Source organism: Rosa rugosa, chromosome 1 (genome assembly GCF_958449725.1).
Source record: "Rosa rugosa chromosome 1, drRosRugo1.1, whole genome shotgun sequence".
Lineage (NCBI taxonomy): Eukaryota > Viridiplantae > Streptophyta > Magnoliopsida > Rosales > Rosaceae > Rosa > Rosa rugosa.
The window spans coordinates 72,219,328-72,286,185 of record NC_084820.1 but is presented as its reverse complement, the minus strand read 5'-3'; the positions used below and the strand labels follow the sequence as shown (position 1 = coordinate 72,286,185).

Here is a 66,858-nt window from a genome sequence, read left to right as displayed (position 1 = left end):
AAAAAACCGAACTGGTCAAAAACGACGTCGTTTTGTCTATGTTTTGACTTTTAAGTCAGAAACCCTAAGGGGTTCCACGACTTCTCTCATTCTCGTCTCACGCCTCTCTTTTCTCTCTCGCCTCTCTCATTCAGTTTTTCTCTTTCTTCTCTGGCCTCTCACTCTCTCTTTCTTCTCTTCATCAATCCTCTTAGTTTTCTCTTCGTCATCGAGAATTCAAGATCGCCAAGGGCCGCTGCTCTGTCTACACTCTTCTTCTTCTTCATAATCCGCAGATCCAGAGCCTCTCTCTCAAGTACTCTCTCTATTTCTCTCTGTATTTGCATATCTCTATAGATCTTTCTCTCTCTGTTTGATTCTAGTTGATATTAACAGTTTTGTATTTCGTGAAAACAGAGATGAAGGTGATCGCTGCATATTTGCTCGCTGTGTTGGGTGGCAAGACCAGCCCTAGAATCTGCCGAAGACATCCTTGGCGCCGGTATGTTTTGGCTTTCTATGATTCATTTGCTTATTGTGTGGTTAAACATAGACCCAAAGTTTGTGGCTTTATGATCGATTAGTGCTGAATCTAATTATGCGTACTCCGACAAATGACCCCCAAAATGTCTAAAGTTATGTTTGACTGTTTGAGTTTCTCTTAGGAGCTTTCTGTTCGGAGTTTTCGGGTTCAGGTCTTGCAGGGTATATTGGGATGTGGGTATCAGTTCGTGCCAATGTCGGGAGACAGTCTGCAAGGGAGGCATTGCAGATTTGCAGGTTCTTATCCTTCGTAGTTAGTTGTATGAGAATGCATCACTTGTCTGCTGCATCTTAATCATAAATTTATTAACTTTAGTCATTGAAATATTTGTAATTTAGGTTGGAGATAATGTCAGGGAATTATGACTTTTGAGGAATTTCGACTTTTGTTTCACACGCAAACAAATTTTGTCCATGCTTTCTTTTGATTCTAACTCCAATTTATTGACTTTCGTCAGCAACCTCATTCAAGTTGGTGACTCTGTCCTATAAGATTGCAAGTTAAATCTGTGAACAATGTCAATCCTGGTGCTATTCTCAAGGTACCCTTCCCTTGTTGCAAAAATAAGTTATAGCCAGGACAGTATGAAATACACCTACTTTAGTATTTCAACACTCAGCTTGTTATGGTCTCTCTCTGGTTCTATGTGTCCTTCAATTGTATCTTTCTATGTTTGTTGGTATTTTCCTTTTCTAATTTTTGAGAGGTTCGCAATTTCAGGGAGGCTCGTCGAGTCAAGTTGTAGACTGCATTCTGTGTCTCTTGTTACTAGTATCTTGTTGAAGTACTACATTGGGTCAGTTTCTTTTACCTGAGAATGAATTTCTTATAATAATAGTCACTACATGACTAACCTTATATCTCTTTTGCAACACTCTGTAGCTTGGCCTGTTTTTGAAAGATCTTACTACCTCTATTAATAGCTTATGGTTCAGCAGCAATGGGACAGCTCTATTTCTTTCACATGATTCTCATTAAGAAGGTAGCTAGTTACTTTTCAATCCACAGCGTTGGACTTGTTTGTTTTCTAGCCTATTTGCTTGGATCATATTGTAGGATGAGTGGTTGTCGTACATGTGTTCAAGGTGTTATAAATTGTTGATTCTCGTAAGTTGTATTTTCTTAAAATGGTTTTGTTCTGCCTTTAAACACAAAGGTAGCAGGTTATGTTTGCCTTTAGATGCTTGTGGGTATGATATATGGCTACTAGTCAAGTTGAAGTAGTTACAAGTGCGTATGCTTAATTGTAGGTGTTATTGAATGCTTGAGTCTGCCACCTTGAATCTTTTGTGTTCGTGGTTTCTGCTATAGTAGTTTCCAGTAATAAACCCTTTTCATTTTAATGTTTTACTACCTTTTGTGGGTGCAATGCAGGCCATCCTGCCACCAGATCTTGAAGAGAACTGTGGCTGAGATGTAAGGGCAGTAGGGCTACCATTCATGCACTTTGGCTCCGGTAGGAGAGGGATATTTTTTTTTTGGGGGTTATTCAATTCTGGGGATGGTTTGCTCTTTTTATTTTTTATTCTTGTTTTGTTTTGTGGCTCCAATGGCCTGTTTTTTAATTGCCTAAAAGGCTCCAATGGCCTTGGACTATATTGTTGATGGACATTATAAATTTTGGACTCAATTCTTTATTTTGAAGCTTTGAAGTTTAAATTATATGGACTATGGAGCATAGAACTATAGATTAGTCTATTGAAGTACAAAGTATGCATTAGTAAACTTGTAAATTCATTGTTAGGTTTGAAGAAACAAAAAACTTCTTGAGTTGCAATACAGAGAGGTAGAAATAGAAGTGGTAAAAATCTGTTTTTCTAAAAAAAAAAAAAAAAAAAAAAACCGAAACTGGGCCGAACCGAACCGAACCGTTCGGGTCGGTTCGGTTTTCGGTTTCAACTTCTCAAAAACGCAAAACCGAACCGAACCGAACCGAGCCCAACTTCGGTTCGGTTTTCGGTTTTGGGCCAAAACCGAACCGATCGGAACCGAACCCACCCCTAGGCTCAACTGCTCTTTGTTAGCTTTTTTTGTTCCGTTGGGGCAGTTCCAAAAATGCTTTTACACTCGCTCCGCTGACCCGTGTATGGGACTAACTTGAGCTCGAACTTGAAGTTGGTCATTTCAGAATATGACTGGAGTCATTCAGAGCTAAATTTCAGTCCCTAATAATAAGCATGTGACAAGAATATTGATTCGGCTAGTTTTAACATAAGAAGGTAACACTATATATTAAATACATGATATAGAAGAAATTATGAGGAAGAAAAAAAAAAAAAAAAAAGGTTCCATAATAGGTTTAGAAACATCATGACATAAGAGAATGCAAACCACTCCCTTCCTGAACATATATGGTCTTGGAAGAAACCTCCCAAAGATGCGATTAGTGTGAAGTTCTCAAGCTCCTCAGAGGGACAGCATGCCAATGACTTACCAAGAAAATAGGATTTGGAACACTTCCGAATAGGCATTCCACCGTTCTTGTCGAGATCGGGTGCTCCACCACCCACTGCTAGGGCAATAGAGGTGGCGAAGGTCGTGGTGACGATGTTAATGGAAGAGAGAAAAACTCTCCTTGTGTTATGGTTTCGGTAATATCCCTTCTAGTCATGATACGCATCTACCCTTATTGTAGGCCATATATTGTACTTATTATTGAGATGATACTAGCAACCAAAATTGTACTTGTAGGTTTAAGTTCAATTAATACATTAAGCTTTAACAAGTCGTAAATGTAGAAAATTCCTTTTATTTTTTCTCATAGAGAATAGAAACTCAAAAAGAAAATAGAAAATGTTGCATCGTCACTCGTCAGCAAAGAATTTAGTCAGAGCGTTATTGATTAGCTGCATTCAACAAAGCAAATTTTTAATTGATTATTTGTTTATTAGATGCAATAGTAGCTGCTGAACTACGCAGATCACAAAACTATATAGTTTTTTTTGCTGAAGCTATTGAGCCTATTCTGAAATTTTGTGTCAGGAAAAGTTTAGGTAAGAGGGAGGCTTCCCTACACTACCAGGGTTAGGGCAAACCTACGACCTCAACCTAACAGGACTTACGAAACTGGCTAGTGTCCCAGCCCAGCCCATTGGTATGGAATTATGCAGGACATTTTCTAGATTTCCCACCAAATGAGAGATTGTTAGTATCGGGGATTGAACTTGTGTGGGTTTACACCTCAAGTCCGCCCTTGCCAACTAGGTCTAAGCGTCCGACAAATAAGTTGGGATAGAAACATTTTTATGCTGTCCAATGTTTGGGGCTTCAAGCATATGACAAACATATTTCGCAAACCGTCCCATAACACGAGCTCGAACTCGATTCTGACTCAAGCTCGACAAACACAAGCCAGGATGTGTTTATCCGGCCCAATAACAACTCACTTGGACTGAACCAAAAACCACCCCTTCATTGTTTAACATCCGGCCCAATTCCTAATAACAACCCAAAAGTCCAACATGTTAACTCAAATATCATACCTTTTGCCTTTTGGGCCTTAAAATCACGTTCGCCGGTCAACGGAAAGCGAAATGGCGCCAAACGTCTACCATAAGAACGGCTGTGGACACAAACGTACAAACGCTTAACGGCTTTAAACCCGAAAGCACACGCCTCTCTGCTCTGTAACTCCGTCACTCCATTTCCATGGCTTCCGTTCCCTTATCTTCTCTCTCCCTCAACCACAACCCTACCTCTCTCAGCTTCATCTCCACAGCTTCAGATCACTTCAGGCTTGCTTCACCTACCTTTCAATTCGCCACCGTCAGCAAATTTCGCTGTGTCAGGTTCGCCGTGAGTTGCAGAGCTTCCTCCGTCGTCTTCCGCAACCTCGACGCCGATGACTTCCGCCACCCTCTCGATAAACAGGTGCGGTTATTTTTGTTCACTTCGGTTAATTTCTGTTGTTACTGTTTGGTTTTGAGTAGAATTAGGTTGATTAGCTAGATGTGAATTAGCTTTTGGTGTGGTTATTATGCAGAACACGTTGATTTTGAGAGCGATTCCAGGACTAACTGAAGTTGGAAAGGTTCTACTAGGTAAGAGGACTCTAATTTGTGATGGGTTGAACTTGTACAAGAATGTGCTTATTGTCAAAGACTTTATTTTTCTCAATTTGATTTAGATTACTATTGCAGGATCTGTTACGGAGCAAGTGATGCTTCTTGAGAATATCGGAACGTCCCTTCTTGTTTCGGAAAATCAGGTTAGTCAATTGCAGACGTCCAGAGTATAGTAGACCACAATATAATGGAACATCTTTTGAATATGGTTGGATCGTTTCTAAGAGTATTGTATAGTGCGAGAGTTGCGAGTGGAAAGCTTGTTTATTGATCATCTGGTGGATATTGTTTATTACATTCGATTTGATAAGAAGACGTTTTTCCTATGATTGGAACATCAAAACTAAGTGTTATGTTAACATTCAATTGTTTCATTATCTAAATTGAGTAAATTCTAATAGTATCTGTGTTAATTAGGTGGCTAAGCTAGCACAATACGTTCTCTCAGCTTCTGTTATTGGAAGTCTAGATGGAGTATTATACTTGACCCTATCTGCTAATGTAACTCTTTGAATTGTTTTTGTTTTATCAGCTTTCTGATCTACATAAATTGATGGTTGAAGCCGCGGACATACTCAACATTGATGCTCCTGATCTATATGTTCGTCAAAGTCCTGTACCAAATGCATACACTTTAGCAATAAGTGGTAAAAAGCCATTTGTTGTTATCCATACTAGTCTAGTGGAGCTTTTGACACGAGAAGAGTTGCAGGTCGTTAATCTCTTTGATCTTAAAGTTTACCTTATATCCTGAATTGTTATCCATATTTTGTAACTTCCCAGCCAAGATTTTCTGGTGATCAATTTTGTTTTTGGAAGTTCACTTTAATATGCAACTTCATTCGTAATATAGTGTGAAACTGATTTTATGCTTGTTAAATTTTGTAGCAGTGTTCTCTTTCAAATGACTAACTTCTGTCCTTTTTTTATTATTTTTTTTATTTTAAAAATTGACTAACTTCTGTTGTTTATCTTAAAACTAGGCTGTTTTGGCTCATGAGTTGGGTCACTTGAAATGCGACCATGGTGTGTGGCTTACATTTGCAAATATCCTTACCCTTGGAGCTTATACCATACCTGGTAGGTGTTTGATACTTGTAAGCTTATTTGAAGTAATTTGGCTACTTCAGTTATATTTCAGTGTTAATTGAGTTTGAAGCCCATGGTATGTTTGTTGTCATAGACTATTAGACTCATAGTCATAGTTGACCATAACGGTTTGCATTGCCCAACAGTCTTCCCGACGATATCTATAGGTCTAATGATGCCCCTTTTAAATAGTCTGCCTGATGCCTAGAATGCATTGATGGAGAGTTACTTAATAGGGTCACTTTGATAGGTTCCGGAAATTACTAATCAGACTGTATGTTTGAATATTTTTGTTATTCATAGGGCTTGGTGGCATGATTGCTCAGAGTTTAGAAGAGCAGTTATTTCGTTGGCTCCGAGCAGCAGAGCTAACCTGTGATCGTGCAGCCCTTCTTGTTGCTCAAGACCCAAAGGTAAACAACTTCCAGAAGCTATAGCTTACCTATACTTGCTATTGCACATCAAGTTATGTTGATTGCCTGATACCCATTTGATGTGCCCACAAGAGGTGGTCGTCTCTGTGTTGATGAAACTAGCTGGTGGATGCCCATCTATGGCTGATCAACTAAATGTGGATGCATTTTTGGAACAAGCTCGCTCTTATGACAAAGCTTCTTCAAGCCCTGTAGGCTGGTATATAAGGTAAGAAACAACACATGTACGTAACACCAAAGGTTGGTAATGGACATCTTAGAATTCATTGGCTTAACTTATAACGTGCAGAAATGCACAAACGAGGCAACTTTCACATCCTTTGCCGGTACTACGAGCTCGTGAAATTGATACATGGTCAAGAAGTCAAGAGTACAGAACTCTTCTAAAACGAGCAACACAGATCACTGCCGGATCAAAAATTTTAACAACACCTGGAAGATAGAGTAAGATCCAAAGCAGTGTGAAAAGGTGTCACCTCTTTTCTCCACTTAGTTTTTAAGTGTAGCTCCTTGGTCTAATTACTAGAATGTGGAAACATCCTTTTGCCTTTTCATTAATGTTTTCATAGAATTCTATACTTATGGTTACAAAGATGTTCTAGTAAAACTCCTTTTATGTTTCATTTATGAAGCCTCAAATAGCAGCAGCCAGCAGGGAGCTTGGGAAATAAAGAGGATTTTTTGCCTAGCGTCTAATGCACAAAGTCTTGCTGTAACTAAAGTCTGCAGATTGAGTATGCAGATGGAGTCATAAGTTGTAAGTTGAGTACTTTGGCTTGTCAATCTTTTGCAGTACAAGAGATGTAGTTTGTATAAGTGATAGTAATACTCCTCTTACAGTGAACATAGAATTAGGTTGTTTATAATACTTGGTACTTCCCTGATGAACTCATTTTGTATAGTATATTCCTTTTGTTGTATAGTGTATTCACATTCATAATATTCTTTCGCATGTCATCCACAATGGAATGATATCGGTATCAGAACGATCTGTCGCATGCATAGCTCGATTGGTATGAGAAGTGCTTGCAGCATTTTGATGTACTGAAATTGGCTTGTGGCCTATGAAGACTCACCCCTGCCTTTTCTATTGACACTAATCCAAATTATTTAGAGACTTAGAGGCCTGGATGGGAGGGAACTACAATATGTTATTCAAGGTTTCTGGGATCCATGCACTTGTATGATGTTGTTTAATCCATATAAGGTGGATAAGGATGAACTTAAAATTATCCGGAAGGTAGTGAATGAAAGATCTGGGAGAGGAAAAGTTGTGATGGCAAGAAATAAAACATTCAAAAAATGATTAGCTTTGCTGCCGCGCCACCTGATGGACTTAAAATTATCCGGAAGGTAGTGAATGAAAGATCTGGGGGAGGAAGAGATGTGATGGCAAGAAATAAAACAATTTGAAAAATGATTGGCTTTGTTGCTGCGCCGCCTGATGTGAATTACATTTTTCTTAGGAACGATGAAATTATTTTTCCTAGAGATGATGAAATTCATTGCAATATTTTGCGACTACTCTACTATGTATCTGTATGTATTCTATTTTTATTTTTGGAATTTCTATTGTTTTATTTATTTTTTCTGCGAATGATTGTATTTATTTTTCTAGGGTGAATGTGGACTTATATTCGTCTAGAATGGTGACACTCGCATGCTCAGCTTGTTACTTCGACTTGTGTCTGTCAAGGCAATGTATCTACTCAATTATGTCATCCCTCATCACAAGCTCTTTTTGCCTTCTCCAGAAAGTATAACTAAAACTCTAATTCCCATAGAATATCTAATGCTCAGCTTGTTACTTCGATTTGTGTCTGTCAAGGCAATGTATCTACTCGGTTATGTCATCCCTCATTATAAGCTCTTTCTGCCTGCTCCAGAAAGTATAACTAAAACCCTAATTCCCTTGGAATATCTTGTGGACCTGGATGAGAGGGAACTACAATATGTTATTCAAGATTTCTGGGATCCATGCACTTGTGTGGTATTGTTTAATCCGTATAGGGTGGATAAGGATGAACTAAAAATTATCCGGAAGGTGGTGAATGAAAGATCTGGGGGAGGAATAGTTGTGATGGCAAGAGATAAAACAATTCGAAAAATGATTAGCTTTGCTGCCGATCCGCCTGATGGACTTAAAATTATCCGGAAGGTAGTGAATGAAAAATTTGGGGGAGGAAGAGTTGTGATGGCAAGAAATAAAACAATTCAAAAAATGATTGGCATTGCTGTTGCGCCGCCTAATGTGAATTACATTTGTTATAGGGACGATGAAATTCATCGGGCAGTGTATCTACTCGGTTATGTCATCCCTCATCACAAGCTCTTTCCGCCGATCCTGAAAGTATAACTAAAACCCTAATTCCCGTAGAATATTTGGTGGAGTTAGAGCAAAGCATCGCCTCCACCATTCCTAGCATCCAGGTCAAACATTTTGCTCTACTTCCTTTGGTTTCCTATTAATTCTGCTCCAGCTCATTAAGAATCCTCTTTTATCCATTGTTTTCTTGGCGTTGCAGGTATCATTGCAGTAGAACCCACGTTCAATGAGAATATTGGCACATCTGTCATCGTGACTCCGAGTCAGGTTATTCACTATCTAGGGGATTATGCTTTACAACATGATATAAAATTTGTGTGCATTTGGTGTAATGCTCTGAGAGTGTCATATGTTAAATTGCAAGTAGATTTTGTTATTTCTTCCGATTATGCAAGTAGTACTTCTGAGAACTGTCTAATCAACGGTTTGGCTTTTCGATTACATTACGGCAAATCAATCGTTAGATGTTTATGTATGCATGAGTAGATCACTTCTGAAAATTTTCATCCAAATTGCTAATTGTTAAGGTACCGAACTAGATCAAATCAATGGACAAATCAAATTTCATGAACCGTTCATGTTCATAACTGATAAATCACGATTATGAATGTCTTAACGATTTTCAATTTTGTTGAAAAATTACATAAATGATCTACACAAGGCCTCCACAGGTTCTCATCTTCCAGTTCCACCATGGCTTTCCTTCTCCTTTCTAAACACCACCTTTGTTCATGACATTATGCTTCAGCACATTAACCATCACCTGTTTTCCATTTTCCCAATCCTCCATCAATGCCAAAGCCAACAGCCTAGTGTACATTTTAGTTGATAACACGACATCAACTTGTAGTTGAACACGACATGCTGTCTACTGTTTTGATAACCACCATCCATAAGCATAGACCATATAATACTCCGAAATTTCTACTTATACATGCGTGCATGATTTGATGGTGTGTGAAGACTGTTGATGGTCCGACTTTGAGCCATTAATAAATCATGTACACTAGAGTAGAAGTTTCGATAACCCTCACCTCGCTCCATTACCATAAGTATGATGAAGGCATTTGCAGCAATAATATGTACAATTGATCTGGGAAACAAAGGGCGCCTCCGGTTTCAAACCCGGTTCCGCGCCATTATAAAATTCGGGTTTTTGGACTATTTGAGACCCAATTCGGACCTCCGCCACCCGCAACAGTCCAAACAAGTACGCCACCGCCACCTGTCACTCGTTAGCCCCAATGAGCTTAAGTCCTCTTCGACCGCATCACTAGTTCACAACTCTTTTGTCTCTCTCTTTGGCAATCGGAAAACTCGTCGGAAAAGTCGAAAATGCCCGGCGTCACTGGTCCTTCAGATTACTCGCGGGAGCCGCCTCGACATCCGAGCCTCAAAATCAATGCCAAGGTCAGTCTTCTCTCATATCCTTCTTATTCTTCTTCTTCAGTTCAGTCTCTTTGATTCTTATCTCTGAAAAAATCGTTCCTGAAATTCAATCTTTGAATCACAGGAGCCTTTCAACGCCGAGCCACCGCGCTCAGCTCTCGGCGCCGCTTACGTCACTCCGGTGGAGTTCTTCTACAAGAGAAACCACGGTCCTATTCCAGTAGTCGATGACATCCACAGGTCTCTAAATCCCTAAACCTAATCAATCAACAGCTTTCAAAATCTTCCATATGCAGTGTTACTAACTTGTTCTGCAAATTTTAGCTACTCTGTTTCCATAACCGGATTGATCGAAAATCCGAAGCAGCTGTTTTTGAATGATATCAAGTGAGTTGTGTGCAATAGTTGATGTGATTTTTGTTAATCAATATGTTCTTAGTGTAAAGGAATTGAGTTCTTGTGTGATCACAGGGCGCTTCCAAAGTATAATGTCACTGCTACATTGCAGGTATCTTACTGTTATGCATTTGGTTTTGAAGAAATTTATTGTGTTATTCGACTGCGGTGGGATTTGATTGGTGTGGATTAATCAGTGTGCAGGTAATAGGAGGACAGCTATGAGCCAAACTCGGACTGTCAAGGGAGTAGGGTGGGATGTTTCTGCTATAGGAAATGGTTTGTTGCTCTTTCATTGTTTCATCGACGAATTTTTACTGTTCTCTTTTTCTCACAAACTTAGCATCAAGCATTTATGTAACGGTGGTCTTTGATTTCCCAACTAGATTATATCTGCATGAATATCTGTTATCTATCATTTGTCTTGTCAGAGAACTTTTCGCTAGTATAGGTGTTAACTGTTATAAATTGTCTTCAAGCTCATTACAGCTGTATGGGGTGGTGCGAAATTGGCTGATGTGCTTGAACTTGTGGGAATACCAAAGTTGACAGGCGCAACTAAATCTGGTGGAAAACATGTCGAGTTTGTGAGCGTTGATAGGTGTAAGGTACAAGCTTGGATACTTAATATCTGAAGTCATTTCTTTGGTTTTTAGATGTTTTTTGGTAGATAAAGAGATTTTACGTTAGCAAAAAGAAATCATTTTTTCATTCTAATTCATTCTAATAGTTAGAGCAATGATTACATCTTATAGGAGGAGAATGGAGGCCCCTACAAGGCATCAATTCCATTGATTCAGGCCACAAACCCAGAAGCAGATGTTTTACTTGCTTATGAGATGAATGGAGAGGTAAGTTGAATCCTACAGTTATGCCATTTGTTCAGCATTGCTTATCAATCACATGTTTCTGGTTTATTGCATAAGGATTTGGTTATGTACCTGTTGCATTTTGGTCGGCCTTGTAATTTTTTACTTTGTCTCCTTTTAATTTCTGCCTGGTAGATCCTCTAGTGATCAATTTTTTGGCACATGGCATCAGTATATCAGTCTCACATTGGGTTTTGTTTTATATTCTCTTATGAAGACCCTAAACAGGGATCATGGGTATCCATTGCGTGGAGTTGTACCTGGTGTTATAGGTGCCCGTTCTGTTAAATGGCTTGATTCTATTAATGTCATTGCAGAGGAATGTCAGGTTGGAAATGGATTCTTCGGTTTATTATTCATAGTAATCTTTTTTTCTATCATATCACAGATATTTGTATGATTCAAACTTACCTGACAACCTTGCAGGGCTTCTTTATGCAAAAGGACTACAAAATGTTTCCACCTTCAGTAAACTGGGATAACATTAATTGGTCCACCAGGAGGCCACAAATGGATTTTCCTGTTCAGGTATGGAAAGCCGATCTCACCTTTTGCGGAATTGCCATGAATTTTCTCAATTACAGTCTGTTTTATTTGGCTGACATAAGATATTGCTGATTGACAGTGTGTAATTTGTTCTTTAGAGGATGTGAATGCAATAAAGCCTGGAAAGGTTAGTTCTGTTTGCAAACTGCAATATTTTTCATCTCTTTATGCAATTGAATATGTCTATTGTTTACTTTACATTATGGCATGTACAAAGACCTGAATTGCTGCTGTTTTAGCTTCATATTCCAATTCAATAAGTCTCTTTCAGCATGCATGGTAAAGGTCAAAGCTCTCAAGTGTCTTTACCTTCTCATAGCATAGGTATTTGATTACTTATATTGCTAAACAGCTTTTGAACTGCCTGCAAAACTGTGAAGGTTCAAAATACTCAGTTTTCCCCTTCATTCTTTTATCCTGCAACCATGGTAATTGGTTGTTTTTTTCATAGTCCTTATGCATTGCACACTTCCCTTCAGCCTGCAAAACTGTGAAGGTTCAAAATACTCAGTTTTCCCCTTCATTCTTTTATCCTGCAACCTTGGTAATTGGTTGTTTTTTTCGTAGTCCTTATGCATTGCACACTTCCCTTCTTGATCATGTTCAACACTATTGATTTGCTGCCACAGTACCTGATATGGTGGGGAACTGGGTTTGCAATGGTCTTGTTGGTTTTAATCCTTTCTGAATATGGGTTGTACAGGTAAAAGTCAGTGGTTATGCAGCATCAGGAGGTGGTCGTGGCATCGAGAGAGTTGATGTGTCTGTTGATGGTGGCAATACCTGGGTAGAAGCATCTAGACATCAGAAAACTGGCATCCCATATATTGCAGAGGCCGCATGCAGTGATAAATGGGCATGGGTACTTTTTGAGGCCATGGTTGATGTCCAACAGAGCACTCAAATTGTTGCAAAAGCAGTATGTTTCGTTGATTCTGATAACATATTATTTACAATGATACAATTTCCTAGAATTAGGAAGTTTACATGCACCAATTCATATCTAATCCTCGACATCAAATTTGTGAATAGGATGCTTACCATCTAAAATAGCCCATATCAGAAGTTACAGTTGTAGCTTACAAAGTTCATAATGTTTGGACTCAACTTTATATATACACCTGGACTATCAACTAACCCATTTCTGTAAAACCCTTATCATTTGAAGGGTTTGGCCAGTTTGACCAGTGGTTGGACTCTTGGCTCAGAAGACCTTTCACCCAGAAGGCCCTTGTTTTCAACTAACTTTACCTAAAGTTTGTGGTGAAGATTTTTGTAATTTTGAATTTATCATTGGCTACCGGGGGATCTAATGACACAACCTGTATGACCCATAACCCAGTCAATATGAATGCTGGTTTAAAGAATTAGTACAACCATAGGAGCAGTGTTTAGAAGCATTCTCCTATGTTATTTAACTATTTTACCCCTCCTATCGTGTATCATGCACCATTATCTGTTTGATCTACGAGATGCTTGATTATTTAATTTTCCTTCCTGGATAAGCTTATGTGCTTGTGCTTGACTTCCGAATGATATATTATTGACAAACCAAAAGCTGACTTTCTTGGATGGCCATTTATTATATATGCCTGAATGTAATTCATATGAATATGAAGGTACATTTTTTACATCCGTGAAGCTATACAATAGATATTAATCACATGTTTCAAAATTCTGACACATGCTTGTGCATTGGTCTGCAAAACTACTGGTTTTTCTGGTTGAGTTGCCAAAAAACTGTGCATGACCTTTTGGTAGACTTCTAGCACTAGAAGATTCAAGTTCTGACCACGTGTTTGAACTTGTGAAACTTCTTATCCTTGTTACCTGCTTCATCGACATGTTATGACTCAATACTGTATATCCTGTGATCATATCTGCTGTATTCTATACCCATTCAATGACAGATTTTTCTTTTTACCTGCATTCATAATGTGTATAAAATTTTAGTCATTTACACTGAATAGTATATGCTCAAGTCTCATGGTCCTCGACATCTTTGATGTGCAGGTGGATTCAGCAGCAAATGTACAACCTGAAAAAGTGGAGGACATTTGGAACTTGAGAGGGATACTGAACACTTCATGGCATAGAGTACAAGTTCGAGTTGGCCACTCAAATTTGTAGATCAAAACAACACGAGAAAGACTAAAGAAAAATAATGCGTTAAATACCTGAAAGTTGTAATCTGATGGCTGCTGCTGCTGCTTTCTCTTTGGAATACATTGACTAGCGCCCTTATATTTTCCATGTGCGAGTAATAAAATGTTTATTAGTGTGCTAAGGATGTTAAGACTTTTAAGAGGGTTGTTGAAGAGTATTTGCCTCGAATATTTAGTTGGTGATTATGTTTAAGTTGCTATTATACCTTGTGACTTTAAAAATAGCTTTCCGCCTTTCCCATTGCACAAAATCAGCCCCGAAATCCTGTTTGAGAAATAGGTTGTTTTTTTATTATTGAGAAATACAATTACAAAGAAAACCCTTTAATTCAACTTGTGACCTTGTAAAACACCGTGTCGTGTCGTATAAGTTTGTTTCATGTATTAATCGTGAAACACAATAACAAACTGTTAAGTTAATGTTTGGAGGATGTAAAAACTAAAACCGAATAATTTGATTTCGTGTTAACCGTTTAAAGTTTAAACCTATTAAGACCTGTTGAGAAAATAACTAAATTTTACTTACAACATCTTATAATTTTACTAAATATATATATATATATATATATTTTTTTTAAAGTTGATAGTTGAAGTTGTTGTCATGAAGATTGAGAAAAGGGATCCAATGAATTAAAGAGATGCATCGGGATTTCTAATGTATGTTAGATAGAGAAACTCAAAATTTACAAGAATACTCTTATGCTAATGATTCTTATGGTATTAACTGATTAACACTATACCGAACCATTAAAATTTGTGTTCTTATCGTGGTAACTTTATATGAAACCAAATCAATAAACCTCAAACCAAAACCTTCTAATTTCATTTGTGTTCATGTCATGTATCATATCGTGTGCAACTGTATCAGGTCTTAAGCTAGATTATCAAAATGGAAGGCATCTGCAGCAGAGAGAGGAAGTGAGTTTCTCCATACTTAAGCCGATCGAAGAGCTGTGGCATATCCTCAATAGCATCCGCTAAAAAATTTACTTCTCTTTTGATATACTTTAAAGTAACTGAATTCAGCTTCCTTGCTAAGGACAATGTCTTGGACAGTGAATTTGATCCTCCAAGGGGGATTAATGGATCCCATGATGGCATGATACTATCTAGCAACACTTTCGTACGTAGTCCAACTCTTAGGGCTAGAGCTTTAGTACGTAGTGAGAACATCAGAGCTTCCCAAGTTTTTAGAGGCAGCTAAAATGGGGTCTCCATTTTCATTCCTGAAGATAATTAAAGCCACCAGCACTATAACAATTCATTTTAACTGATCCATCAAAATTAAGCTTAATATAATTCTTTTTAGAGGGATGCCATTTAATCACTTCTTTAATGGATTTTTTTCCTAATAGAAGTAGGATTATAATTTTTGTAGTAGAAAACAAAGCATGCAGGAACATAATTGGCAAAGGATCTCTGAAAACGTTTTCGAAAAGTAGGATTATTTCGCGCGGTCATCTAGATACTGAGATACTGTAACAAGTACAAAGAGCAATACTAAAGAAGTCTGTTGTGTTTTGAGTCTTTTTCAGTCACTCCTAAAGGTTTTCTTTGTTGTTTTTTTCTTGAAATAAAAAAGACCAAGTGTTGCGAAAGGTTTCAACTTGAAGTCTTGGAAGGTCTTATTATAAGTTTATAACCTTTCTTTCGGGGTAAAGAGAGATAAGTAGGGATAGACTCGAGTGTGTGAACAAAGCAAGGAGTCAATTTAACTATTGAGCAGTTATGATCACCAAGGAAGAAAGCATTTTCTCCATCAATAATAAATTTCGCATATGATATATATGAGAAAATATTACATCAGCAAAGTTTGGATGAACCACTCTCATTCCTCCATCGCTCTCTTCCAGTACTTTCGAGCACCTAAGCCTGTCCTGTCCTGTCTGCATTCTTCTTCTTCTTCTTTCTAATCCTTTTGTTTTTCTCTCTGGCTTTACCTGTCTGCCATAACCCTACTAATATAAGTTAACCTTACCTGATTGATTAGCACATGTTCTGACTCCTCCTGTGGGCGAGTGTGATTTGAAACCACCACTAAACAACAGTAGGGTTCTTGACTTCTTGTTACTATCTGCAATTCCGCAACCATAAGTAGGGCTGGCATTTTCAGCCGAGTCAAACCGGCCAGCCGTGTTCGAGCCGAGCCAAAGAAGTCGGTAGCTGACGTTTTCGGTAGCCGAACTATTGGTACGGTATTACCGAATCGAGATACAGATGACGGTACGGTATTGGTACTGATTTTTTAAAAAATACGATATACCGTACCGAACCGTATATAATATATATTATTTATTTATTTATATATTTTTTATATCTATTGATCTGAACCGTTGATTATTAATAGTTTTATTGCATATTAAATTATAACCGTTGGATTAAACTAAAACTTACCAAACCCTAAGGGTGGATTCAGAAAGATCATTCAGTCCCTCACAGCCTCACTATCGAGTCTCTCTCAGACTCAAACCCTCTCCACCTCTCGTTGACTCGATCTCTCCTTCGAAGCCCAAACTATCCAAGAATCAAACACAGAAACTATCCACCTCTCGTCTACGGCCGGTGAGTCTTCCCTTTTGGTTAATTTTTGTTTTAATTTTAGTTAGTGAATCATCTGCTCTTGGATTCATTCAATTCATGTTCTAAGTTGAGTGATTTCTAATGTTTTTGTTGTTTTGCATCTTGCTTGCTGATGTTGAATCTCAAGTGGATTCGATCTCTGTTGCCACTAATCTCAACTGAAATCGAATCGGTCTCTTTCAAGTGGATCGATCTCTGTTGCTGTGAGTTCTGAACCCATTACTTTATTTTTTTTGTTTGAATTGATCTCTGCAGGGTCTCTCAATTATGTGATGTTCTAGGTTTTCACGTTTTGGTGATTAACTAATTCTGGGCTTTGTTTTTTGTTTGGGTCTTTGCTTTTGGATATCATGTAGACCTGTAAATGGACCGGATCGACCTAAATCCAAACCCGTTTACTTAAAAAAAAATTCGATCCAAACCCGCTCCGTTAACCCGGCGGATCATTGATAGCTCGATCCAAATCTGTATCCGCCGGATTAACGAATACCCGATCCGCTAATCCGACCCGTTTATAATTTCAAATATTTTAAAATTTTAAATAGTAATATTAAATTTATATCATGATATCTCATAAGATATTAATAAAATATTAAAACAACATAAAAAGTATCACCAAAAGTAGAATTACATTATCAAAATTCTTAATGCTTCTTGGAATCTTGGGTGATGGACTGTCCCTTAGATTTCTGCAAAAAATTTGTATTAGAAATTCTTTATATTTTATATTATATATATATTTTTAAAAATAATATATTAATAAAAAAATAATATTTTATTATTACAAAAACGGGCCGGATCATTAACGGATCGGATCGATCTAAATCCGTATTTTAGAGATTTGGAAAGCTAAAAGCTCATAATTATTATAGAGGTGAGGTTCAGTCTGTGACTTTGTAACTTTGTTTGATAATTGATTGTTTTTGTCATTATAGAGATTGAATGTTGATATACTGATATAGAGCTCTTATTTTTGTTTGAATGTTTGATTAGGTTGCATTTTTTTGGTCCAGTTTTAATGTAATGTTTGATTAGGTTGTAATGTAATGATTATGTGGTATAGTTATGTGGTCTAGTTTTAATTTGTAATGTTTCGTACTATTAATCAGGCATTTTCAAACTTAACAGTTCATGCTTCCATCATCATTGATCGAAGGTTAGTCAAACTAAGGATACTTCCTTAGTTTTGGTTCTTTTTATCTTTGCATCTTGTTGATGTGAATTGACTGAATTGAGGGAATTCTGACATTCTGTAATCAGAAATCAGTCAATGACAAGTCTTTTGTGTTATTTTTTGTTCCAATATGTTTTTTATTATTATTATTTTTTTATGTGTCTCTTACTCAATTTATTTTCCAATCTCAAGCATTGAAGGCTTCAAGCTCGAGCAGAATAGGAGCATTGGAGCAAACGTTTGGAGCAAGAGGTCAGTTTATGTACCAAACTATGGAACTGTTTTTGACATTTTTGTTGAATTAGACCAATTAGTGAACAAATTTGTGAAGCTTTGATGCTATGTGAACTTGTGATGTGTGAACTGTTGTTGGGTTTTGTTAATTTATGGTTTTTGTTTTCTTTCTTTTTCTGTAGCTATGGGTACACAAAGTGGAAATCTGAGTCAAACAAGTAGCTCAAGCCCTTCTATTAGTTCTGCCATGCATATAGAGTCTACTGCAGCTTTAGGGCAGTCCCCTTTAGGACCACCCACTCAAACACTCCCACCTTCTGCTTTAGGTTCAGGTTCTGGTGTTGAATCTGAACCTGGCAGTGACAACATACAACCCCCTGCTGTAATTGGGCAGAAAAGAAAAGAACCTGCTAACAAAAGTCCTCTTTGGGCACATTTTACTAGATGCAAACTCCCGAACTCAGACCAAATAGATACATGTTGGTGCACTTGTAACTATTGTAATGAGAAAGTCTTGTGTGATACTAAAAAAAATGGGACAAGCTCAATGTGGTCACATACTAGGAAATGTGGCACTCATCCATTAAACGGAGAATCTGATCCCAAGCAGGCTAAGTTGAATAAGGATAATGTGAGTGGAGCTCCAACATACCATAAGTATAACCGGAAGAGGTGTGATGATAGGTGCATAGATATGATTATCAAGGATGAACTTCCTTTTAGGCATGTAGAGAAAGAAGGATTTCAAGCTTTCTGTAAAGAATTGGAGCCATCTTGTCCAGGAATGAACAGAAAGCAGGTTGCTAAGGGTGTCTTAGATAGGTTTAATTTTGAAAAGGCTGTATTGTTGAGTCAATTAAGGGCAAATGAGACAAGGATCTCAATTACCACCGACACTTGGACATCGATCCAGAATATAAATTACTTGGTGTTAACTGCCCATTTTATGGACAGTGACTGGAAATTGCACAAAAGGATCATAAACTTTTGTACAATTACTAGTCATAAGGGAGAGGAGATTGGAAGGGTAGTAGAGCAGTGTTTGAGGCAGTGGGAGATCACTAAAGTGTTTACCATCACGGTAGACAATGCTAGCGCTAATGATGTAGCTGTGGCATACATGATGAGAAGGTTGAGGGGTTACAAGACTTTGATGTTTGGGGGACAGTTTTTACATTTAAGATGTGCATGCCACATCATAAATTTAATAGTTAAGGATGGTTTGAAGGAGTTAGAAGCTGGGATTGCTGCTATATGGAACTGTGCTAAGTATGTTAGGAGTTCATCGCAAAGACTTGACAAGTTCAGGGAGTTTGCTGTTTTGGAACAATGCAGGGCAAATGCCAATGTTCCATTAGATGTAATCACAAGATGGAATAGCACATATCTCATGCTTGAAGCTGCACTCAAGTATGAGACTGTGTTTGGAAGAATGGCTGAAGAAGATTGTCAGTTTAAAGCATATTTCGATGAAACTGACAAAAATGGCAGTAGGGCTGGACCCCCATCTAATGAGGACTGGAGGAATGCACAAGCCTTTTGCTTATTCTTGAAGAAGTTTTATGAAGCTACGGTTCGGCTTAGTGCTTGGAAAAAAATCACAGCAAATATATTATTTGTTGAAATGATAACTTTGCAAACTGAGATTGACAAGGCCATGAATGCAGAAGATGAAGTTTTAAAGAGGGTTGCCACTTCAATGAAGACCAAGTTCAACAAATATTGGGGAAGCTTCGAATCGGTGAACAAGATAGTCATGATAGCTAATGTTCTTGACCCAAGATACAAGCTACAGTGGGCAAAAGTAGCTATGGAAAAGGTCCATGCAAGCTATGAAACGATTAACTCAATACAAGGGGACTTGAAGAAAATATTGCTGAACATGTATGATGAATATAAGGGCAGCGAAGGCAGCAACCAAACTGAACAAAGCATTGCAGAAGATTTTGGATTGGATGGGGATGACTTGGAGAACCTTGATGAAGTGAGCAGGCAAATAGCAAGGGAGAGGATGGCTGAGCAATCCCAATGCATAAGAAATGAAGTTGATCAATATTTATCGGATAGGTATGTGAGCCTCTTCGCAAAGAATTTTGAAATTCACAAGTGGTGGAAGGCCAATGAGCAAACCTATCCAGTCCTATCAAAGCTAGCAAAGGATATTTTTGCTATTCCATGCTCAACAGTGGCTTCGGAGAATGCATTCAGTTTAGGATCAAGAGTGGTGGATCCTTTTAGAGCTTCATTGACACCAAAAATGGTGGAAGCCCTTGTTTGCACTTCGGATTGGTTAAAATCTGATCCCCCAAACTTCTATAAAGATCCCACTGAAGATGATCTTGAGATGTACCACACTTTGGAGGAACTTGAGAGGGGTAAGCCACTGAAAATGTGGATTTTCTTATTCATAACTGAGCAAGCATAATATTGTTATTAACCTCTTTTTTGTTCTTTTGCAGATAATGCTTTTAATCAGGGAATTGATGCATCATCAATTAACAGTACCACTTCTGTTGAAACTGATGTCTAGCACTCTAGCAGCCTACAGGTGCTTGTAAGGTATGCAGTTGTCTAATTCCATCTCTAACTAGCTTGTTTTAATTATTGTATGTTTGTGAAGTTAAAATAGTTGTTTGACACTTTGACTTGCTTCAAACCTAATCGAGATTATAACTTATAAGTGATGCAGTCTTCTCTTAAGTGTTATTAGATTTTTGGTTCATTGCTGAGCACCAAATTTCATGTGTTTGGCAACATTGCAGTTTGGCAGATTGCAGATTGCAGAATTTTGGTTCAACTGCTACTGTCTATTTGATGTTTTGTTTAATTCCCTTGTTTCTTCACATGAACTTTCAAGTTAGTTATTCAGATTATTGTACATTTTTATGAACTTTTTCAGTGAAGTGATTTTATGAACTATGAATTGGAATTTCTGAATTTGTATAAAGTATGAAGTATGAACAATTAAGTGATGAAATGATGCAATGAAGTTGATGTATCATGAATGAGAGTTATATACTTATTTTTCTGATTTTTTCATTTACTTATTGGTCTGGGCTTTTTAAAATTACAGGTGAAATGATTGAAATTTGGCCCAATCAGTCAAGTCGGTTGGAGGCCCAACCAACCGATACCAACCAAGTCTCTCGGTATACCGATAAGTTGGTATACCGACTTAGGTGGCCGGTATTGGTTCTCCATTTTATGTACCAAACTAGGTCGGTACGGTACATGGTTTTGGGCCTGCGGCTCTGGTACCGAACCGAGCCCAGCCCTAACCATAAGAGAAACAATGCCTGAGATATCTTTGGCTCTTATAGCTAGATTCCCTCTTTCTTCACCAAAATGTGAACCGTAAGCCATTTTGGCTCACTTCCAAAAACAGAAAGATATTAACCATTGGTGCTTAGTCTTTGTGGGAATATTTCCCAGGGCCACGACCTTGACTTCGGTGGATTCTCGTAGAGAGAGGGGGGCGAGAAGGGTTCTCATATTTTCATCTTTATTGTTGATTAATTGTACTTTCTATATAAAAATATAATATAATACCATAATGACACTCCTAAATGCTTAATTTTAAGCTTTTTACTTTCCGGTTTTAATGTTTAATACATTTCTTTTTCAATTTCTATTAATATAGAGGAAATCACAATCAATATTCTCCAATAAATTAATTTAATAAGATAATTTATAAAGTTATAAGTCAACTATTTAAAGATTTTAAATGGAACAATTATGTTATCAAATTATTTTTTTTCGTTGTAATAATCATTTATGTTTTGACCCTCCTAAATGAAATTTCTAACTATAAAATTAATCCATTCATTCATCTCTCAAAAAAATACACATGATTAGACATAAAGTCATAAACTAAGTCTCAATTATTCACATTTCATCCGGGACCAAACAGAGAATATAATATCAACCACTCATGGACTCAACAGTGTATTTGTGGATGTGGGTCGGTGGAATATTCCGGTGAAGGTGATTCCATCACGTTTTGTTTAAAAGGCGGGAAGAGCCCATAAGGTGTTGTCGGCTACAGAAGAAGCAAAGATTCCTATTTTGTGGAGGAGATCGTCATCCATATCAACTATGCGGAGCAGATTGTCATCCATAGACACCTGTTTGAATAAAAAAATAAGGAGAGTGAAATTTGCACGCCCATAATTGCAAATTGCACCTCCTTTCATTTTTTTAATAATATTTCATCTCACATTTTTTACACTTCCTAAAATGCCCTCAAGGTCAGATTTTCCTTCTTTTTTTCTTTTTTCTTTTTGGGTCCTCTCTCTCTCTCTCTCACTCCCTTTCTCTACGATCTAGTCATAACTCATGCCCTAGAGTGGCCGTCGCTCACCGTCGAGTGGCTGCCGAACCGGGAAGTGCCGCCGGGGAAGGACTACTCGGTGCAGAAGATGATATTGGGGATGCACACCTCGGAAAAGGAGCCCAATTATCTTATGCTCGCGCAGGTACAGCTGCCGTTGGAGGACACGGAGAACGATGCTCATAATTACGATGATGATCGTGCGGAGGCTGGAGGTTTCGGCTGCGCTAATGGCAAGGTGGATTTTTTTTTTTTGCGATTTGAAGTCGTTTAATTTTGGCGAAAGGCTAGAGATTTGAGATTTTAAGGGTTTTGGTGTGCTGGGTTAGGTTGAGAAAGATTTTGAATTTTTGAGGAGGAAGCATTGGAATCTCAATCAAGTTGTGAAATTTGAACAGTTTGAAAGAAATTCGACCGGTGTCGTCCCTGCCGACGCTCTGGTCTGCGTTTTTCCGATCTCTGAAGCTCCGGCTTGAAGCTTCTGATGCTTGACGTCAGCAGGTCTGGTTCTGCAAGATCGATCGTCTTCAAGGTACTTCGAATCCGATTTATGCCAAAATCAGGCCTGGGTTGAATTTCCGATCTCTGCCGGAAGATTCACAGAGGATTGTAAAATGGGGTCTGGGTCTTGGATACGTCGAATTCGCCTAAATCGACGCTGTCCACGCCACCCTCGGATCCCTAGGCTACAAGAAGCTTTCTGTTCACATCTCCGAGGCCGCCGATGGGTCTCTGTTCTTTAACCTCGCAGCTAGAAAGAGGAACCCAACTTGAGCTCGTACATGGAGAACAAAGAGAGAAGATTGTCGTGGTTTTGGGGGGGGGGGGGGGAGAGAAGTCCCAAAAAGGCAAAAAAAAAAAAAAAAAAAGGAAAATATGACTTTGAGGGTATTTTAGGAAGTGTAAAAAATGTGAGATAAAATATTATTAAAAAAATGAAATGGTGTGCAATTTGCAATTATGGGGGTGCAAATTTCAGCCCCCCTAAACAAATAGCTGTTGAATTGGAATTCACTCGGGTGTTCAAAGCTCAGAACAAGTTGGGAGGATGGCTCCAACCAAGGCGACGTGTTTGTCTCTGTCAGAAAATAAGAAATACACGTTTAAATCTTAGTTTTTGGCTAGAGACACATGTCTAATTGGGGAGATAAGAGGTGGATATATCACATCCAGCTAGCTAGGCAAGAACTAAGAAGCCGACATATTCATCTCTTTCATTTTCTGGTCCACACGCTCTCCATTATTATTGTCTGCATATATTCACAGCTCTAATCTTGGCTGGATAAAGGTGTTACAACAATACAACTTAACCCCATCGTGAAGTTGTTCATAACTTGATGCGAAAGCCCCAGCCGTTGGATTTCCTCCGTCTCATTATTACAGATAGACACTGTACTTTGGGGATATTATTCTAGCTTCGACTGCAAGGTCTTCGAAATTTCCAGGATCGAATTTGCAATGCACAAAATGTGCACCATATTTTGGGGTGATTGTTGATTTGATATGTTTGTACAGTATTAGGGAAGTATTCAACGCTCTGTGCTCGGTTATTAGAGCATCTTTAGTAAACTCTCTATTTTGACGATCCTTTAGCTATTTTGGAGAGCATGTTTAGTTTTTTATCTGTTTTACCAGCTACACCAGACTCCTAAGTGACTTTCCATTATAACTTTTAGCTATCTCACTCCTAAATATAGAGAGCGAGATGAGACTCTCTATAATTTAAAACATTCTTTTTTAGTTACTTAATGTAATGTATAAATACATTTAAACTATTTGATTTTCATTTAAAAAATAATATAAATTTAAAACTAGGTAAAATAGAAAGCATTGATGCAGACATATTTCTAAAGTGGCTAGCCAAAATGACTTTTTAGCTACTTTGACTAAAATTTGACTCAAAAATGGCTAGCAATGCTAAAGATGCTCTTAGCATTACTTTAGTGTAAATAAAAAAAATTTGTCTAACACCAATGTGATTCGACATAATAGAAAAATTAATTATGATCTTCAAATGTTGATTGTACTAACTATTCGATCTTCACCAAAATGACAAGGATGAATCATTTTAAACTTTTCTAGACACCATTTTGCTCTGCATGACATGGATGCATACATGTTATTGATGATATAACACACAAACTACACCTTCTGTTTGATGATTTTAATTTGAGGGCCGAAGTGCTTGACTTGGGTGGAGTGGACTTTGTTCAATTAATATGCTGATATGCGTCACATTTGCGCTTTAAGAATCCTCAGATCAACATCAATTGAATTGAAATGTAAATAGTAGGCATCCAATGCATTAAACATGAGCTTACACTTGAGGGAGTAGGTTAGGCATCATAAACTACCAACTGTCTGATTGTCTGGATCTCAATTGTGAAATTTTAATAAGAACAACCGCTTTTAAATCCGAAAATGCCTTTATAGGAGAGGGAGAGGTTGTCCCAACGGAAACCCTTAAAATCAAACTAGAGAAACAATCATAGTATTTCATAAGATTATATTCACCAAGCTGATTCGAAGAAAACAGAAAAACTGGATATAATAATTCGTCCATGATTGGTTTTACGTGCACCGACGACTGTGTAGTGTGTACTTGGTTTTAATTTTATTATTGAGATGCATATTTTATACGTACGAATTAAAACAACCAAATAGAAAAACATCCAGTTCACACACTGTAAACTGTAGCAAATGAAATAAAGAAATAGAGTAATTCACACCCTATAAGACGGTATGCCTCAACTTGTTGAAAGCACATAAAGTCGACTTTCCAACACCCTCTTCTGCCCATTTTTCAGTTCATGTTAAGATGGAAGCATTATTCATGTCGCTCTTCACACACCCTCTATTCTTTGTCTTCCTTTCAATGATTCTCTACTTCCTGGTGCAAGTGATTTTTGGTAAATTCCGGCGAGAAGCCTATGAGCTTTCCGGCCCTCCAAGCCATCCTCTCATTGGTTGCTTAGTCTCATTTTACAAGAACCGCTTCCGGCTACTGGACTGGTACACCGAGCTCCTTGCGGACTCGGCCACCAGCACCATCGTCGTGAGCCGGCTCGGCGCCCGACGTACCATAGTCACAGCCAACCAGGAAAATGTCGAATACATGCTGAAAACCAATTTCAACAACTTCCCAAAAGGCAAACCCTTCACTGAAATCCTTGGAGACTTTCTTGGATGTGGAATATTCAATGTGGACGGCGAGCTTTGGCGCACGCAGCGCAAGTTAGCCAGCCACGAGTTCGGCACGAAGTCTTTGCGTGAGTACATCATGAACAGCTTGGAGGAAGAAGTCGAAAAGGGCTTATTGCCATTGATGGAGTCACTAGCTACGAAAGGAGAAGTAGTAGACTTGCAGGAGTTGCTGAGGAGATTCGCGTTCAATGTGATTTGCAAGGTGTTTTTGGGGGTTGAGAGGTGCTCTTTGGATCCCTCTTTGCCTGTTCCACAACTCGCAAGGGCTTTCGACACGGCGTCGGAGATCTGTGCAATGCGTGGGGCTGCGCCTGTGTTCATAATATGGAAGATCAAGAGGTGGCTTGGGATTGGTTCGGAGCAGAAACTTAAAGCTGCGGTGGAAGAAGTACAAGCCTATGTCATGAACATAATAGAGACGAAGAGGCAGAAACTTGATCATGATCAAAGTTCCGGGACTAGTATAGATCAAGATCAAGATCTGCTAACTCGGTTAATAATGGCGGGACATGAAGACGAGGTGACAAGGGACATGGTAATAAGCTTTATAATGGCGGGGAGGGACACAACTTCAGCAGCCATGACGTGGCTCTTCTGGTTGCTTTCCCGCCATCAAACTGTAGAGGAAGATTTGGTGAAAGAGATTGAAGACAATCAAAGAACGATGGATTTCGAGTCATTGGATTTCAGATTATTAAAGGCATGCCTTTTCGAATCCATGAGGCTCTTTCCACCTGTGGCTTGGGACTCAAAACATGCCAAAGTTCATGACTTATTGCCGGATGGCACTCATGTCCGGGCCGGAGATAGAGTGACCTATTTTCCCTACGGAATGGGAAGAATGGAGTCGCTGTGGGGGAAGGACCGGCTGGAATTCAAGCCAGACCGGTGGTTTCTCAAACCGGACAAGGAGACGAGATCAGAGCTGAAAAAGGTATGCCCATACAAGTTGCCGATTTTTCAAGCAGGTCCAAGGGTTTGTCTTGGGAAGGAAATGGCTTTTACTCAGATGAAATATGTAATGGCTTCCATTCTCAGACGGTTCGAAATCAGACCGGTCTACTCCGACGAGCCAGTTTTTGTGCCGCGCCTGACGGCCCACATGGCCGGCGGGTTGAAGGTTCTGGTCCGCAAGAGAGGGACTAACTGAGAAGAGGACTGGGAAACTGATTAAACTAGGAGAGTCAATGGTTCTGAATAGTTTAACAGCTGTTGGACAGTGTAACATGCTATTATTTACATGCCTCATTTCTAGTGTAGCACAAGAATATGATTATGTACAAAAATCATATACAAAATTCTGTACGTATCTGTCTTTAGTGCGCTAATCATAATCAATCTGCATTATCTTTTTTTCTTAGGTATCCGACAAGAAATTGCCGAAGTCCTACTTAAGCAAATGCCACTCATTTAAATGTTAAGAAAGTTCGCATAAATCACGAGCCTATTATGAGCAAGAATAACCACACATTTTAAGGAAAAATCGACATATGAGATAATCGACATATGTAATCTCACATGTCAATATATTGTGACATAAAATGAGCACTAGAAACATCTTAGAAAGCTCCTAAAAACTATCCCGACACAAATAACACAAATGTCAAACATTATTTTAAATCGTGAGCTGCTCGAGCAAACACGTATCAAGGTCAAAGTTTTGTTTCAAGATTAATAATATTGTAGATTCGAGTTTGGAAAGATAAAATTCACATGCCCATGACTCACTGTCCTTTCTTTAGTGGAAGCAAACAAATGAGCATAAAAATACTAGCTCTTGTAATCGGTATAAATCAACCATCCCTTATTATGGACCACTTTCCTATTGATGAAATGGTGAGAATCTAGTGCGGTTGGATAGGTCCAAGTTTCTATTAAGAGAAAGTACTATATATTAGCCTATTTACTGTTTTTGGTGAAAGAAAAAACAAAAAATGCTATTATTGTCCATATTATGCCTGTTTTTTCCTCACCTTGTTTCACCAATATACAAAACAGATTGATTCCTAAAGGGACAAACTTCCAAATTGCTTGTTCCAATCATCATAGGTACCAAGCTCATTCAAGGAAACAGAGGGCCTCACCTCATGTAATGCACTCTCAAAATCCTATAAAACAAAACCAAATTATAATTATGCAGGACAAATAACAAGGAGGCTGAGTGAGCTGTGTAAGTCTGTGGTTTTTTTACCTGAAAAGTTACCGGGCGCATATCCTCCTTCTTAAGATTTGTTATTTCTATGCCTTGTCTCAGAGCTTCTCTTAGAGGACCCATAGAGGCATCCTTCACTAAGTTTTTCATGTCTGATCCTGAGTACCCTGCAAAACAATGCGACAAACTCCGGATTGTGAAAATGCAATAGATAATTATAATAGTTTTGGATCTCAACTGAATGGAGGAGGTCAGTACCTTCTGTTAATTTGCATATGTTATCAATATCTTCCCTTGAAAGTTTGAATAGACCATCCTTCTCCAGCAGATTCTCCACTATCCAGGCTCTTGCTTCTTCAATACATCAATAGCAGGTTAGCCGCATAATCAATAGCAACAATGTGGGTCAAAACAAACATGCTAAGTTGGCACCTGATGCAGGCAGCGGAATGTAAAGTCTCTTAGTAAGTCGCCTACGTGCTGCTTCATCAAGCTCTTGGGGTCGATTTGTTGCTCCTAGAAAATGTATGTACATTTGTACGATAGAATGAAATCAGAGTTAAGATAGTGAATCAAAGGATAAAGAACTTGAACTAGAAATGATAAAACAGAAAACATTAAAATTAGAGGATAACTGAGATTAAAGGGGTTTAGCAAATCACCTATTAGAAGAATTTGCTCACTGCCACTGTCAAAGCCTTCCATTTCAATAAGAAACTGTGTTTTGAGTCGCCTACTTGATTCATGTTCACCTTCTGACTTACGCTGCAAACACACAGACGTAACTCAGCTCAATGCATTAAGGACTTATAGACTGAGATACTGTGGTGCTCATTCAGTCAACCAATATACAATACCCTGAGATTTATTTTTTCCTGTAAAGCATACATACTGACAGCTTATACCATGTCCAGTTTAACTTCAAGAGCTAGAGCAAGTCTTACCTGTGAGAGAAGTGAGTCGATTTCGTCAACAAAAATTACAGCTGGCTGCCGACAACTGGCTACTCCAAAAAGGGCCCGAACTAACTTTTCACCCTCACCAATCTGCAGTTACCAGTTAAACATACAAATCTAAGTATGTTTTTGAGGATATAAATATACATACATATACATTAGAGAAAACTGGTTAACAAGTTGGGACTTGAGAAGAAGCAGTACAATAAATACCATCTTTCTCCATAATTTAAACATTTGCAGGAAAATCAGGATCAAATTCACAAACTACAATGATCATAGACTTTGATCTGTAGTTCCACATTGGTCGACATAATTCAAATTAGATGAAAAAAAAATAAAGAAACGATATGGCAGACAATAATTAACAATCAAGGCAAACAGATCAACGTTTACCCATTTGCTCGTCAATGAACTGGCAGAGATGTAGAAGAATGTTGCTTTTGCCTCTCCAGCTATGGCTTTCCCAATCATTGTTTTGCCTGTTCCCTGAAACAGGTGCAGGTATTAGATAGTTCATTGGCCAGAAAAACTTTTACTGCCCCTCCTTAGATTCAATACTTACTGGTGGACCGAAGAGAAGAAGACCCTTTCCAGGAGAACGACATCCTTTGAAAATGTCGGGACGTAACAGGGGCCATATAACCATCTCCGTCACACACTTTTTAGCATGATCCAAGCCAGCTAAAACATTGGCAACAGTTTAATCAGAACAGCTTTAGCTATATGTATAGAATTGTAAATGCAGAAGACAGTTGAGCTTTATCTTACCAATATCATTCCATCGAACATTTGGATCCTTGTCCATAATCTCATTACTGACATGTTCAATAAGACGAGGTTCCAAGTTCCTTAATTTTTCTGGGAGCTCCCCATCAGGACCGCAGAGCATTTCCATACTGAAAAAGACAAAAGAATAAATTAGGACATGAATGCATATTCATCATCCAAATATAGGGTAAGAGAGTTTCAAACAGCATTCAGCATCAGGTTACACCACTCACCAGCTCCTAGTTGAGTCATCTAATGCATCATCCGACTTTCCACCAATTTTTGAAGTCATATTCCCAACATTGCCCCCATTAGATCTGACGGGAGGAATAAAATTACCGCGGACACCTCGACGTGAAACACCATATGATCTCGTGCTAAAACCCCTATTAGCAACACTGTTATCACTTTGAGGAGAGACAGAAGCATTTGATGATGCAGCTAACCCTCGCCTTTGCCTTACATCCATTTCCTAGTCAACAAAGAAGATTCTGATCAAAATTGCTACATGCGGATAAAGTGCAAAGAAAAGGAAATACAAAAACTTAAAGAGAAAGGCAGCCGGAGTCTCAATATAGGCAAGTAAGTTCCACAACCACATCATTAATATGTATGAACTATGGAAATGCTTCTACTTCAATTAGCTGGTGATAAATTCCTACCCTCTACGATTCATATGCCAAAAGTATGAATCAATTATTCGTATACCAATAACATAGAAAAATGGACAGAAAGGAGTTAATTCAAAAGAATGCTTCTAAAAGATGCCTATAATAAAAGAGGAAGGTTTAGCAGAAACATGATAGATACCAATTTGGCTTTGGCAGTTACAAATCCATTGCCAGAAACATCGGCTTTAGCATCTTCATTGGCTGATGGGGACTTCATATTATCAATAATGGGGCTATTAAATTCCCTGTGTACACGTTTAGGGCCTAAGGGATACCCATGAGCTCTTTCTTCCTCTTCAACTTTTTGAAAAGATGAGGTACTATGACTGCTGTTACGGTTGTGATGAGAGTGACGCTTTTCCACAATAGTGCAGTCCTCAGAGCTGTTACTTTTAGGAGCCCAAGAACTACGGGATGTGTCCTTACTTGCCGTCCCAATGTTGTTTTTGTACAATGATGTCAACTTAGTTTGTGTCATAGCTTTTGATAACTTGCTAGCCAATTTGTCCCGCCTCTCCAGTTGATCTCCCTAAGACATACAGTTAACTTTGGTTACCGCACCAAATCCTAATAAGCATACTACCACACAATAACATTAACGAAAAATGTTTTCTATATGCATAATCAGGGGGAAGTCATACCAAATCATTCACAACCTTTCCATTGTTAGGCTGCTGAAGAAGAGCCTGAAAGTACTTTGACTGTTTAATCCTCCCAATGTCAATATCTCCCTTTGTGCGGAAAACAAAACCAGGATCTTTTTTCGCTTGCTCGAAAGCTTTGCTGTATGCAGATAGTGTTCAAATGATTAACATCTCAACGACAAATATCAACCTGCATATGTAATGGCGATTCGATACGAATCTACACTCACAGAAATTGCAAATTCCATGACCAGATTTAAGCCCTCAATATGAACTCACAATCCAGTTTTTGATTCATCCAGTAATTAAAACTAAAATTGATTCAACTACTCCATAACTTCTTCAAAAAAATCACATTATGTTCAATCTCTAGCACATTATAAAACAAGAAATCAAGTTTGAAAATGGAGGATTGAAAACACAGACAGCTAGGGTTCGAAGTAAAATCGAAGCTCCGAGAGGGAAATAGAGATAGCCGTACCGATCGGAATCAGAAGTGAGGGCACGGCGGGCCTCTCCGAGCTTGGAGACGGCTTCGCGGCGAATAGGGCTGACGAAAGCGCGGTCGAGCTGAGAGTGAGACTGTGAGTCGAGAAAGCCGAGAAGACGAAGAGAGAATATCTGAGCGGAGGAGAAGTCGTTTCTCTCGGCGGCGAGTTCGGCTCCGAAGAGAAGGGACTGAAGGCGGTTTAGTTTATCGCCGACTTGCTTTCTCCAGCAGACCTCTTCGCCGGAGTTCGGTTCCTCCTTTCCCGCCATTTCGCGCTCTCTCTCTCTCTTTCTCTCTAGGTCCTTGAAAAATTGTGAGGTCGGGTTTTTAACTTTTTATCTTGTTATAAATAAATTTTTGGTCCTTTGTTTTGCTTAAATTTCAGTTTTGACCCATTTGGCTTCCAAATAATCCCCAGATGGTCACTAGTTCAAATTGAAAATATTAGAGGTGTGATGCAAGGCATCATTTATTTTTGAAATTTTGGTGTGTCATAATCTCCACCGTTGGTAAAATATGATTTTTAAGAATTGCTTAAGTTATGAACCTTAAATGTCTGGACCCAATTGCTTTTTTTTGTTTTTATATATATATATATAATTCTCTCAATATTTTGAATTTGGAATATCATAAAAAAAAAAATCAAGTCTTTTAGATTCATCAAATTATATGATTGCTTAAAAATCATGATTTGAGTTTGGAAAAATTTTGCCAAGAAAATAAAAACATATAATTTTAACTAAAAAACTGTGTAATAGTCCGAAGTGAAAACGATGATTTTAGACATTTTTTTTTTTGTAGAAAAAAATTCGAAAGTTGGATCCCAGTCATAATATGATTAACTCGCACCACTGAAACTAAAACTCTGAAACAAAATACAACAACAAACACAAACATAAAGAATTTGCAGCTCAGCTAACTTGGGTGAAATTCCATGAATCCTGTCTCAAACTCTCAATAGTTGGTGTTTCTACATGAGATGATTATCAACTAGGGTAGGATATGTGACCAAACAGAACTTTGCAGCAAATACTCTCCAATGCCAATTTGATTTCACATCCAGATAGTCATTTCCAGACACTTAGACATGTCAATTTAACAAGAAAGTAAAATGGATTCTAAAGCAGCAAATATTCTAAAGCATAAATTACATCACATTAAGCGTAATCAGCAGTAGATCAAGTACATGGAAAATTGATGGTTAAACAAGCTATATAATGTGCAGCAGCATCCTCCCGACCCTACAAAGAAAAGCCAATTGTATAATCTCCTACATATTCTGGAAAGTCTAGCTGCTGCTAAAGAATACCAAGCATTGCACCACATGCACAAGAACGCTCAACAGTCACCTCATGTGCTTCCAGGATGATCACTTCCTGCAACTGGCTTCCGATTCAAATAGCGGATAACAGCATCTTCAACCCTGCAAGTATCCACCCAAGCAAAATTTGATAAGCAGTTCACCCTAGTATTCTTTGAAGTAAACAGGTGCTCACATGATTATACTTATACAACTCAAGGTCACAAACCAGTCAAATGTGATTTTTGAGACTTCAACCAATAAATGGCATAATTCAAATGTAGAAAAGAACATAAAAACTTTTACCGGGTCATATCAGTAATGCGACATAATAATAACTGGCAGAATCCAAGGGGGGTAAGTCAATTAGACACGTGATCTAACAAAATAAATAAAACCCCTTCTGGAGCATTATATAGCACAAACATAACCAGCAATGGCTTTACCTTAGAAGGAGCAATTAAGTACATTTGACAGAGTGAATAAAAGATTACTTACCTTTTTAATTAATTAGGACAAAAAAATTGGTCGACATCCAGTCAATCATGATCAGCAAATATTAATCTGTATGAATCTACTAATGTGCATACCAAAGCAAGGTGATAATAGCTTTTTTAACACAAGGATCAACCATGACAAAAAGATGAAGAACTTACCATGGTTGATGGAAGAAATCTGACCGGCGCTCTTTCTCAGCACTACGGCTTGCTACTCCAGCTACAAGCTTTAAATCCTTGCTTTGAGATTCAATCAGTGCATTGATGAATTCAACAGGTGATTGACTAAATCCAAGGAAAAAAGCTCGCCTGCGACGATGCTCGTGGATTTTTCTGATAGCTCCACATATCGCTTCATCACAGGCGTCAATTTCTTTGTTTTTCTCCGAATTGGCCAATAGAGCAGATAATTCCCTTTGAATTGGAAAAGGTACATCTACCAACACATCATAACATGCTGTTCCAGCTGGACTATTCCCAGAAAGCCTCATCTTATGCTCCAAATGTATAGGTTGTGGGGGAAACAAATGCTGAGATATCTTCTGGGACACCATAGTGAATTTCATCTTTTCCTCTCCGAATACTTTTTGAAGAGGTGGATCACAGTTAAAGAAAGAGGGGTCATTTGGGTTCTGCAATTTCCTAGCCTTCACATAATGCCAGATTGAAGCTATTATCCTTGGACGAGTTTCCACCTCAATACCAAGAACTTCCATCAGAGGTTGTGAAAGCTTAAACTTCTCAGGTGCATAATTCATTTCCAAGCGTATATTCACAGTAAATTCTTTGTCCCCTTTTCTCTTTACCTCAAATCCCTCCTGTGGTGCAGGTGACCTTGCATGTTCCCAGTTAATGATATGATTATCAGGATATAGCCTCTGGTCCAAAGAAATGGTCACTCTCTTGAAGAAAGATGAAAACTTTGGGTAAAAGGGATTTGATTTCTGGACCACTCCAGGCTGATCGGGGTCAATCCCATCTTCCAAGATCCTTCCAACTATCTTAAGCGTCCAAGTAGGGGGCTCAGCATTTGGCTTCTGTGGAATTGAGCGAACCTGATTGGCAAAAGTGTTAAAAACATAAATGCGAAGTGTTTTCTGAATGGAAGGGGGGCTTTTTAGAGCCTCTTGGATGTCAACTTTCTTTCTTGTAAGCGCAGCATCAACACGAGCCTCAAACTCAAGAAGCTGGGTGTATAGAGCAGATTCAGGCAATATGGTGGCTACTTTGTCCTGTAGCTGTTTGTCGGGAAGCTTCTGCTTCTTTTTACGATTAGCAGCTGAGAGGTCCATGGTTCTAATCGGTGAGATCATGTTTGGAGGAGAAAGACCAGGAGGGCGCACTGGAGGTTTTTGAGGGAAGCGCTTCACACTTCCACTTCCGGGTGTGGAATATGAGGGTGAATTCCCCATGGAACCTGCTTGGTTCTGGTTAAGGGACATCGCCTGAGCCTGTAACTGAGCCTGGAATTGGGCGTGAGCCGCCTGAGCCTGAGCCTGGGCATGATGTGCTTGAGCTTGAGCCTGTGCTTGCGCATGTGCATGTGCTTGAGCTTTCGACTGAGCTTGCGCAATCGCCTGGGCTTGGGAGAGCTGAAATTGTGCTTGAAAACCAGCCCCAAGTTGTGCTTGAGCCTGTGATTGCGGAAACGAAGGGTTTGCAGACATAGATGGGGCCACCATCCCGGAATTTCTAAAGGGCGACGAAGACGCTCCAAGATTCTTAGGTGGGTTATTATTGTTCATTGACATTGCTGGCACTAACTAGACAAAAAATCTGAAACCTGAGTATAATTTTCCACACACAGCCTCACAAAGCTGTTCCACAAACCAGAGTAGCCAAACTCTCCCACTCTCACTGTGACCTTAAACCCAGCAGATGTTGAATAGTCAAAACGAAACCTCAAATGGCCATTTCCAACTAGCAGAGCAGAAGCCCATAGACCCAAATCCGTAAAATCCCCAAATTTTGCAGGAGAGAACTGTTCACTCCACAAAACCTGAAAACCCTAAATTCAAAACAAACACTAATCAAACCCTAATGCCACGATAAAGTACCATAACCAGTAATTCTAGATGAGGATTTTGTCTATAATTGATCCAAGATGCATGATTTCAGTATAACCAAATGACAAGAATAGGAATTTGACCCGAGAATTTATACATGGTAATACTAACAAAAAATTGCCGATTAATTACAAAGACCGCTAAGGAAATGAAATGAAGCCACTCTCACTGTGAGCATAAACCCAGCAAATGTAGATTACTCAAAACGAAACCTCAAATAGGCATTTCCAACTAGCAGAGCAGAAGCCCAAAGACCCAAATCCGTAATATCCCCAAATTTCACAGGACATCACTGTTCACTCCACAAAAACCCTAAATTTCAAAACAAACACTAATCAAACCCTAATGCGTCAATAAACTACCAAAACCAGTAACTCTACATGAGGGTTTTGCCTATAATTGATCCAACATGTATGCTTTAGGGAAATGAATAGCAATTATAGACAAGAAGAGCAAATTTCACCCAGAATCTATACATCGTAATACTAACCAGAAACTGCCAATTATTTACACACCGCTAAGGAAACTGAAACGAATCAAGAGCAAGTCTTACTTACAGTGTGTAGTAGAAACAGTCCAGACCCAAAGGGCGCTCGTTTTGGTTGCCCTCCACCTGATACCAGTCAGCTCTTTCTGCTCTGTTTTTTTTTTTATTTCGCTCCCTGTTTTTTTCTTCTCCTATTTTTTTCCTTCTCATATAATACGAAAAGTCCGTTTCTTTATTTTCTTTTTCCTTAAACAACACTGGGCCTTTCTCAAAGCCCAAAAGCCCAGCCCAGGCTTCTTCTCGCTTCAAGGACTAAAACCCTAAAAAATTGTTCGAGTTTCGCTCCATTTCGGACTTCCCTAAACGTAGAAGAAGCTCTTTCTTCTGCCGCCGAGCAACTGAAAATGGTAGATCTTGCTCACATACTTATGCAAGCTTTCGTCTTACCTGGATCAGTGAATCTGAATTGTAGTTTTTTTTTTAACTTTGATGGTGTAGGTGAAGTACTCCAAGGAGCCTGATAATCCCACCAAGTGTAAGATTTATTTTTTATTTTTTAGTCTTCAATGAGCTGATTGCATAATTGAAATTTAGTGTTGTTCTTGATTAAGTTTTGTTTGTGCATTTTATCTCAGCCTGCAAGGCCAGAGGCTCGGATCTGAGAGTTCATTTCAAGGTATGCTTTCTGAAAATATTAACGTTCTTTTGGTGGGTTTTGCATTTACATTTGAGAATTCATTTGTTGGAAGATAGATTTTTAGCTGCGAACTGTAATGAAATTGGGTTGTGGTGTGGTTAGAAGTTAGATTTGTTTGATTGCTGATAGTTTGGATTCGCTAATTTGTTAGAACACGAGAGAGACCGCACAGGCCATCAGGAAGTTGCAATTGGCAAAGGCGAAGAGTTACTTGGAAGATGTTTTAGCTCACAAGCAAGCCATTCCCTTTCGCCGGTTTTGCCGTGGTGTTGGTCGAACTGCTCAGGCAAAGAACCGCCATTCAAATGGTCAAGGACGCTGGCCCGTTAAGTCTGCCAAGTTTGTTCTCGATTTGCTCAAGAATGCCGAGAGCAATGCTGAGGTAAATGTCTCTCCTTGCTGGTTTTCGCTTCTTTGCTAAATGCTTCTGTTTACTTGGCACAAACTGATACTTGCCCTTGTTATGTTATGTAGGTGAAAGGGCTGGATGTGGATTCGCTTTATGTCTCTCACATTCAGGTCAACCAGGCTATGAAACAAAGGCGTCGCACATATCGTGCTCATGGGAGAATCAACCGTGAGTTTTCTTTTCCCCTGTCATTTTCTTTAGCAGTGGGAATTATTTTGTATGATTGACGGACTCTTAATTAACTTTTACATGAAATTTGTCGTTACTTTGCAGCTTATATGTCATCTCCTTGCCATATTGAGTTGACTTTGTCAGAGAAAGAAGAGGCAGTGAAAAAAGAGGTAATCTACAAATTTAATGTTCAGTTACTAAGGGTCAAATATAAAGGAAAAACAAAATTTGAACTGAAAGTTGCTGTTTGTTTCTGGCATTATTTAGATTAGTACATAAAACCCGTCATGTTTTTAAATGGTGTTACTATTTGAGAAGTCGTCAGATGAGACTTTTATCATTACCATCATTTCGACTAAATGGAACTTGTTCTTTCAAGGCTTTAGTAAGCTTTAAGCAAAGAGTCCATATGCTAGTCAGTTACTGTATTCATAAACTTGAGCATCTTCCTTTTGCCGATATTTGGACATGGACATGTAGGGTTAGATAAAATTAGATTTACTGAAGTCATGTTATTCAAATTTAAAAGAATCGCTAGTTATCACTGCTCCTTGAAAATGAATTAGAATAGAACTTTCTGCAATTGATTAATTTGTTGGACATTATGTCAATTGTTTATCTCATATGAACTATCTGCTAATTGCTCTTGTCTTGCAGCCTGACACTCAATTGGCTCCCCGGAAATCAAGGAAAGGTCAAGCCCTACACAGCGGTGCATCTTCTTGAGATGTTTGGTCCAAAGAGTTTAGAAATCATTTGCTATATTATCCACTTGGTATTTCCTAGAATATCTCAGTTTTCAAATATTCATTGATCAAGAATTTTGTCACCGAATATTGTTTATCAACTTTTCGTTTCATGTCATGTGTGGATGAAACTCTTAGCCTTTATGGTTCCTGCGTAGAATGTTTTTCAAATTTTGAATCCTAGTCTGGGGGTTTTGTTCTTTTGATGCATCTTTGTTATAAATTCCACTCTCCCACATAAGCTTACAGCACAACCGGTAATTAGTATATAACGGTGGTAGCCGTTGCTGGCAATACAATGTGAGGCATGGTTTTGTTGAGAAACCAGCAAAGATTTGGGGTATGATGCAGTGGTATGACCTGTTTCTTGACAGAAATTTACCTAATCTTTTGCTTAAGAAAGGCAATGGCAATACAGCTCAATTGCCTTTTCATTAGTGCTTGGGCCTAGGATAACTTTGCTTTAGCTGCCAGTAGAGCGTTCCTTTTGATTTTCCTGGCCTCTCGGAAAGGGTAAATAGAGTTTTGACACATGTTAGATGACTTGAAGATATTCTTTCCTCTTCCTCAAAGATTGCAGTTTCCATCTGTTTAGTTCCCTTCACAAAAAGAGGGCCTTTTTAGACAAATCAACATGCTTTATATGTCACCACTCACCACCATTCGAATGCTTGCTAAGTTTAGCACTATATGATGCTATGCTCATTATGTGATACTAATTCGTACACCCTTTCGTCATCAGCTTTCTTTATATCTTGGTGGCACTTTTGTGTTCCCCTAATTTGTTCAGTTACATGAACCAAACATCAAGCAACTGAATGATTGCTTACTTTCATGATGCGCGTAGTTCTAAAGAAAGACTTGGAGGCAGACCTAATAGTAATATAACGATAACACTGGAAAATAAGAGGAAACACACCGGCATAGAAGAGCTACTCAAACAAACTCAAATGGCTTGTAGTCATGACGAGCCTTATTTAAGTAACACTTGCCAAAGGGCAAGATAGAAATCACTCCTAAGATTAGTCTTCCAGACTAAGCGACCTTCGAGTTCAAGCTGCAATGACAGAACAATTGACGATGAAGCAGGTAGGGTTTTTGCCATGTTCAAGAGCTTCCCACTGCAACTCCTCAGCATTTGGATTAGGGCAGCAAGTGTATAGCAGAGAAGGACCATATTGTGAAGATTGTATGACAAGTAACTCATTCCCCAGCGACTTAAAAGCTATTCCCCATCCTAGAGTAGTATCAGCTCTCACCGGAACAGTTCCCAACTTCTTCCATGATTTGCTTCTCTTCATATACACCTTGAGCTCGTTTGTGCGGGTTTCGAGTGAGTAGAGCTCGTTGTTCACAACCGCAATGAGAGGCGGGGATTGGTTATTCAAAGTTTGGTCTTGAGCATCATCTACTTCTAACATGTCTGGGATCAGTTCCCATGTCTTCTTCTCCATATCAAAGGCTTCTGCGCAACTGAGACCTCTTCCATCAGGGTCTCTCCCGCCAATCACATAAAACTTGTTGTCCATGTAACAGCCAGAGCAATACCTTCTCTTTTTGATCATATTTGGAAGAGGCTCCCAGGATTTAGTCTGCGGAATGTATCTCTCGGCGAAATCCATAACTTCCCAACCTGTTGCTACCATTCCAAACCCACCGGCTACATATCCATAGGAACCACATGTAGCAGAAGCAAACAAGCACCTTGGATTGATCATGGAAGGACCCCTTGACCAAATGTTTGCTTCCATATCATACCTCCACACAACAAGCCCCTCAATTTCTCTGCCAGAGACTAGCAGATGAGTCCCTGCACAAAGCGATTCCCTATCACCGCGGATGAAAGTTTCATCCGCGGGTAAGATAGGGAGCTTCCTGCAGGACTTGAACTGCCTGTCGAATTCCCACCATTTTCTCTCCCCGCAAGGGGACACGAAAATAGACAGCTCTTTGAGCCCGAGTTCACTCCTGATCTTGTACAGCTCTCCACTCTTCAAAAGTGCCAAGAAGCGCTTGTTCACCAAGAAGAACTTCCAGTACTCAGACCTGGGAGCCCGGGCCAAGATCAACGCCTCCACCTCTTCAATGAGGGGAGGGATTGAGTAACAATAATCTGCATCCTTCGGTTTAGGCACTATATTAGTACCCAGTGATAAGGTTAAGGCACAATCAAACTGCATGAACTCCTTGGATGAAAATGAAACTCCATCAAAGCTGCTGCTCATGCTTGATCTTCTCCTAACCTTTTCTGGAGGGCTGGTATGGTAACCTAGCCCAAAATCACCCAGGTTAGAATCCCTGCTTTCTTTGGACATTGTTGATCAGAAAAAGCTTCAAAACTTCAGACACTGATTTCAGAAAACTGCAACAGACAAAATCCAAGAAATGATCAATCATCAGCAATGAATGAATGAATGAATGAATGAATGAATGAATGAATGAATGAATAATTAAATCAGAAACAGAACAGAGAGACGACAACAATGCGATTAATGGGTTGACAAGGACTTCATTAGAATAAAATTTGACAAGAATTTTCTCAAGGAAGGAATCTGATTCTATGAGCTAAGCTTAGCTTGTCCAAGAAATTTCACGGCTAGGAAAATGAGACAAATCAATCACTTTTATTCTTCGAATCATCAAAGTTCAAAACTTTGACTGTCATTATACAAACAAAAACTAGAGTAGTTACCTATATGAGAAGAAACTCAAGAAACGAAACTTCTGCAGAGGTAAATATCAAAAGCTAAAGAAGATAATCTTACATGTATGGTACATAATCACCCAGATGAACATGTAAGTCGAAAACAGTATCACAGTCAATTTTCAAAGGACAATCTATAAAATAATGGTGCCTGAAATTGAGCAAGAATGGAAAAAAACAGTGACAGTTCCATAAATGCCGAGAGATCTTAGCCAATGAAATACCATAACATAGAGACAAAGAGACAGAGTGAGTACCAGCAGGGAGTCAAACTGTCAAAGTCAAAGCAAAGAAGTAAAGACCCCGGTTATAGAATAAAGCAAAAATTAAGGAGGAGGAGGAGGATGAAGATGAGAAGAAGAAGAAGAAGTCAAAGAAGAATAAGGTTGTCTGCCAAAGTCTAAAAAAGGCTTTAGGCTTGAACTTTTTTTTGAATAACTAAGGCTTGAACTTAGGGATGGGAGGTGGTAATAGTTGAAAACCAATAAGAACTTGAAGCAAAGGAGGAGAAGAGAGAAGGTAGAGGAAAGGAAGGGAGGCCATTAAGGCCCAGAGTAGATTGATGATGAGATTACAAGAGGAACTACCATATTAATGTAGCAGCAGCAGCAGCAGCAGCAGAACAGTAGTAGTGCACATGTGGCAGGAATGAAATAGTTCGACTTGAAGTAAAGAGTATAATACCCTAAAATATAATATTACCACACAGAACAAATATATATTTATTAATTATAATATCATCATTCATCACCATGAAAGGTATAGCCACACTAGCACCACCACCACCACCACCACCATTACCAGCATTTCCTTATTCTTTTGCTGCCTTTTTTCTATTTCTGTTCTGGGTGATTAGGAAAGCCAGCAGGAGTCAGTTTCCTATTTGTAAGATTATAAAATAAAATATTGTGCATGCTAGGGTTTTCTAGGTCCACCCCAACTGAAAGGGCGTGGGGACACGCTCCTACCACAGAAGGCATTGTTTCCAGCGACGCGTCGTTGAGGGTGTCAAAGTTGATGAACAGATTCCTTCTGTACGTAACAAGTTGGAGTTTTCTAAATTGTGGAAATGGCCAAATTCAGGTGAGTTAGCTGTCGTTTATCTTAAGATTTACCAAGGATTTGAATTTGGTTTCCGTTTTTGTTGCTCTATAATGGAGTCCATAGTGAATAATTATGGATACAAGGCACTAATGACAAATCCAAGTACACAAGAAGGAAGAACTTGGAAGAAATCGATATTTAGCAAAAAAACAAATGGTGTTTAATGTCTTCAAATACTTTTTTTTTTTTAGGTGAAAATGTCAATCTTATTCAACATTTCAGCAAGCAGTACAATAATGACTTGCCCAGAGAACCGTCAGTAGAAGCCATTACATAGAGCACACAACCCTAGCACACCCTCACACGAGCATACTACTTAGCATACCCCTAGCACACCCACATTTTTAGATTAAGCGCAATAACAAGAAACTAAGTAACCCCGAAATCAATAAACTACCTACGAGGCTGCTTGTTTCTTGTCGATCTTCCCCACTCAAAGAAAGAAAAACATAGGCTCATCATCATTTTGTAAAAAAGGATGAGAACCCACTAGAATAAAAAATACAAACTTAAAAATTATGTGAGCCCACACTATCCAAGCCCACACTGAAACCAAGGCCCACAAAGGAGCCCAAAGGAGTCAGAAAGCAGTCTTCTTCCTGGTACAAGCCCACTCGGCCCAACTAGGGCAGACCCTAGCAAGAACAGGGACTCGGACGTCCGCCACCACAGTCCAACCGCCGCTGCCTCCGTCGCCAACCAAACTCTGCATCTGATCACCCCCAATGGTATCCCGGCCAACAGCGATGATGTCAAAAGCATACTCGTCAGCACCTACGTTAGAAGAGTGCCATGACCAATCCACCGAACCATCATCGCTGCCGTCCAACACACCTAAAGATCCGCCGCCACCGTCTGATGGGGAAGAACGATCCAGCCAATCTGGATCCCACCAATCCCCGTCACCAATAACAGGCTTCCAACTATCTCCAGGTGCCTTCAACCAACCCGCCCCAAGCTTCAACCCTTCCCCAATCCTCCCAACTTGAGGATCACGGATTTTGAACCAATCCAACACCAGATCGGGCTTCCGATCTCCATCCCCGCAAACCCCATCCGCGAGAACAACTAAAAGCAAGAGACCATAGCCTATGAACACGAAGGAACGCCGAGCAAGCCCGCTGTCACCCACGAGGAAAAGACGAAAGAGAGGAGAAACCCCCTGCTCAATCGCAGGTACAAGACCGCCGCCAACTAGCCGCCGTCGAGAGAACCCTCTAACGAGGGTTAGAGGAAAAAACATAATTTTTCTCAAGTTAGTACATCCCCTTAAAAATGTTATTTAAGTGAGCAAGTCTGTATTCTAAAGACTCTCCACAAGACTGCATGTCTTCAAATACTTATAATACAGCTATGAACCGATTATATTGGTGGAATTTGGCCTTTTGTTTGGTACATGGAATTTATTTCAAAGATGTGTTATTTTAAATTCTTTTTCCTATTTATTTGATGTAAATGTTTCATATTCTAAATATCATTGCATAACATCGGTCATTATTGTTAGAATCTCACGAATTAACTCTCAAAACACATTAAAATCAAGAGAAAAAAATTGTGGCAAGTGCAATTGTGACTAGAATTATGTCCGTAGTCTTGGAATAGGTTATCTATTGAAGGATTCTTTTCTGCTATATGCTGCTAATGTTTTGTTTTTTGATCAAGTTGGTAGTGGTTGTGTGAGATATGTTTTCCCTAGTAGTGTTGAAACTTTTTTTTTTTTTTTTTTTTTTTAAATAGATAATTTCATTACTTATCCATGGCCAGAAGGCACGTACATCAGATGTTGTCTCATACCAAAAAACTAAATGGCACAAGCCGCCAATCAAAAGAAAGGTGACCCTCACTGTTAACACATGCGCTCACTTATTGAGCATAAACAACAAGAAATCAAATCCTCACTACTAACCTCTCTTTATATAGTAAACCTAGTAGCCTAGAGACCTAAATTGGTGTACAACTAGAGAAAACTAAGAAGAAAGTAGTAGAAGACCAAATTTCAGGTAGTAGGCAAGAAGACCAGGAAAGCTTTCCTTTGCCCTTATCTCTAGGGCTAGAAACCGAACCCCCAACTGCAGGATAGGTGAGTCTCAGGGGGGCAACACCAGGCTTCTTGCTGGCACGTTGGCTCTTGTTCTTACTTCCAAGCGGTCTACCCGTCTTCTTCTTCAGAGTGACAAGAGGCACATCATTATCATCTTCGATCAATCTCAGTGCATCAGCTTGCAAGGTTAGGATCTTATCACCTAAAATGGTCTTGAACTTCTTTGGAGAGGGATTGCAGCCACCACTACGATCCCTTTTCTTAGAAGCCAACACATCCTGTTTCGCCACCGGCATCACACCTGCAGCTTCAACAATTCTAGGATCAGACACACCAACAGACACCATCCCCGAGCTCTGATTCTGTTCCAGGCCGTGTTCCATCACCGAGACAACATTCTCATTAGTGCCTACATCCGAAGCCGAGACAGTGGGCGGCCCCGTAGGCGAAGCAGAGGTGGGAACGTGTCGCTCCACTCGGTGAATAGAGGGCTTCTTCTTCTTGGGAATGAAGGAGGAAGCAGTGAAGACATCACGTTTATTCTGAGCTGAGAAGGAAAACGAACCTCTTGAGGTCGATGGTCCTGGAAAGCTTAAAATCCTAGGTGCCGAAACTGTAGTGTTTGGCTCCTCACACGAAATCCCAGCATGTGTGATCAGACCACATTGTGAACATCTCCCTTTCATATGCTCAAATTGAAACTGTAGCACAGGTTCGACACCAACATCCAAGAAAACTTTACGCTCAAGTAAGACTGGTTTGGAGATATCATGAGTAACCAAGATCCGAATCAATCCCTTCTTGAATTCCTTCTTATCGTAATCCAAGAAGCCACCCAAAAGATTACCGATAAGAGTGAAGTTCTCAGGTTCTTCATACAAATGAGGGATCTCTAAAACCCTAACCCAAACACAAACATACTTAAACTGGACTTCATGAAGAGGCTTGATGCCATCATACTCTTCTAAACAAACTGGGGATCGATCAAAACACCAAACCCCACCTCGAAGCACCTTATTGCGATCATGCACCGATTCAAAAGAGAACAAGAATATGTCATTCCTGAACCCTAAATTCCTTGTCCACCATCCAAGTACGATGAAAGTGAGCTTTGAAAGCTTTGGGATCCACCGGCTTCTGGGTCAAAGGTTTGCCAAGTAGAAAAGATTGGGAGGACCTGCGCACAGGGCCACCGCCAATCTTTCCTAGATCCGGGGCGCTACCACCCAAAGTGAGAGCAAGAGAAGCAGCAAAACTTGCTGTTTACAGCATCTATGGAGGCCATGGAGAGGAGGCAACGATAGCAAGAGGCTAGGGCGCCGTAGAAGACTAAGTTGAGAGAAATACTCTCCTAGGGTTTTGATATCTTTTTTGAATCTATTCTTTGTAATTGAAAAGAGAGGAAAAAAAAACCACATTGGTGATCTTAGTGATCATGAAGGAAAAAAGTAAAAATAAAACCACTTTTGGAGATCATATATCACTAGCTACTCTCCTTTGAGGATTCACACCATTGTCAAATGCACTTTTTCTTTTCCACCAATATACACTTAATTGTTCAATCTCTTTCAAAGAAAAAAGTAATATTAAGGATGGAATTTTGGTGACTTAATTATGCATGTGTACATATTTACAAAGTTCTTGTGTTCTTTCCAAATTGATATACATCATTATACATACATAAAATTGCATTGGTCATGACGAGTGAATTGTTTTGCATTCTTAGTGTGGTCGGAGTCTCATCTCTGCAGGCTAACTAGTTTTACATTTATATATTACGTCAATAAAAAATTAACGATTTAGATCTTGGTCGCTCGATCAAGTGTCCCTTTATCTGAGTGCTCGGCGCTTAAGAATAGCCTTCAAGCTGCCCTTCGGTTTAACTACAAGCATGTCCTTGTTGAAGGTGACTCCTTGCTTGTTATTAATTGCATTAAGGGCATCTGTGAAATTCCTTAGAAGCTCAAGTCTCTCGTCCGAGATATCAGAATGATAGCTTCTTCCTTTGAGTCCATCTCCTTCTCTCATATCTTTTGGGAAGCTAATTTCTTGGCATATGCTATTATCTCTTGTGGCCACAACCTTCCTATAGGGGTGCAAATGAGCCGAGTCAGAGCGAATACTAAGGGGATCATGTTCGGCTCATTTACTTTTTATCAAGCTCGAGCTGGGCTAAAGCTTGAATTTTTTTTTTCCATGCTCAAGCTCGCCTCGGCTTGAATATTTTTCTTAAGCCCGAGCTAGGCTCAGCTCGACTCGATTTATTGGACGAGCTCGAGCTTGAATAGGCTCGGCTTGGCTCATTTGACTTTAAATTATAAAGATAAAAAAGGAAGAAATAAAATTTAAAATAATAATCCAAATTTGATTATTGTAATATACTTTACTTAAATTCTCAGATTCTCTTCCAATTGAAAAAGAAGGTAACAAAATGAATTAAAGTTTTGAGATTAAAATATTTTTATTTATACTATAAATTTTCATGAGTCGAGGTTTAACAAACGAGTCGAGTTTTAACAAGTTCGAACTACTCATGAAAAATACGAGCTACTTACGAGCTAGACGAGCCGAATATATCCTTGTTCAAGCTCGGCTTGTTTTTTTATCGAGCTTAATATTAAGCTCAAGCTCGGCTCATTTATTTTACGAACACAAGCCGAACGAGCTAAAATCGAGCCGAATACGAGCTGTATCGAGTCTATTTGCAGCCCTACCTTCCTACTCTGATGATTTGGGTCAAGTGAGTCCTTGTTGCTGCGTCTTCGGCCCTTAATCTAGATTTGCTTAACTTTGATTGCCTAAGGGGCTTTTCCTTGAAATTTTCCTTTTTTCTTCAAAAAAAAAAAAAAAAAAAAAGATTTAGATCATGCCATACACATGGCAGAAGATTTGTTTTTAGTGAAACCTTAAAAGATAGTTAGTTTCTCAACATAATTATTAGCTCTTTTTCTTTGATAATCATATATACGTGCTCTAGAACACTATCTGTATAATATATCCACAAAATGAGACAAAATGAAGACGGCTAGTGCTTTTGTATTAGTCATCGCCCCATATATTAGGGGTGAAACCTTAAAAGATAACTAGTCTTTATTGACAGTTTTTGTTTTTATTTTTATTTTTACTTTTCATAGGGGAAAAAAAATTACATCTGTAAGATGTGGACAGTTATATCTGTAGATAGTGGGATTGAGAAGTTATATATGTAGAATGTGGGATGAGAAGTTATCATTTCCTACTTTTTCTGAATTTTTATTTTCATTTATATTTTGTTTTTTTTACCATAATATCCCTCATATATTAAAGACTATTTTAAATTAAACTATAGTTTAAGGATATTTACGTTATTTCACACCTACTTTGACTGACAAAGTGGGTTCTCTTAATAACGGTGCGTTTGGATGAGAAAATTATGAAATCCGTAGGAATTTATAAATGATGGAATCTTTAACTCCATCAATCTAAAATTTCATTAATTGCAATTTCTATTGTTTGTTTGTATCTATTTAGGATTTGAAATGATACGGGAATATATGACAATACTACTGTGAGGGGACCTCGACAAAAACCCTAAGCACAGCCGGTGGCGGCTTTTTGCATGATCACTTTCTTCGTCCGGTGGTGGCTCTAGGCTGGCCTTTGGGCTCGCCGACGCCGCTGCCGGACGGGGATTACACTATACGATCTATCTCTGGGCGGGGGTTGCTCGAAATTTTTTTGCAGGTGGGTTTGAATTTCGGTCTCTGGTTTGCATCTCAGGTTCTGGTGGCTTTGCGTCTGCGATTTTGGTGGAACTCAGTTTTGGGCTTCTTCGACGGACGACGGTTGCAGGGATTTGAGACTCAAGATCTGCGGTGGCGTGGGTTGGCGGGGTACTGGATTGAGGTGGCTTCGGTGTGAGGGAGGTGGAGGCTGCACGTTTCTGCGGTGGTCTATTTCGTGGCGGCGGGGATCACAGTGGAGCGGTCTCATGCGAAGCTTCTTTGGAACTGCGCGCGGGGTCTCAGGATTGGAGATGGATGCGGGGCTGGAGCAAGCTCGGCCTGGGCCTTTGAGTGGGCCTTTCCGTTTGGAGATCTTGGATCTTGGCTATTTTGGGCTAGGGTTTTGGCCTAAGCCCTACTCTATGTTAGTAGCTTTGTTTACTTTCAATAATTCCCTATGTATTTAGGGATCATAGTTTTGGTACTTTGCCTACAGAATGATCGGTGATTCTACACATCTAGGTGCAAAGTTCTTTGGTGTACCGCAATTGAGCGCATTGGCACCGAGAAACTTTGTCTGCTATTATTCTAGTTTAGAATTATGTTATTTTGCTAGGCTCCTGCAAAAGGAGCGGAATTGTCTCAAGTGTAATGGCACCTATCCCCTTGTTGGGATCTATGTACTGGGCCATTCTTGCCCGTGTTTGCTATGAATGAAATCCATTCTTCTTGTCAAAAAAAAATTTAGGATTTGAAATGTGTAATAAATTAAGAAAGTTTAAAATAAATAAAAAAATAAAATAGAAAAAAGCCTTGTTTTGGAAATGAAAATTGAATACTGTAAAAAAATTCGTAAATGACACCTATTTGGGTGGAAATTGAAGTGAGAAATTTAAATAATGAATTCCTTTGTTTTTTTCCAGAGAAATTTAAAATTTCCAATCTGATAATGCCAAACGAGGGAATTAGCTTGTAGGAATTATGAAATCCTCACTTTCAATTAAATTCAATTATTTTTTCCCTCATCCAAACACACTCAATAGTATAGATTAGTTTCTCAACATAATTATTAGCTCTTTTTCTTTGGTAATCATATATACGTGCTCTAGAACACTATATGTATAATATATATATCCACAAAATGAGACAAGAAGAAGACGGCTAGTGATTTTGTATTAGTCATCGCCCCATTAGGGGCTGTGTTTTGAATTGCCCAGGAAATTATTATATATATCCTTTACTGAAATGAACTGAAAAGTAAAAACCTCGAGTTTAGAACAATATTACTACCCAAGTATGTATGATTTGAAACCAAAAAGTTGCCTTTAATTATCCCAAGTCACTGTTCATTAACATAATTTACCACGGGAAGGACTGGTCGTATCCATACGTATGATGCTGATGTGCTCTCCATAATCATTCTTCTAGCTAGTTTTTTTAATTATCAGCTGTAGTTGTATAATAATATTTGGGGGTACTTTAGAGTTGGTCTAGATCGTAGATCAATGAGCAACAGCAACAAAATAATAATTTAAGATTTGCAATTAGCAACGATCAAGAAGAGTAACACTTGAATATAGTAGCTATTTCTATGGCCATTACATCGGTCCTAGTCGGATTGTGCTGACCAAGAATATCGATAAAGCTAATTAACTAGTTCCTAACCACTGCAAGTGGCCTAGTGGTTCTTGCCTAGTTGGGTGTGCTCCCCAACCTAGGTTCGAACCCCGAAGCTGTCAAAGTGGCGAGGCACTGTGCTGCAATGCACAGTTGGAGCATTTCACATGCACCGAAGAGGTTTATCTTGGGCCTAGGAAGCCTTTGGGTTCCCATTGACAAAGTCAAAAACTAGTTCCTATTTACTAGTTTAATGACCACCAGTTTTAGAGAAGATGCCACGCTCTAAACCTGGATATCCTTAACTCTAAATAAAGATGTCTGCGCGCTTGTTTGTTTTATTTATCAAATATTTTTAAGGATTAAATACTTGTTACTCCTCAAACTTTTCCCTGAAAAACAGTTTAGTCCCTCGCCTTTTAAATTAAACTAGATAGTCCTTATACTCTCTAATTCTCATATAACAAGTCCAAAATGATCCGAAAGGACTATTATACCCTCATTTCCTCTTTTTTTATTATTTTTCTCTTCTTTTTTTTATTTTCTCTCCCTCTTTTTAATTCTCTCTCTCTCTCTCTCTCTAATTTTCTCTCCCTCTTTTTAATTTTCTCTCTTTTTTTCTCTTTTTTTTTTTTTTGGTTCTCTCTCTTCCCCCCCCCCCGGAGCCCGCACAGCCCAACAAGTACCCTGCATCCCAGCGCCTTGCAGCAGCGCAACACCGGCAGACCACCTCGCTGCTCCTCCGCACAGCCTAGCCCATCGCTGCCCAGCCGAACCGGCCTCACCCGCGCACAACCAAGCGCTTGGTCTCCACCGCCGGATCCCAGCACCTCCGAATCGCAGCACATCCAGATCGCAGCACCTCCGGATCGCAGCACCGCCGGATCCCAGCACCTGCGTCAGCTACTCTTTTGCAGTTCTGCAAACCAGAAGTGAAGAAGAGCAGAAGGAGGAAGAAGACGTGAAGAAGAGGAAGGAAAAAGAGAAAAAAAAAAACCCGGCCCAAAGAAAAGGGACCCGGCCAAAAAAAAAGCGTCCAAGGCTCCGAGTTTGATCGGTCCAAGGCTCCGATGCTCCCGCGCTCGCCTGAGCCCGAACCTGGACGGCGTCTCCTCCATGGTCACCGCCTTCGAGATCCTCCGCACCGCCCACAAGAACGCCGCCCCAAATCCTCCCAACTGGTACAAGATCCTCCAGGTAGAGCCCTTTGCCCACATCAACACCGGTGATGGCAAAGGAAGAGAAGAAGAAGAGAGGTCGAGGGAGAGAGAGAGACCGTGCGGAGAGAGGGAGAGAGAGAGAGAGAGAGAGAGAGAGAGAGAGAGAGAGAGAGAGAGAGAGAGAGAGAGAGAGAGAGAGAGAGAGAGAGAGAGAGAGAGAGAGAGAGAGAGAGAATTAAAAAGAGGGAGAGAAAATAAAAAAAATAAAAAAAAGAAGAGAAAAATAATAAAAAAAAGAAGAGAAAAAAATAAAAAAAAAGAGGAAATGAGGGTATAATAGTCATTTCGGATCATTTTGGACTTGTTTTATGAGAATTAGAGAGTATAAGGACTATCTAGTTTAATTTAAAAGGCGAGGGACTAAACTGTTTTTCAGGGAAAAGTTTGAGGAGTAACAAGTATTTAATCCTATTTTTAATCTCTTTAAAATAATTCATCAAACACTTTCTGCATAGTCACGTTCTTAAGAAAAAAATGAACATCAATATAAACATGTAACATAAATCGAATGAAAACGATTGCCTTCACTCATGATACTCTTAGTTCTTGGATCGATCCGTGGGCAGATCCTCATGGGTTATTATCAATACTTCCTCTTTTATCAAAGTTTTCAGTGATCTTTATTTCTAGCCCCAAACGTATTCTTTAATCAAAGTTCTTGTGTTTTCTCTCCACTGATTAGTGTGATGGATTGCCTTTCATCTCTAACATAACTTTATACTTAGCATTATTATAATCAAGCTTCCCAGTCATAATCGCATAGGTTTACCATTTCCTTTTTCTTAAACTACAAGAAAAGCAAGAAAGCTATCGGGTGCAGCAGGAAGCCAAATCAGATTTCAGCCCTCGGGATATAATATTAGCGATCGAAAAGCAAGAAAAGGAAAGGCATATATACTCAGTAAACCGAGTTCTGATTAAATCAAAACTCCTCCTGTGACACTACACTACACTAACCCCTCCTGTGATTGGTTTTGTATATATTTAGCAATATATATAGTATCTTCTAGTAGGCATTAAATCAAAGATTAAAACGACTGGTTTACCAAAACTTGGGGAGGCAGGCGTCATAGTGGTTTCAATTAAATATAACATATATATATGCTTTTAAGGTTCGATGATACATGCAGAAAACACATGATGCCTCAGCATTTACCTCGGTGCATGAGACTAGCTCGTACTACTAGTGAGAATGAAATTTATATATGTCAGCTTTTTAAAATGCAACAGTTAGATTTGGCCTTCTGCTGAGAGCACCAATACAAGATAACGTGACCTCCACAATCCCATGGATATATATGCCAATGAGGCAATGATTAGAAAATTAATGAAAATAATTAAGAATTAACATCAAGTGATTTATAGGGTCTCTTTACCTTAATTGGAAAATTAGGAATGGAAATAGATTAGATAGATAAAGTAATAATCATTCATTTGAGTAAATTTCAAATGCAACGAACCGTACAACATATTAAATCCTTCCCATGCTTTGCAAAGGCGTTGGCTTGAACAAACTGCAGTCTCTTCTACACCAATATATTTACTGCGTATCACTAGCTAGCTGGCTTTTCATTCGAGGGGTTTAAAGCTCTTGTATGGCAGCTTCGAGATATTCTGAATAGTAGTTTCCACTAAAACAGAAAGATAACTTGCAATTAGGTATCTGACCAGATTCATAGTATCGAATTTTGAGACAAAAGTTTGGCCACCATTTTTATTGAAAAGTCTTTAGTAGAGACGACGGATCACGTGTTTCGTATGACTTCTAATAACACGCCAATGTATTAGGTGTGGATGAAGCGCTTTATCCTTTTTTTCTACTTGACTTTTAATAAAGCAGTGGTCTCATACTCGTCGCTTGCTCGTAGTATGCCGAAACACGCCAAATCTAGTCAACATTTTTTATTCTTAAAATTCTCTTGTGCCATAACCTCACCGTTCGTAAAACATGATTTTTAGAAAATGTTCCAATTTTTCTTGTTTTCAGATTTTGGAAAATTATAAAAAATGATTAGGTAGGAATTTTTGAGTTCCGTCAGTTCCTTTAATGTTTTAAAATCATGATTTGAGATGGGACCATTATCGTGAAAAAATAAGAATATGCATTTTTTGCAAAAAAAAAAAAAAAAGTGTGCTATAGTCCACGATTTTGGGTAAGAAATAGCATCTGGTTTTTTTTTTTGGAGAATTATGTGGATATGTCTTTGGAAAAAAAAAAAACGTAGTTTGTGTGTAAGTTCTTGGGTGACACCACATGGTTGGACCTTGTCATGGTTTTGGGTTCTCTTGTCATCCCGTAGTGGTTCACAATGGACTAAAAGGCCCAAATGTTTAAACATAATGCTATCTTACTAGCTAGGAACAATAGATAACACCAAAATCAGAAGGTCCACGATTTTCACCGAACTCAATTGAATCCATGGCTGCCTCATCCTCTCTCTGCAACTTCCTCTCCTTCCTCACACCCTCAAAGCCCCCATCACAAGCCAAACCCCCACCACCCCATCTCCATCTCTCCCAAACCCAGAAGCCCAGAGACGCCTTCGTCCCTCTTGTCGCCCAACCTGGTCCCTCTTTCTCTTCTTCCTCTTCGGAATTGGAGTCCGTCATGAACCCCTCTCTGGCTTATGCCAACACTCTCTTCTTCAAGTCGGCTTACAATGTCCAAGTCATCGTCGACGAGGGCGAGTCCGAGGAGCGCCTGCTCAACCGGTTCCGGCGAGAGGTGATGAGAGCTGGCGTCATCCAGGAGGTTAAGAGGAGGAGGTACTTCGAGAACACTCAGGATGAGAAGAAGCGCAGGACTCGCGATGCTGCTAAGCGCAACAAAAGAAGGTCCGAGTCTTCACTCTGTTTGAACTAGTTTTACTACTTGCATAATGGAACCGAAATGGTTTGCTGTTTATGTGTTGGGATTGTTGGGTTTCGAAAGTTACATAATTTAATCGACAGTTAAGATTGAGAAGAACAAGATTTGAACTTTATATGCATACTCTAGATTAAGAACAAAATGCGTAAGTTTAGTTTCGTTATGAATCAAATGTAAAACGTGTTTTCAAGTAGTTATAGTGCATTCCCATTGTTGTAGTTGATTTGCGAATCACAGAGTTGTAATGTGAATTCGGTTAGTTAGTTAGTTCTCTGTCTTGAGAATGATTGTTGAATGAGCTTATGTCTGTTATGAGCAGGCGTACCTTTTCGAGGCCTCCGCTTATGCAGAACAGGGGGCAGGAAGTCCCTGTACAGAAGAAGAGTGATGAGGACGAAGATAACTGGGATCTACCTCAGGGAGACATACCCTATTGACCACATTGTACCTTTTGTTGGTATATTTGTCACCTTGATTTAGAGAGGCTTTTGGTTCATGTAAGTTGCACAATTTGATTCAGTTACTCTTCGGTTCACTCTGTGCATACTGCATTTTATGAGTTTCTAATATTGCTTCAATATGAGTGTGTACTTTGTGCTGATTGCTTTGTGTTTATACATTGAGGAGAGAATTAATGTCTGAGATTGAATGGCCTGAAAGAATTACAGGACTAATAATGGATGATTATGTTTTAGCAATATTGGAAGGCATTAGATGGTGCTTTTTGCCTTCTCGACTGCTTTCAGTCCTAGGCAGTAGGCACTGGTTAGTTGGAACTCATAGGAGGGTAAGGTATTTGAAGAAGAGGATTTAGAGTTCAAAAAGGAAATAGTTTTGTTAAAGTTTCTTAGAAATAGTTGATATATCATCTTTATGTTTCATAGCAAAGATGTTGAAGATACAGAATAACACCAGCTAGCTATTTTGCCTCCTTTTCTTCTCATATGTACCAATGCGAATCAGTTAGCTTAGAGGAACAGCAAAAGTGCATCTATGGTAGATTAAAACAGGAAAAAGTAGAAGATGAATTTTAGAAGACTGTCGCTGCTTCTTTAAAAACTTCAATGTTGTAGTGTTCATGACTTCATTCTTTTCAATATTTGGATGCTGCTGTAACTTTTTTTTACCAAAAGTCAAAAGTTACAGGAATATCAGCAATAAAGCCCTGTATATATAAATGGAACCCTAACATTGTGGCAAAGTATCAGTACAGTGACATGAATTTAAGGGTGGGACGCTGGATATAAGTCTGTTCAATGATTATTTTCTTTGTAAGCCAGTTGATTCCATCTGTAAAACAAGCAAATTCTTACATTGTGGCAAAGTATCAGTACAGTGACATGAATTTAAGGGTGGGACGCTGGATATAAGTCTGTTCAATGATTATTTTCTTTGTAAGCCAGTTGATTCCATCTGTAAAACAAGCAAATTCTTATCGATGCATAGCATATGTCTGGGGCTCTTCGTGAAGAAAGGATCCCAAACTGTTAATACTGTTATTTGTCTGCCTAATGAAAACGACATAAATACTACTGCCCGGGGCTTGGAACAATATCAATCATTTCCTTTGCTGCTTACAACTTTGCTTTTGGGATCTGTATTAGAGAGCTCGCTAAGGTTTAGTAGTACCAAAATCCACAAAGAGTACTGTGGCACAGAATTTCCACCTTTTTCCTCGAGAGTCCATGTTCGATGCACAACCTACTTCTCTTCCTATGGTCCGTTTAGACATATCAATCTTGTGAAACTATTACTAAACGGCCTCTTACCAATTCGGAATTTGAGATTTAAGAAGACAGAGTTAACTCGTTGGGTCTCTGCCATTGATGAAAAAACAAGTAAAGGAAGATAACGATACGGAGGCTTAATTTACCAATTTAATTTCGCATCTCTCATGGAAATCCATACATTTATTGTACATTATTTTGAGCAATAAAATGTATTTATAGAAAGATATAGTCCTCCAAATGGAAAAAATGTCTTCACACAAATATGAGAGAGATCGTCTGCTTGAATCGTGTCAATATAAAATATACCATATAAGCTTACCTTTAATTGTTCAGTATTCATTTTGTAATTAATGGAAATATTCCAGAAACAAATCCTACCCCTTTAATTGTAATCAGACCGATATATTTTACTATATAAACCCCAACCCCTTGCTTCCTTTGAGCCCATATCGCGACATTCAAGTGTTAGGGTTTCTGGAAAAAGAGCTTCATCATGGCGGCCAAGGATGATACAAAGGCAAAGATCCCCGGTAATGAAGTGGTTAGTACTATTGTTAAATTTTCCATGTCATTCATTTTTAGATCTCATTTTTCTGTTTCAACCATAGAAAACTGTTCGTATTTCATCCTTGTGTATATCTGTAATCATGGTTTTGCAGACTTGTCAATTAAAGCTGGATAATAGCGCCAAGGGATGGCACAAGACCATTTCCAAAGTTTTGAAAACTATCGAGGGTACGTTTATATGAATTGAAATTTTGTTAGCTTTTTGTTTCTGTAGCCCTAACTTAATTTACTTTAATGATCGATTACATATATAGGAGTATCTTACAGCATTGATATGCAAAATGGAAGCGTAACTGTTACGGGTTGGATTGACCCAGCAACCCTTATGGCTCGATTAGAGAAATCTGGGAAGAAAATAGAGCTGGTTAGGGTTGATTCAGGAGTTCTTCGTGAGGCGCGGTTAAAAAAACAGAAGCAGCAACAGCAGTTACAACAACAATATTATTATGGACAAGGATACCCTTATGGTTATGTTAATGGTCATTATCCTCAGCAATATGGATACTATAATCAGAGTGGAGCTGGATACCCTTATGGAACAACACCAGATTACTATCGCAATCATCATCAGCTCTACCCTAATTATTATCAGCAGCAGCCAGTTAGGTCCACTGCGCCACCTGCACCGCGATTAGGTTTTCCACAGCCACCACCGCCGTTGGAGATTCACCCGTTTTACGATCCAGAGACACAATGCACGATTATGTGATCATACGTTCAGTGAAATTATGATACTCGTTTTAGTTTTTTAATTAGATGTTGTTTTTTGTTCTTCCTTTCTTCTCCACATGTTTATTGATCAAGGAGATGTTAAGGAGTTTTGGTTGTGCGCTTCTCCGAGTATGTATGGAGCATCAATCTATAGTTTTGATGGATGGATTTCTACATCTTTTTTACGATTGTGGGTTTGAGTGCTACTTCTGGAAGAGCATAATTTGAACTGTACCTTCACCGGCGTTTTAATATTCCGAATTTGAAGCACAATGTAGAAATCTTAAGATTTCTTATTTTAACTGTAATAAACGTTTAGAAGCATTTCACAATTAGATGGATCTTGCCTTCAGTAATAAAATTATGTAATGTTCTTTGGCTGCCATTATATAAGGGTCCTTGACCCAAAGCACCAAAATTGGCCAAAATTAACCTACTTACCATAACAACAGATTTTTATTTCCACTAACACAATTTAAACTAACTTGACATTTTTACCCTCAGTCTAATTAAAAAACTACATCCATGCCATGCCCCTCTCTCTCTCTCTCTCTCTCTCTCTCTCTCTCTCTCTCTCTCTCTCTCTCTCTCTCTCTCTCTCTCTCTCTCTCTCTCTCTCTCTCTCTCTCCGGTGACTGATAGTCTGCTTCCGCGGCGGCGAAGGCGACAAGCTCGTCGACGATCAGAGCCTACTCTATGCCTCTGATTCGCAGTGAAAACCCCAAACCCATCGGAAACGGACTTGGATCTTGATCAATTTATGTTTCTTCAAAACAGTGATTCGATTCGGAGCGAAGGCTATCGCAATCGGAACCAACCTCTGCGATGAACCAACCCCACCGCCGCTCTCAAAACTGACACGAGATCTTCTAGCATCGGCAAAGAGAATCTACCCTGGCCCATATCCCGGACTTCGGCCCAGAAGCTGACCAAACTTGATTACGGTCAGTAAGGACTGTAATTGGTCTCGAATTATACTGTTCGTATGTTATTCATTTCACTTTAACTTCAATTGTTCAATGGGGATTTTTTGTATCTGTGTGTATTGATGTATTGATGCAATGCAATTGGGTGCCCAAATCATTTTTTTTTTTGGCAAAATGACAGCAGAAGCCCAGAAGAAAAGAAAAAAAAAATTGGTGGGCAATAAAGGTCTATTGGAGGGCAATAGACGTCTATTAGAGGGCAATATACGTTTTGAATTGATATAATTTGTTCGTTTTTTTCTTTAATCAAAGTTTTATTTGTCTAATTTTAGGAAGATTAGTTCCCATTCCGACCACCAAAAGTTCTATTGGGGGGCAATAGACCTTTCCGGCGACCAATGAAATCTCCGACGACCTCTTTGAAAACCTTCGGCGAGGTTTTTAGAAAAGTTCGGTGGGCAGCGGCCGGTGACCAGAATCCGACGACCGGTGACCAGTGACCGGAATCCGGCAGCCGGTGACGGGGCTCCGGCGAAGTCTCCTATAGTTTCTCTCTCTTCCATTCTCTCTCTCTCTCTCTCTAAGTAATTCATCGGTGAGGGTAAAATGGTATTAAAAAGATATATAAAATAAAATAAAATTATGGGGTATTAGGGAAGACTTCCTTAGAGTGTTTTGGATAAGGGGGAATTAAAAAAACTTAATGGGGTAAAGTGGGAAAAAAATCTCTGAAAATGGGGTAAATGGACAAAAACCCTTATATAAGTTTAGGGGAAGTTCTACGGTACCTGTATATATGTGATACACTCATTTACAGATCTGACAACAATTTTGTTGTCATTGTGGTAAATAGAGTTATTTTTTGGGTAATTTTAGTTCTATTACAAGTAATAACTCCACCTACGATATTTTTACAAGTTTATGAACAAATTGTTGTCGATGTAGTAACTTGGTTCAATTATATGTAAATGTGTAAAGCAAATTATGTGATAACTTTGTTGTTAATGTTGTAAATTTGGTTCAACTAAATTGTAATTTTGGTTCAATTAGATATAAATGAGTGTATGATAAACATCCAAGTACTCTAGACAACCCCATAAGTTTAGATATACATTTCACAATTAGATGGATCTTGCCTTAATTAATAAAATCATGTAATGTTCTATGGCTGCCATTATATATGCCTCTCGTCTTCAAATGAATGCATACTATAGGACGAATTTATGTTTGTTCCGACGATATATGCTTTAGAAGTTACTGCCTAATTAAACAACGTTAAGCGAATAATCTCCAACCATATCAGACTTTCCTCCTGGCTAGAGTGAGCATTGTCTTCTCTCAGCCTTTCCTTTCTAACCACATGTAAATACTTATACTGAACCATGGGCTTCAAGATTTTTCCTCTGACTAGTCTATATGCTTTAAGAAGGAAAAGGAATTGGTTATCTATGAAACTTGAATCCTTTGGGATACACTTGAAAAGGCCTTTTTATGATTTTTTTTTTTTTGTTGGTGAAGATAATAATCTAGGATTTAGTACTTAAGTAAATAGATATGACTCAAATTTAGACACATTCGAGAACGAAATCAACAAAGATTTTGATGTTCCACCAGCAAGAGTTGAGTTTAGAGTGACTGATATACAAAAAGAGGGATATTAATCAGCTCTTTGGAGATTACACTTATTTGAATTCAAATTTCTAAATTAAAACATAATAATTACTAATTAAAATGAAGGGCACGTAGTTGATCTTGAAAGATACGAATCATTTCTTGCAATCTTGTGGTAATTAGACGTAATAAGCTCGATCTTAATTAAATAAAGTTAATTATCTATTTCACGGAAAATTAGATGGGCTCACTAAAAACTTGATTGATTGTTGTATGATTTTATTTCCTTTCGTTTCATTGTCCAGCGCAACACTGAGCGCCACATTCCATATTAATCCAACACTAAAACATAAGTTTTCATGAGCAAATGATAATTGAAATGGAAATGGAAAAGTTTTATGTCTCCAAGTTTTATTTTTCTCAGAGATCCTTGGCTCGAGAAGATAGCAAAAAATGATAGAGGACCGGCCTACTTTATTTCATAAAACTTTCCTTATGGCTCGAGAACCTGCCATAAAACTTTCCTTAATAGTATGATTTGGAATGTAATAGCTAGCTAGAGGACCGACCTCCTTTGTTTCATATATAAGCTAGTACGTACCACTATCATATCTTCTTTGTTTTTTTTATACTTAAACAGCTTCAGAGAGAGCAATCTACTAACTGTTTAATCTTCTCTCTAGTTTTTTCTGATCGATCATGGGGGAGACCAATAATGGTTATATGGTTAGTTTCGACGTTAGACCAAACTATATTCCTCAGATCTATTTCTTTTCTTACACTTTTCCGAATTTTCATGCTTATAATTGATAGTAAGTATATGTCATCTTCGGACTGTACGTATCTATATATCATGTTTTTTCGTTTCTCTTTTCTTTTTGCAGCGTTGTGAACTGAAAGTGGATACCAGTTCCAAGGGATGGCATATGACCATGATCAAAGTTTTGAATAGTATCAAAGGTATACTTTTATATATAAACACATATTTACATATGGTGTAGACCTCGGATCTTTTCGCAGGTTTTGTTACATTCAAAGACAATAAGGTGTATTTTGTTAGAAATGAACCGGCCACTTCCTCTAGGTGCATGTTCTACAATGTTGAACAACACTAGTCAGTACTGTTGAATGAACTACCAGCTTGATTAGGGTTCAACTAGAGACGTCATTGCATTCAATGCAATTCCATCCAATTTTTATGGTTCAATACATTAGAAATTAAAGTCTTGTTTTTGAATCTTTTAATATAATGATTTATGATTTGATTTGATCAGCACTGAATTGAACATTTGTTGTTCATTGATCAGGAGTGAAATACTACATTGATGCAGAAGCTGGAATCGCATATGTTGCTGGTACGATCCACCCAGACACCCTTCTGAGAGTGTTAGCAAAGTCTGGAAGGCATGCTCAGCTGCTTAGGGTTGATTCAGGATATCGTCAACAAGTCTTGAAGGAGAAAAGTACTAGTACTAGCTATGGTTATGGCCCCAACGTTCAGGGGAAAACTAGTAGTAGCTCTCATGGTTATGGTCCTAACTGTAACAATTATGGGGGGGATTCTTATGGTCAACTTCTCAGTAGGAGCTACGAACAACTAGACAATCAGTCGACTATGGTGAGTCACCGATTTTATGATGCAGACACCCAGTGCACCATTATGTGATCGTCTATTATAATTAGATTCTGATCGAAGTAAAAATACCAGTGGCCGGCCGTACCAATATAGGCCCGGTGTTTTAGTTTTTACATATTACTTTTGTTGATCTTCTTTCTTCTCCAAATATTTGCCAAGGAGATTATAAGAAGTTTTAGGGTAATTCTCCGAGTATTAATTTATGGAGAAATTAGCTATATATTGGATGGATTTCTACATTTTTATTACTAGCTAGTGAGGGTTTGAGTGTGACTTTGTCAAGTATAATTTGAAGATTTCGATTTGAACTCTAGTGAGTTGATTTATAGTTATGCTTATTACAATTGTTATCTTATCTTTTTGGGAATAAGGTATTCGATCATATATGGATACTTGCTTACTTCCTTTGCCCTTTGTGTATTAGCTATATATCAAAATTACATGCATGCCTAAGCAAAGAATCCTTGCAAATTTTTCCTTGATACTTCTCATGGCTTACTTTCTTTGCCTTTGTATATCAGCTATGGGAAGTTAATTTAGCCACAAAATAGCTATTGAATTAGTACACATTTAAGGCTAGGGCAAGTATATATAATCAAAATTACATGCATGCATAAGCAAAGAATCCTTGCAAATTTTTCCTTGATACTTCTCATGGCTTACTTCCTTTGCCTTTGTATATCAGCTATGGGAAGTTAATTTAGCCACAAAATAGCTATTGAATTAGTACACATTTAAGGCTAGGGCAAGTATAATCGATCTTGAAAGATGCATGGAATCATTTCTTGCAAAATATATTTTTCCTAGTTGAAAAGAATAACCTATCAGAAGTGTGATCGTGAAAAATATGAATTAACTCGTCTTTCTGTCATGTTAAACGCTAGGGCAAGTATAATTGATCTTGAAAGATGTATGAAATCATTTCTTGCAATGTATCTTGTCCTAGTTGAAAAGAATAACCTAATAGAAGTATGATTGTGGAAAATATGAATCAACTGGTTTTTCTATCATATTAAACCACACCCTAAACCCAAGATCAAATTGAACAATGGTCACGCATTCAACTTCGATATAGTTCAACATTATGGAAAAGTATCATTTTATGTACAGACCGGAATCACATGCATGTTTTGAGCAGGATCTAGAGACCCAGCCTCATTCTTTTTGAGGAAAAAATGAGCATCATCTTATATGGTTTAGAAGCTAAGGAATATCGGAACACAAGTGATATTTTGAACCAAGAAAACTTAAAAAAATAATAATAATAATAATGTGTGGCTGCTGGGATTCGAGCCCAGGTCTCCACGGCCACAACGTGGAATTCTTACCACTAAACTACAGCCACAAGTTGACAGAACCTGATGCAAGTGATTATTTATCGTTTTGTACAACCCAGACCAATCAAAAGTGAGAGTTCTTCATAGATCATCGGGAAAGAATTATCCACCTAGAAGCTAGAATCCATAACCAATCATCTTTATGGGAGTTGGAGTGGGACTATATACTCCACATGTCACCTCACCTGTGCAATTTGATCGAATCGAACATGAAGCAAGCAACCAAATCAAATAGTTCCCATTTTTTATTGGCCATGAAATTCATATTGTATTATAAATCAAACAAAGGATAAAATGGCTTTTGGAACACCCCAAGCGGCCATTTGATATGCCCCGTTGGATCTATGTGATCTACGGATTAGATGATAACACGTATGTCCGGCCAAGTGGCAGTGCTTATCTGTCTCTGGGAGGGGGTTGATGCAGAATTGCAGATTGAAGAGGCTTCAGATCAGAAAATGACACAACAGATTATTGTATCTTACAACGAGGAGTGTAAATTATTTGTGTACGACTTGTGTTTCAATGTTTTTGACTAATAGGGATTCACTTATGACACTTTAGTACATCGCCACATCGAGTACCCCAGTTTAATATAGAGGAATAATGGCTCCATGTATTGATAGATTAGCTTAGTTTAATCTCAAACTAATCTATAACTATAAGAAGTTATGATAAGATCATTTATATGCATATGCTTGAAAGTATAAGCAAAATGAAAATGATAAACAATCCAATTTGATAACAATTGGAAGCAACACATTATGCAATTCAATTATTCAACTTCAGTTATGGCAAACGTCCAAGCCTAATAATCGATAAGGTTTCATCCATTCGAAAAATTACCATATTGACTAACTCCCACATCGACGGAATTAACCACATTGGCCTATTACGCGCACGAAAATCTATCCATGACCTCAATCAATCATTGGAATAGAGAAATGCCACTGTTGTCATGTATGTACAAAATCGAACAAGTGTCTATCCATCACTGTTGTCATGTATGTACAAAATCGAACAAGTGTCTATCCATATGTAATTATTTATATACTCACTATAAATGTTGCATGAGATCTCTTCTCTGCTTCTCACCATTTCTAAACTCAGAACAGAGCACTAGCTTCATACTGTCTGAGCTTCTCTGTCTCTCTCTGTGGAGCTTCCATTAGCTCGATGGAGGAACGTTCAAACCATTATGCAGAAGCAGCAATTCCCCAGAACATGGAAGGAGAAGTTGAATCGGAAGAAAGAGATCCAGAAAGCAATTCACTGATCCAACCACTCCTCAAGAGAAACAGAACACTCTCTTCCAATCCACTGGCTCTGGTTGGAGCCAAAGTCTCCCACATCGAGAGTCTGGACTACGAGTAACTATCCGAACTCCTCTGTTTCATTGTAATGCAATTCCGGTTTCCTTGTCTTGATTTCCCATTAAACTGAAGTTAGTTTGATGCAGGATCAATGAGAATGACCTGTTTAAGCACGACTGGAGAAGCAGATCCAAGGTCCAAGTCTTCCAGTATATAATGTTGAAATGGACGCTTGCCTTGCTCATTGGACTTCTAACTGGTCTAATTGCCACTCTCATCAACCTCGCCGTTGAGAATATTGCAGGCTACAAGCTTCTTGCTGTGGTTGCTTACATAGATGAGGAAAGGTTTGTGGCATTCCCTGTACTTCATTTGTTATCCCCAGCTGCTACAATCCAGAAATGATATTTACATTGTGTTCTAAGTATCTATGATGAGAAAAGTCAATTTGGGAATCATGTGGTGTAGGTACCTGATGGGGTTCATCTTTTTAGCTGTGACAAATCTTCTATTCACCGCAGTTGCCGCTGTTCTCTGCGTGTGTTTTGCACCCACTGCAGCTGGACCTGGTATACCTGAAATCAAAGCTTATCTAAACGGAGTTGATACTCCCAACATGTTTGGTGCCTCCACATTGATCGTCAAGGTGAGTTGGCTATCAAACTGAATCTTGTTTACTTTATAATTTTAGTGACTGCTATATAAGACTACTCTGGAAACTAGATTCAGATCACTGCACTACTCGTAAACTAAGTGTTAAGAAATTTTTTTCATGTTTCACAGATAGTTGGAAGCATTGGGGCCGTCTCTGCAGGTCTAGATCTTGGAAAAGAAGGACCTCTGGTGCACATCGGAAGCTGCATTGCTTCCTTACTAGGCCAAGGGGGGCCTGACAATTACCGTGTTAAATGGCGCTGCCTTCGCTACATGAATAACGACCGTGACCGCCGGGATCTCATTACCTGTGGGGCCGCCTCTGGGGTCTGTGCAGCTTTCCGATCCCCTGTGGGTGGTGTACTGTTTGCTCTTGAAGAGGTGGCAACATGGTGGAGGAGTGCCCTTCTGTGGAGAACTTTTTTCAGCACAGCCATTGTGGTGGTGGTGCTCAGGGCTTTTATTGAAATATGCAGCACCGGGGAATGTGGCCTTTTTGGAGAAGGAGGGCTTATCATGTTCGATGTCAGCACTGTAACTGTGACATACCGTTGGATGGATATTGTCCCTGTTGTTGTGATTGGCATTATCGGTGGTGTTTTGGGAAGCTTGTACAATTATTTTCTTCACAAGGTCCTCAGACTGTACAATCTCATAAATCAGTAAGCAACCTAATCCCAATTCCCAAACAATCTCTTTGTCCTAAACCAAAACTATTGGTGTAAATTAATTTTCTCGAGTAATAATTGCTTCTTGATTTCCTCTTTTGGCAGGAAGGGGAAAATTCACAAGATCCTCCTCAGTCTTGTTGTATCACTTTTCACCTCAGCGTGCCTATATGGTCTTCCTTTCCTTGCCAAATGCACACCCTGTGATCCCTCACTTACAGATTCTGTTTGCCCCACCAATGGACGGTCTGGCAACTTCAAACAGTTCAACTGCCCAGATGGCTACTATAATGACTTGGCTACTCTACTGCTTACCACTAATGATGATGCAGTTCGAAACATCTTCTCAACAAACACTTCCACTGAATATCATCCGCTCAACCTTCTAATCTTCTTTGCACTCTACTGCATCTTAGGATTGTTTACTTTTGGAATTGCTGTGCCGTCTGGCCTGTTCCTCCCCATCATCCTTATGGGTGCAGCCTATGGCCGCATGCTTGGTATTGCCATGAAATCGTACACAGACATCGACCAGGGACTATACGCTGTTCTTGGTGCAGCTTCCCTAATGGCAGGGTCGATGAGGATGACTGTATCATTATGTGTGATATTTCTTGAGCTGACCAACAACCTTCTCTTACTACCCATAACAATGATTGTCCTTCTAATTGCAAAAACTGTTGGAGACTGTTTCAACCCAAGCATCTATGAGATTATACTGCACTTAAAAGGTCTACCTTTCTTAGATGCACATCCAGAGCCATGGATGAGGAATCTGAATGTGGGTGAACTTGCAGATGCCAAGCCTCCAGTAGTCACCCTCTGTGGAATCGAAAAGGTGGAACGGATTGTGGAGGTCCTCAGAAACACCACACATAATGGCTTCCCTGTTGTAGATGATGCAGTTGTGCCATCAGTAGGACTAGCTGTTAGGGCAACAGAACTACATGGAATAATACTAAGAGCTCACCTTGTCCAGGTGCTGAAGAAGAAGTGGTTCCTAAAGGAAAGGAGAAGAACAGAGGAGTGGGAAGTGAGAGAGAAGTTTACCGCAGTTGAATTAGCCGAGAGAGAAGGAAAGATTGAGGAGGTGGCTGTGACAAGTGATGAAATGGAGATGTATGTCGATCTGCATCCACTCACCAATACGACACCTCACACAGTGATCGAAAGCATGTCAGTGGCAAAAGCTATGGTGCTTTTCAGACAAGTGGGACTCCGCCATTTGCTCATTCTGCCAAAGTACGAGGCAGCGGGGGTGAGTATATATATCAACAGAATCTCATTTATACATCAGTTGTTAACAAGAGTCACCAAGATGTCATTCACTATAGCCTAAATTTTTTAAAGATTTAGTATCACTAACCTTAGTGTCTGCTCCATTTTGTAGGTGCCTCCAGTGGTTGGGATCTTAACCAGGCAGGATTTGATAGCCTACAACATTTTGAATGCCTTTCCTCATCTCAAAAATCCCAAAGGCAGAGAGAAGGGGAACTGAAAATGTCTTCTCCTCAACCAACTCACAGCTTTCTAGGGGCAAGATGCTGCTTTCTTCTTTATACTCATTGATTCATTTTTACGTCAAATTCCAAAGAAGTCAGATAGATGTAGCACAACTGTGCAATTTTATTCATTTGTAACTATTCATTTTACACATATTTTAGGAGATGATAAACAAAATTCCTTTCCTCGAAAGAGGAAACAACAGAGAGGAATTGGTTTTGCTATTTTCTCTTCCTACTAGATTCTCTACTCTACATCCTATAAGAACCCTGGAAAAAAGTCTCGGCAAAGCCTAACTTCCAAATTTCTCACAAGCGTTTCTTCTTCTTTCCTGATTTCTTTTTCTTTGGGTCTACTGATTGGCCCCTCTTGAACACAGCTAAAACCTCGATGCTGCCGTCATTGACAAATTGGGAAAAGAAAAAAGAAAACTGAAATTAAGACATGCATGAAATGCAAATATGATGGAACTGTATGACCATGCTATATTCAAGATTGATACTTGACCAAATAGGCTGGCTTTCTGGAAACTCAATTTTATCTCACCAACACCAATAAGCACAAATTTATTTTTAATTAGTAATGCATGAATTCATTGAACATATATTGATTCCAAGAAACATATAAGATACGCAAATTCATGCGATTTTACTGTAATAAGACAGATCACATATTGGACGAGAGGGGGTAAAAGAAGAACCTCTGTGTGCCAGGGAAAAAATTAAAGCCATGGGCTTTTTCCAAGCGCCATCCCTTACTTGACAACAAGTCTTCACAATCCTGTTGAGATATGAGTCCCTAATTAGATAATAGAAAAAAAAAATGGTAACAAAACGGGATGGGATAACCAGAGCTGAGTATAATCTAATCTCATGGAATCTTGTAGCAAGGATATTGTACCTCTTTGAAGCTTTCCCATCCACAACTTATATAAATGAGGGTTTTAGGCAACACTTTGCTATCCTCTGAAGTCATTTTGCTTCCAATCTGAATTGAATCTTCTCTTGCACGTAGCATCCATGGTCTCTTCTCATCCTTGTCCTTAGAGCTTGAACTGAAACATGTAAAACTACATCGAGTTAATCAACTTCCCCTTGGACCAGCTATGAGGTCCTTGGCTGAGTACAGAAATGGTCTAACCTCTCAGATGATGACCTAGCTTTATCCTTTATAGAAGATATACTCCGCAATGCATCAATAAGAGATGCATCCAGACCCTTTCTAGGAGGATCAACAACAAGTACATCTGATCCCATGATCCAGGAAAGAGGTTCCTAGTTTATTTGTTAGAAACATTAGAATTATTTTTGAAACTATTCCACAATAATCATAAAGGAAGAAATCTCCAATAAAACTATGACAACATTGCTTTGTACACCTTCTAATATCTTCACCTTTCAAGAATTGACATATTAAATAGTAAGTAAATTAAACACTATTTCCAATAAGATATAAATTTGAAGAATACAGAGCTGCATATGTATGAGACCATAAGTAGAAAAGCTCATAAAATATATGATCATGAACTTTCCCAGGGTATTAACCTTAGAAGTGTCTGCATGA

At 38.9% G+C, this 66,858-nt stretch overlaps 11 protein-coding genes and 1 non-coding gene across 19 annotated transcripts in view; 7 read left to right on the top strand and 5 right to left on the bottom strand.

Annotated features, from left to right (window-relative positions):
- Positions 1-4,101: 4,101 nt before the first annotated feature.
- On the top strand, positions 4,102-7,055 carry LOC133726749 (plastoglobule-localized metallopeptidase 48, chloroplastic). The gene is made up of 9 exons (XM_062154358.1): positions 4,102-4,393; positions 4,506-4,563; positions 4,663-4,730; positions 5,120-5,299; positions 5,571-5,667; positions 5,980-6,089; positions 6,185-6,318; positions 6,400-6,579; positions 6,743-7,055. The coding sequence occupies exons 1-8, from the start codon at positions 4,172-4,174 to the stop codon at positions 6,551-6,553; spliced, it is 1,023 nt and encodes a 340-aa protein (XP_062010342.1). The 5' UTR covers positions 4,102-4,171; the 3' UTR covers positions 6,554-6,579; positions 6,743-7,055.
- A 2,483-nt stretch (positions 7,056-9,538) lies between these two features.
- LOC133726748 (sulfite oxidase) lies at positions 9,539-14,025 on the top strand. 2 transcript variants are annotated; one of them, XM_062154356.1, is made up of 12 exons: positions 9,539-9,846; positions 9,950-10,065; positions 10,150-10,212; positions 10,297-10,333; positions 10,419-10,500; positions 10,711-10,829; positions 10,977-11,072; positions 11,308-11,418; positions 11,517-11,618; positions 11,716-11,763; positions 12,340-12,555; positions 13,650-14,025. In XM_062154356.1, the coding sequence occupies exons 1-12, from the start codon at positions 9,772-9,774 to the stop codon at positions 13,764-13,766; spliced, it is 1,182 nt and encodes a 393-aa protein (XP_062010340.1). In that variant the 5' UTR covers positions 9,539-9,771; the 3' UTR covers positions 13,767-14,025. The 2 variants fall into 2 exon arrangements, with proteins under 2 accessions (XP_062010340.1, XP_062010341.1); XM_062154357.1 differs by lacking the exons at positions 9,539-9,846; positions 9,950-10,065; positions 10,150-10,212; positions 10,297-10,333 and having other exon boundaries at positions 10,446-10,500; positions 10,701-10,829.
- Positions 14,026-24,784: 10,759 nt separating this feature from the next.
- LOC133726746 (cytochrome P450 94B3) lies at positions 24,785-26,628 on the top strand. Its single transcript, XM_062154355.1, has one exon. The coding sequence runs from the start codon at positions 24,938-24,940 to the stop codon at positions 26,471-26,473; it is 1,536 nt and encodes a 511-aa protein (XP_062010339.1). The 5' UTR covers positions 24,785-24,937; the 3' UTR covers positions 26,474-26,628.
- Positions 26,629-26,971: 343 nt separating this feature from the next.
- Positions 26,972-31,313, bottom strand: LOC133726745 (ATPase family AAA domain-containing protein FIGL1). Its single transcript, XM_062154354.1, has 13 exons — positions 30,999-31,313; positions 30,515-30,656; positions 30,013-30,402; positions 29,436-29,674; positions 29,203-29,330; positions 28,997-29,115; positions 28,828-28,920; positions 28,420-28,521; positions 28,138-28,240; positions 27,908-27,991; positions 27,734-27,829; positions 27,515-27,642; positions 26,972-27,431 (listed from the first exon to the last, which is right to left on the bottom strand). Exons 1-13 carry the CDS (start codon positions 31,274-31,276, stop codon positions 27,330-27,332), a joined length of 2,004 nt encoding a protein of 667 aa, XP_062010338.1. The 5' UTR covers positions 31,277-31,313; the 3' UTR covers positions 26,972-27,329.
- A 713-nt stretch (positions 31,314-32,026) lies between these two features.
- On the bottom strand, positions 32,027-35,579 carry LOC133726741 (SWI/SNF complex component SNF12 homolog). Of its 2 annotated transcripts, none has more exons than XM_062154346.1 (3): positions 35,428-35,579; positions 32,964-34,812; positions 32,027-32,430 (listed from the first exon to the last, which is right to left on the bottom strand). In XM_062154346.1, the coding sequence occupies exons 2-3, from the start codon at positions 34,553-34,555 to the stop codon at positions 32,358-32,360; spliced, it is 1,665 nt and encodes a 554-aa protein (XP_062010330.1). In that variant the 5' UTR covers positions 34,556-34,812; positions 35,428-35,579; the 3' UTR covers positions 32,027-32,357. The 2 variants fall into 2 exon arrangements, with proteins under 2 accessions (XP_062010330.1, XP_062010331.1); XM_062154347.1 differs by having other exon boundaries at positions 32,964-34,803; positions 35,428-35,575.
- A 47-nt stretch (positions 35,580-35,626) lies between these two features.
- Positions 35,627-37,529, top strand: LOC133726744 (large ribosomal subunit protein uL22y-like). Its single transcript, XM_062154353.1, has 7 exons — positions 35,627-35,764; positions 35,856-35,892; positions 35,993-36,033; positions 36,206-36,436; positions 36,529-36,631; positions 36,737-36,804; positions 37,292-37,529. Exons 1-7 carry the CDS (start codon positions 35,762-35,764, stop codon positions 37,358-37,360), a joined length of 552 nt encoding a protein of 183 aa, XP_062010337.1. The 5' UTR covers positions 35,627-35,761; the 3' UTR covers positions 37,361-37,529.
- Positions 37,530-38,248: 719 nt separating this feature from the next.
- LOC133726742 (F-box/kelch-repeat protein At3g27150) lies at positions 38,249-40,794 on the bottom strand. 5 transcript variants are annotated; one of them, XM_062154351.1, is made up of 3 exons: positions 40,342-40,664; positions 40,146-40,235; positions 38,249-39,742 (listed from the first exon to the last, which is right to left on the bottom strand). In XM_062154351.1, the coding sequence occupies exon 3, from the start codon at positions 39,693-39,695 to the stop codon at positions 38,433-38,435; it is 1,263 nt and encodes a 420-aa protein (XP_062010335.1). In that variant the 5' UTR covers positions 39,696-39,742; positions 40,146-40,235; positions 40,342-40,664; the 3' UTR covers positions 38,249-38,432. The 5 variants fall into 5 exon arrangements, with proteins under 5 accessions (XP_062010335.1, XP_062010336.1, XP_062010332.1 ...); XM_062154352.1 differs by lacking the exons at positions 40,146-40,235; positions 40,342-40,664 and adding an exon at positions 40,672-40,794; XM_062154348.1 differs by lacking the exon at positions 40,146-40,235 and having other exon boundaries at positions 40,342-40,663.
- Positions 40,795-52,129: 11,335 nt separating this feature from the next.
- Positions 52,130-53,240, top strand: LOC133707367 (small ribosomal subunit protein bS21c). The gene is made up of 2 exons (XM_062132926.1): positions 52,130-52,605; positions 52,959-53,240. The coding sequence occupies exons 1-2, from the start codon at positions 52,190-52,192 to the stop codon at positions 53,074-53,076; spliced, it is 534 nt and encodes a 177-aa protein (XP_061988910.1). The 5' UTR covers positions 52,130-52,189; the 3' UTR covers positions 53,077-53,240.
- A 1,324-nt stretch (positions 53,241-54,564) lies between these two features.
- On the top strand, positions 54,565-55,800 carry LOC133707358 (uncharacterized). Of its 2 annotated transcripts, none has more exons than XM_062132923.1 (3): positions 54,565-54,899; positions 55,029-55,104; positions 55,191-55,800. In XM_062132923.1, the coding sequence occupies exons 1-3, from the start codon at positions 54,876-54,878 to the stop codon at positions 55,643-55,645; spliced, it is 555 nt and encodes a 184-aa protein (XP_061988907.1). In that variant the 5' UTR covers positions 54,565-54,875; the 3' UTR covers positions 55,646-55,800. The 2 variants fall into 2 exon arrangements, with proteins under 2 accessions (XP_061988907.1, XP_061988899.1); XM_062132915.1 differs by having other exon boundaries at positions 54,565-54,910.
- Positions 55,801-61,093: 5,293 nt separating this feature from the next.
- TRNAH-GUG (transfer RNA histidin (anticodon GUG)) lies at positions 61,094-61,165 on the bottom strand. Its single transcript has one exon. It is a non-coding gene; the product is annotated as a tRNA-His (tRNA).
- Positions 61,166-61,963: 798 nt separating this feature from the next.
- On the top strand, positions 61,964-65,323 carry LOC133726739 (chloride channel protein CLC-b). The gene is made up of 6 exons (XM_062154344.1): positions 61,964-62,527; positions 62,617-62,817; positions 62,939-63,116; positions 63,254-63,786; positions 63,898-65,050; positions 65,183-65,323. Exons 1-6 carry the CDS (start codon positions 62,334-62,336, stop codon positions 65,288-65,290), a joined length of 2,367 nt encoding a protein of 788 aa, XP_062010328.1. The 5' UTR covers positions 61,964-62,333; the 3' UTR covers positions 65,291-65,323.
- Positions 65,324-65,394: 71 nt separating this feature from the next.
- LOC133726740 (uncharacterized) overlaps positions 65,395-66,858 on the bottom strand; it is a 3,798-nt gene continuing 2,334 nt past the window's right edge. Inside the window, exons 11-15 of the mRNA XM_062154345.1 lie at positions 66,840-66,858; positions 66,436-66,569; positions 66,196-66,349; positions 65,996-66,075; positions 65,395-65,688 (exon numbers count right to left, since the gene is read on the bottom strand). The exon at positions 66,840-66,858 is cut by the window's right edge and continues 99 nt beyond it. Coding sequence (XP_062010329.1) covers positions 65,604-65,688; positions 65,996-66,075; positions 66,196-66,349; positions 66,436-66,569; positions 66,840-66,858 — 472 coding nt within the window. The 3' untranslated portion in view covers positions 65,395-65,603. The remainder of the gene's footprint in view (positions 65,689-65,995; positions 66,076-66,195; positions 66,350-66,435; positions 66,570-66,839) is intronic.

Excerpts from the sequence above, each read along its gene's own strand:
- LOC133726739 (XM_062154344.1), top strand. The coding sequence starts at position 62,334 with ATGGAGGAACGTTCAAACCATTATGCAGAAGCAGCAATTCCCCAGAAC. Across the intron at positions 62,818-62,938 it reads GCTTACATAGATGAGGAAAG|GTACCTGATGGGGTTCATCT; the intron begins GTTTGTGGCATT and ends CATGTGGTGTAG. Across the intron at positions 65,051-65,182 it reads CAAAGTACGAGGCAGCGGGG|GTGCCTCCAGTGGTTGGGAT; the intron begins GTGAGTATATAT and ends TCCATTTTGTAG.
- LOC133726742 (XM_062154352.1), bottom strand. The coding sequence starts at position 39,695 with ATGTCCAAAGAAAGCAGGGATTCTAACCTGGGTGATTTTGGGCTAGGT.
- LOC133726741 (XM_062154346.1), bottom strand. The coding sequence starts at position 34,555 with ATGTCAATGAACAATAATAACCCACCTAAGAATCTTGGAGCGTCTTCG. Across the intron at positions 32,431-32,963 it reads GATTTCTTCCATCAACCATG|GGTTGAAGATGCTGTTATCC; the intron begins GTAAGTTCTTCA and ends GGATACTTGCAG.
- LOC133726746 (XM_062154355.1), top strand. The coding sequence starts at position 24,938 with ATGGAAGCATTATTCATGTCGCTCTTCACACACCCTCTATTCTTTGTC.
- LOC133707358 (XM_062132915.1), top strand. The coding sequence starts at position 54,863 with ATGGCGGCCAAGGATGATACAAAGGCAAAGATCCCCGGTAATGAAGTG. Across the intron at positions 54,911-55,028 it reads AGATCCCCGGTAATGAAGTG|ACTTGTCAATTAAAGCTGGA; the intron begins GTTAGTACTATT and ends ATGGTTTTGCAG. Across the intron at positions 55,105-55,190 it reads AGTTTTGAAAACTATCGAGG|GAGTATCTTACAGCATTGAT; the intron begins GTACGTTTATAT and ends TTACATATATAG.
- LOC133726744 (XM_062154353.1), top strand. Across the intron at positions 36,437-36,528 it reads ATGCCGAGAGCAATGCTGAG|GTGAAAGGGCTGGATGTGGA; the intron begins GTAAATGTCTCT and ends TATGTTATGTAG. Across the intron at positions 36,632-36,736 it reads TGCTCATGGGAGAATCAACC|CTTATATGTCATCTCCTTGC; the intron begins GTGAGTTTTCTT and ends GTTACTTTGCAG.
- LOC133707367 (XM_062132926.1), top strand. The coding sequence starts at position 52,190 with ATGGCTGCCTCATCCTCTCTCTGCAACTTCCTCTCCTTCCTCACACCC. Across the intron at positions 52,606-52,958 it reads GCTAAGCGCAACAAAAGAAG|GCGTACCTTTTCGAGGCCTC; the intron begins GTCCGAGTCTTC and ends TGTTATGAGCAG.
- LOC133726745 (XM_062154354.1), bottom strand. The coding sequence starts at position 31,276 with ATGGCGGGAAAGGAGGAACCGAACTCCGGCGAAGAGGTCTGCTGGAGA. Across the intron at positions 30,657-30,998 it reads CTCACTTCTGATTCCGATCG|CAAAGCTTTCGAGCAAGCGA; the intron begins GTACGGCTATCT and ends ATCTGCATACAG. Across the intron at positions 29,675-30,012 it reads TAACTGCCAAAGCCAAATTG|GAAATGGATGTAAGGCAAAG; the intron begins GTATCTATCATG and ends TTTGTTGACTAG.
- LOC133726749 (XM_062154358.1), top strand. The coding sequence starts at position 4,172 with ATGGCTTCCGTTCCCTTATCTTCTCTCTCCCTCAACCACAACCCTACC. Across the intron at positions 4,731-5,119 it reads TTCTTGTTTCGGAAAATCAG|CTTTCTGATCTACATAAATT; the intron begins GTTAGTCAATTG and ends TTGTTTTATCAG. Across the intron at positions 6,319-6,399 it reads CCTGTAGGCTGGTATATAAG|AAATGCACAAACGAGGCAAC; the intron begins GTAAGAAACAAC and ends TATAACGTGCAG.
- LOC133726748 (XM_062154356.1), top strand. The coding sequence starts at position 9,772 with ATGCCCGGCGTCACTGGTCCTTCAGATTACTCGCGGGAGCCGCCTCGA. Across the intron at positions 10,213-10,296 it reads CTGTTTTTGAATGATATCAA|GGCGCTTCCAAAGTATAATG; the intron begins GTGAGTTGTGTG and ends GTGTGATCACAG. Across the intron at positions 11,764-12,339 it reads ATGCAATAAAGCCTGGAAAG|GTAAAAGTCAGTGGTTATGC; the intron begins GTTAGTTCTGTT and ends TGGGTTGTACAG.